Raw genomic sequence first — 55,000 nt, forward strand, 5'->3', positions numbered from 1 at the left:
TTTCTTGAACCTTTAAAGATGCCTCTCATATGAAGAATGAAGTCACATGCATTGCTCAGGTGTGAGTTTTTCACAGACTTTAACAGAACGTAAAAATCTTAATAGTTCTGTGGGTCTCGTCTATCAAGATCTTTATTTTGTATTTTCTATTGGATTCGGTTCATGTGATTGGCTAGGCCATTCTACAGCTTGATTGTCTTTCTCTGAAGTATTTGAGAATTTCCTTGGCTGTGTTTTTGATCATTGTCTTGAAATGTCCACCCTGATTTCATCTTTATTCTTCTATTAATGTAGATGTTGGACTGAAGTTGCTAATATTCATTTACAATGAGGAAGGGCAGAGGGTTGCTGAAGAACTACTGCGAGATTTCAGCTGGTGTCTGGGCTTTTACTGCCTACCTTTCTACACATACCTTTCTTCATGTGTTCAATACATTTTCTTTGTGTCATTTTGTTAAACGTAAATTAATTTGTAAACTGATTAGATTTGTCTTTGCAAACGTGGATTTCTTTGGTTGTTACCAACATCCGGAGAAAATCAACAGCACCTTGAGGAATATGCTTTCTGAGAAAAATGGTGACTTGTTCAATATTTATTTTCCCTGCTGTACGTTCCTACATAAATGAATGCTCCTACAAAAATTCATCTTACACTTGTATATGATAAAATATATGCAAAAACCCATCCTGTGGCTTTATCTTGCAGTCAGATAGCAGATGTCTAGAAACACAATCTTTTGAGTCAGCTAACAAAGTCATTTTTTTTTCAGGCTTTTGAGAAGTAAAACAACGCAGGAGATGATGTGCTTTGAGATCAGTCCACTGGTTAGTCCAGTTATTCTGTCATATGATTTGATGAGGCAGGTTCACATGAGATGTTTTTGTTGCGCATCATTGGCTTCAGTAAATAAACGAGATTGCATCTCAATTCACTTGAATTCAGCCATTTGTTATTTGTAATCCCAAAACGAAAAAAGCTTTGGATAGATACAAGCATTGCTATTGAGCTATTGTGGCTACCATGATGCTAACAGGATTACCATGTAGCTAGCATAACACTAGCATGATTAAGCTGTTGCTATCATGATGTAAACCCAATTACCACAAAGCTACAATGAAGCTAGCATTATTAGCATAATGGTAGCATCATGCATTAATGCTTAAAGCACATAAAAACAAAACTAACCAAGTGAATGTGTTAGCTCACATTGCTAGTTTCGTGGTAAACAATTCATCTGTGCATGTCATTAAGAAAAAGAAAAAATGTTTGCCCTTATGCAATAACATGTACAATAATGCTTATGAACGGAGGTTTGTTTTGGTTTCTCTTCTATAACTGTACAGTCTCGTTTCCATCTGTATCCTCATTTCTAGATTTTGAATGTGCGTTTCGTTTCATCATTCAATGTTAAGCAAGTCATCTCCTCTGTTTCTCCTCCATTCAGCACATACATGACAATACTCTTTAACTCTGCAAGCTCTGAATATGACCTTGATGGAGACCTTTACAACATTTGCTTGAGCGACATCAGCTCTCTAACAAACAACTGGAGAAAGCAGAAGCGTGGCCATGAATCTTTATTAAAATAACTTTTGGTAATATCCAGGAATAAACTGGAATGCCAAACTGAACTCAAGGTCTTTTAGAATCAGAAACAGAACAAGCTTTATTTGTCTGCAAACACAAGGAATTTTTTTTTTTTTTTTTTTTTTTTTGGAGCTTAAGGTACTGTACAGTACATTTCAACAAAAGGGAGGCGGAAATACATTTAAATAGAAAACAATCAATAAAAATTATTCAAAATTATAGATCCACTGTAAAAATATCTCAGTTTAATAAATTTCAGTTTATTTACAGTTGAGAATTGCATTATGGGATGTTGATTTCTGCTTTGTTGACTTCCAATGTTAAAAATTTAACTCTACAGTTTTAAATTTCAGTAGTTTAAAATAGCATCGTATAAGAAATAACATAGAGGAGTCTGTAAAATAGAAAGTGTATTGCAAGATTATTGGAAGGTTTTTGTAGCATAATATACAACACCAACCCAGACAATATATCATTTTAAACTATTAAAACACTAAAGTCATTTTTTTTTTGTATTTTATAAGGTTAAAAGTTGCTGGAATAAAGATTAAGGTCCCATAATGCAATTCAAAAGCATAAATAAATGGAGAAATGAATACATAAATCACAAAATTCATATTTTTTTACAGTGTATATAAACAGATAGTTTATTTGCAATTCACTGCCTGACAAAAATCTTGTCGTCGATATTAGTTGTAAGAGCAACAAATAATAACTTGATTTCTAGTTGATCATTTAAAAAGTGGCAGAAGGTAGATATTTCCCATAAATCATCTGTTAAACTGCATCCCAATCATCACAAACACTGCAGAAGATTGGAACCCACATGGACCCAAGAGTTTGACAGAAATCAGTCAAGTTTAGTGGAGGATAAATCATGGTTTGGGGTCGCATTCAGTATGGGGGCGTGCAAGAGATCTGCAGAGTGGATGGCAACATCAACAGCCTGAGGTATCAAGACATTTGTGCTGCCCATTACATTACAAACCAGAGGAGAGGGCAAATTCTTCAGCAGGATAGCGCTCCTTCTCATACTTCAGCCTCCACATCAAAGTTCCTGAAAGCAAAGAAGGTCAAGGTGCTCCAGGATTGGCCAGCTCAGTCACCAGATTTGAACATTATTGAACACGTCTAGGGCAAAATCAAGGAGGAGGCATTGAAAATGAGTCCAAAGAATCTTAATGAACTATGGGACTCCTGCAAGAACGCTTTCTTTGCCATTCCAGATGACTTTATTAATAAGTGATTTGAGTCATTGCAGAGATGTATGGATGCAGTCTTCCAAGCTCGGGAGTCAATATTCTTTTTCCAATGCACTATTACTTTATATTCTATACTGGACATTAATTTTAAGTGAAAAAACTTTTGTCTAAGAAAAGTTAGACCTTACTGTCCTAATTAAATAATTAAAAATCAAGGCATAATCATATTTTATTTTGGTCAAATAAGCGTAATCTAGAGGCCTTTGCCTTTCATATAAGCCACTTCTGATACCAAATGATCAACTAGAAGTCAGGTTATTATTTGTTGTTCCTAAAACTTGGTTAGGCAAGACTTTTGTCAGGTAGTGTAAATGCATTGTTGCATGATTTTTACAATACAAATAAGAAATAAAAATATTTATATACAGTAAAAAAAGCATTTACAAATGCTTTAAAGCTTAGATAAACAAAACCTCATTTCAAAAAGTTTACTCTTTTGAACAGCATGCACGCCCATTCAAACAAAGAGATTAATTCCATGGCAATAAGACCATCTCGATTTATCTCCATACACATGCAGTTCTCCACATGCTCCCACTGCGACATTCACACGAATCCAGGTGTGTTCTGCGATGCGTCACTTCATTCCTCTTTTTAATGAACACCTCTGATTTTCAACCATTCTGACACAGACTTTCAGAGAGCCCAAGGGCCAAATTACCAACGTACAGTCACAGCGTCATCAAGCATATTCCCTGCCGATCGATGCCGCATAATTACGTGTCATCTCCCATTCTGCAGAATTAGCTCGGTCAGCTGACGTCTGTCCTCTTTTCTTTTTCTAATCGCACGTTGTTCGTCTGCAGCAGAACAATATCAAGGTCTGATCAGGTCCAAATGTGGCGCAGCAGAACTACAGCAAAGCCACTAATAGGCATCCAGCCGAGCCATCATTGCATCCGTCTATAGGAATGGCACAGATAAATGACTCTGCTTATTAAGAAACTCACACCGCAGATAAAAATGGAGCAGCTACAGATGAATATGGTTCAAAAGGCAAATCAAACAGAGCGTGAATTCAATTCTGATGGTCAAATCGTGCAGGCTGTAATCTACTAAAGGTGACTCTGCCTTTGACAAAGGTTTTTGTTTCACATTTCTCGTTTTAAAAGTCCAATTCCAGATTTCATTACTCAGAAGAGCGGCTGTCCAACCAGCCAGGGAATTTCAGAAGGATGCCAGCGAGGAAACCTTCTCCGCTTCAGTGCCAAAGGTGCAAATAAACAAAAGCGCAGCGCGCCGTGAAATCAATCAGAAGAGCCAACAGGTGGCGGCAGCCCAATCCTGCATTTGCATTCAAAAGCACAATGAGGAACACAACCTCAGCCTCGCTACTAAAGACTCCATTAGCATCTGAGAGAAAGCAGTCATGGGACGACAAGTGCAGCATTTCCCTGTGTGTTTTACCTTACGTGGCCCCAATAATTCAAGCTAAAATACTTTCGTGCTGGGAGAATCATGCTAGGATTGGAGGTGGTAACCTACTGTGTGTGAACATGCATCATATTATCTGTGCTTTACTTCTGAACCAATGTGTGAGGTTGATAAACCGGTTGATAAAACGGTTTAAAACTGAGATAATTTGTGCAAATCCACATGGCAAGAGGACATTTGGCTGACTACACTGTAAAAAAATGCTGGGTACCACACAATAGATTGGTGTTGGGACAACAAAGGAATTGAAATATCTTATTAGTTATTAAAAATTTAAGTGGACTGAACAAAAAAACTGTCAATTTGCCCCCCAAAAAACTCTGTATATTGGTTCTAATGAACAGGTGTCAAGGCCAGCTCATGCACTCTCAGAAATAAAGATACGCGAGCTGTCACTGGGGTGGTACCTTTTCAAAATGTACACATTTGTACTTAAAGGGTCCATATTGGTACCTCAAAAGTATATTAGTACCCTAACAATTAAGAGGAACACTTTTGTACTTTTTAGGTACTAATATGTACCTTCAAGTATTAATATGGACCCTTCAGGTACAAATGTGTACCTTTTGAGAAGGTACCACCCCTGTGACAGCACACATACCTTTATTTCTGAGGGTGCCGAGGGTCGCACCTCTGCACAGTTTAGCTTCAACCTTGCTTCAGTTTGTACGAAATTGTACGATTTTAAAAAGGAGGCGTGGCATCTAACCCCACCCCTAAACCCAAACGTCAATGGGGAATGAGTAAATCGTACTTAATGGTGCGAGTTAGATCGTAAGAATTCATACGAATTAGCCACTAAATCAAAAAGTTACGAATTGCCGTGAGATTGTGTTGGTTCTAATGTAAATTATGAAGTTTAAACATTAATTTTGAATTATCTGAATTTCTTGGTAACACTATATAGTTTAATTACCAATTCTCATTATTAACAAGTGGTTTATTACCTGTTTATTAGTAAAATATTTACTGTTTATTATTAGATATTAAAGTATATATTCTGCATTCTTATTCTACATCCCTAATCCTACCTACAGTATAATACATGAATTTAACTAATACCTTGAAAATTGTTAAGTAGGAAATTAAGAATTAGAGCCGAATGATTTGGTCACAGGTGAAATAAAACGTAACCTACTTTACCATTTGTTTTTGCTAATTTGAATGTTACAGTACAGAATATTCTTTGATTTAAACAACATTGTTGTGCTTAGGAGAAATGTATTAAAGACCAGATCACTGTAAATTAACATTTTATAGTAAAAAAATGCTTTTTAATTTGCCAATTAAATTTGTGTTGGGACAACACATTCAAGTGGATTAAACATAAAACAATTAAGTAGTCACAAAAAACTTAAAAACTGCGTTTCAGTTTATTTTAAATAAGTACTCTGAACAATCAGCAAAAATCTTTTACTGTATAAAATACAAATAAAATAAAAATAAAAAGCTGGGTTTTGCACAATTACTTCATGTTGTTCCAACACAAACCGATTAAGTTAACTCAATTGCAGGGCATCCGCTGCGTAAAACATATGCTGGAATAGTTGCAGATTCGTCCCGCTGTGAAGACCCCTGCATACATAAGGTACTAAGCCAAAGGAAAATGAATGAATGAACATAAAACAAGTTGTGTTAAAAAAAACACAAAAAAATAGTTTCAACTCATTTTAAATAGATAGTATTTAAAGTTAATATTAAAGTTTCTACAAGATTGCTCTAATCCTCCACGAGTTTGTTTCTGAAAACAAAAGATGACAATTTGTAGAATGCTGGTAATCAAATAGTACAATAAACTGGCTTGTTAATGATAATAATATAACATAAGCTTGTAGGGGTGTCAAAATTGATTGTTTTTTTGGTGCACCGTGTGATGCTGTGTCTATGTGTGTGTGTTTATACAGACAGTTTGTTATAGCCCATGGAAAGCATCATGAATGCACCGTGATGCAGCGAGATATTTAATTGAACCAAATTGATGGCATGATAATCGTAACTGAACCAAACCGTGAGACCAGTATAGGTTCACACCCCTATAAGCTTGGGTAAAAATATCACTGTTTCACGGTACATAATTGTGACTACTGCTCTAAAATGTGCCTGGGAAAAAAAATAAATAAAATAAATAATAATAATAATAATAATAATAATAATAATAATAAATTCCCCACTGTACAATTTATTTTAAGATTTCTTTTTAATATTTTGTTGCAGTAAACATGTCAGGGTAATTAACTAAAATAAAACATTCCCGTCTGCGGTCTTCATTAGCTTTAACAACACAGATTTCCTTATAATTTAAAAAGGCATCTTTGGAGGTCTTTCTTTTCTCTGGGTATAAAGTAAAGCCACTGCACTGTTTAGCTCTATAGCATGCTGAATGTTTGTCTATAAGATATCCGTTTTTCAGATGTTTGCTAATATGCGAGTTGCACAAGTAGCATTTGGTGTGTATTGTCCTTTTGCTAGATATACTGTTGCCCTAAAAAACAAAATGAACACTATTGACCTTATTCTAAAATGCGGAAGTGCGCCTGTTTTCGAGATTGTCTTGGAACTTCCGATTCAGTCGCCTATGGGAGAAAAAGGAATAATAAACAGCAGAAAATGGTCAAACTACTTGCTCTCCAAACGAATGTTTGCATGACTATACAGACCAAGTAGAATAATATAATAAGAAAATATCAAATTGCAACATCAAGCAGCGTAATGAGCAGTTTTTAACGTCAAAAAATGAATGGAAGTGAATGAGACCGGAAGTTTCGAGCCAAAAAAAGTAAAATGGCAGCGCCCGCTCGTCTGCGGAGAATAAGGTGAATAATACCAAGTCCACTTCTGAATGACCAAACAAAGAAATATGAAGACTTGGGAGAGGCCTATTCAAAGTCCTGAACTCAATCCAATTGAGATCCTGTGGCATGACCTTAAAAATGTGGGTTTATGCTTGAAAACCCCTCCAGTCTGGCTGAATTACAGCAATTCTGCAGAGATGAGAGGGCCAAAATTCCTCCAGAGTGCTGTAACACACTCATTGTAATGGTATAGCAGAAAAGTTTTACAGTTTTTCCAAATCACTGTAAACCTTATTATCGTCTAATGCCTACTTCATAGCATTCTTCAAAATAGCTTTCAAAATAACTTAGCAGTGAGTAAATAAAGACAGAATGCATTGGCTAAAGCACTGTTACACGATTAATCATATTTAAACGCCTGACCCTTAATGAATGTGATGAAATCAAAGAAGACTCTGGAAAAGCGCTGTCGTGACCCGTGCATCACAGGTTTATCTGCGATATACTGAAGATGATTTATTTTCTCCAGAACTCCATATGGCGTCACATATGTGGAGAAATTCTCACATTAAGCCGCTAAAGCAGAAATAAGCAGAACAAAAAGCTCCGTGAGTCATTACTTTTCATGGCAGTTGCAGTTTCAACCAAAAGTATGATGCCGCAGGAGTCTCCTACGCGCCATTTCCAAAAACATGCGAGGGGAAAAAAAATGCTAAAATAATTTTTTATAAAGACAAATATATTTTAGTAATATTATAAAATGCGGTATTGTGGCCAGTAATGTTAAAGATCGTGCATTTTCACTTTAAATTGGTGTCAGCATAAATCTCATAAATATAAATGTAATAATTATATTTTCATATTTTTCATAATCATTTATATATTTGAATAGAACTTGTATTTTTTATATTTTAATAATATTCATATTTATATATATATATATATACACATATACATACACACACCAATTAATATTATTTTTTTATTATATACATACAATTTTAATAATATTGTTTATATGTTAATGTTTTAATACTATAAAAGGCAGATAAGAGAAAGTAGGATAGTGTGTGTTTGTGTACGTACGTGTGTGTGTGTGTGTGTGCGTTCAAATAAATACAATTTACAAATTTTCTGCTAAATAAAATATGAATAGTCTTAAATTAATTTTATTTTAAACATGGAGAATATTTCAATAATTAAGTTGATAACTTATTTAACTAATGAACTATGTATTTAATTAGTTAAATAACATTACATTTTTTTTGTAAATATATTCACCATTTTGTTGAATATTTTAAAGCTATTAATGATATTTTAATACTTACTACTAATTATTATATACTGGTATAAAAAAATGAACAAAAGAATGAATTAATGAATTGAGTTTGTATGTGTGTGTGATTAAATAAATACAAACAAATTACACACATTTTGAAGTTTTTTTTTTTCGTTTTAGATCAAATAAATAATATTCAGTTTCCGGTATGGCGTCGACACGTGTAGCAGCATAGAAAGATCACTCCCATACACAGGTATTAATCCTCCTTTTTACATCATATATGATAACCTTAGACAAAAAAAAGGCTAGGAAAAAACAACAACTGAAACCTTGAAAAAAAAAAAAAAAAAAAAAAAAAAGAGAGAAATCAACAGATGAAAAATTTGAGACGGACAAGATAGCTGATAGCCTGTCAGCTAGCATTGAAGCAATACATGCAGATATCAGGGCTTTCTGGGTGGATTTTTAAACCGATTTAACCGCCTTCCAAGATTATCTCACAAAAGATGTGAAAATGGAACTAAACAACTTTAAACAAGAAGTCAATCAAAAACTGGATGGCCTTATCACGGCAGAAAAAGTCAAGCAAAGAAGCGAGTTGGAGCATTGGAGGAGAACGTTGCTGAGTTGAAAGAAAAGCTTGATCAAATGCTAGCCTGCACATAGCTATACTAGTTGATGCTGCTCTTTCATTGGCTGTAGGCAAATCGCCGATGTTATTAATTAGAACACATTTCACATGACATGATTTAGCATGCCAAATATTTCACGAGTGTCTTCATGAGTCTCTTCATTTGACTCATTGCCGATTCTCTCAGATTGTGTCTTTGATAGTTCACACGGTGTTATTGTTACTCATGAAAAACAAGCACCGATTAGCCGTTGATTAGAGGCATTTGTCTGTAATTTCTCAAGACTTGTCAGTGATCAAAATCAAGGCTAAATTCATGCAGTCTGAAACTAACATCTGAAAAATGTGTATATTTTAAATTCATGGGACCTTTAAGACTAAAAAGAAAACACTGGCATTATTTATTAGTGTCTGTTTGACATATGTTTGTTCACTAAATTGAGATCAAGAGAGAAATCACACTATATTTATAGCATTACACCATATACAAAACCATAAAGTATGGTCACGTTTCTGAACTCCCTTCATCAATGTTTTCTCTCTAATAATGAATGAGGTTTACTGGCTGAACTGCTTCACTGAAGGGGAAAAAACACAACGAGCTGCTTTATTTGTACTTGCTAGGGAGCGATAAGAATTCTTAAAGCTCATATCTCAAGGTCTTCGGGGAAAATACTTTGAGTGGTCTTTATTTTCTAATCACCACCAATTATCAGCAGCCTCTATCTCAATGACTAGCTGTGTAGAGGCTGTCAGCCTTAAAGCAAAGCAAAGGGGGAAAAAAATGTCCAAGATTGCCATGAGAGAACGAAAGAGGAGAAAGTTGTCTGTGTTAGAAGTAAACTGAAACTGAAGCTCAGAACTGCACACTACTGAATCGGTTTATCTCTAATGGACATGTCTGAATCACATTATAAGAGCTCGCACCATTCATAAGTTTAAATGAAAATGCCTTTTAAAATCCAATTCCGGTGCAGTTCATTTTTTAATTAAATCAAAGCTGCAGAAAAGGATGCTGACATCCAATTTTAATCTGAAAACGAAGAGAAATGGAACATGAAGACATCCAGGTAATTGCTGCACGTGTAGTTCAGGTAATTTCCTTTTCATCATGAATCTGCTAACACGATTTTAATCATACAAAGTATAGTGTAAATAGTTTTATATATATATATATATATATATATATATATATATATATATATATATATATATATATATATATATATATTATTATTATTATAAAATATAATATATATTACATAAAATAAATTATATAATATATATATAAAATATAATATATATTATTATTATTTATTTTATTTTTTTTAAGATTTACACTACCTGACAAACAGTCTTGTTCGTCTTAATTGTAAGATCAACAAATAATAACTTAGTTGATCATTTGGAAAAGTGGCTGAAGGTAAACCGCCTCCCAATTATCAGAAATACTGCAGAAGATCTATTATAACCCACATGGACCCAAGATTCTAACACAAATCAGTCAAGTTTAGTAAAGGAAAAATTATGGTTTGGAGATTCATTCAGTATGGGGGCATGCAAGAGAACTGCAGCGTGGGTGGCAACATCAGCAGCCTGAGCTATCAAGTTATTTGTGCTGCCCATTATTTTACAAACCACAGGAGAGGGCAAATTCTTCAGCAGGATAGCGCTACTTCTCATACATCTGCCTCCAAAAAGTTCCTGAAAGCAAAGAAGGTCAGGCTGTTCCAGGATTGGCCATCCCAGTCACCAGATATGAACATTATTGAACATGTCTGGGGTAAGATGGAGGAGGAATTGAAGATGAATCCAAAAAATCTTGATGAACTCTGGGAGTTCATGCGAGTGGCCGGCGGCGTGCAGGACTAAACCATACTTGCATGCCATTTCAGACTAAATATTAAAAGTAGCAATAGCAAACAATATAGGGAGCGCATCAGGTTGTCATTGTTCAAAAATGAACCAGTATCTATGTTCCCATCCACCTACTTTATGCGCATTTTGCATATGCGCATGAAAAAAAACAGTTGATGGAAACGCCATGATGCGCATACATTTTGAAAATGCGCATAAAAAACGTATGCGCCTTACTGGGTAGGATAAACATTTTCTTCGGTAAGAAAAGATGCGCATAAACTGCGATGGAAACACTTTTACTGCACAAACTCCAGCATGTGCATTAAAAAAGGTCATGTGATTTTGTTAAAAGAGATCATGTGATGCTTAAAATGTGTGTGAATGGATAAAACGTCAGGCTGAGCACATTATAAAACATCTGAAATGTTGTTTTGGTCATTCTAAAATGCCTTACCATTTCAGTATTAATGTTATTATATTAATAATGACCTCCAGAATCAAGAGCGCCTGTGCTCCGCGTCTGACACCTTCAAACGCCACTGCGCGCTCACTGCTTGTCAGGATTGTCTTCTGAGGCGCATTCATTTAGAAAAGCTTGATGCAGCTTCTCCTACTGCAGCAAATGCAGTTTTTACTGTTGATATTTGGCGCCAGTTAATCAGGAAGTGACGATTTTGTTCGCTTTGACTCGTTGGATGGAAACAATGCTTCATTCGCACAACTTTTATGCGATAATCCAGTTTTGCGCATAAAGTTTGTTCGCATTTTTGGATGGAAACATAGCTAATGTAAATATAAAACCAACTTCAGCTCAGTAAAGCAGGCTAGGCGGAATAGCGCTATTTACTGATGTTTTGCTGTTAAACTAATTAAAAATCTACATTATTAATACTGTAAAAGGTTCCTTATGAAACTAAAAATACATAAAGCTTTGTGTCGAAAGATTTTAGTGACTGAACACATTTCAGTGTATATAACCCATTCGTAAAACAAGGCTTAGTGTGACTAAAATACTTTTAAAACGGAACATTACCTGTCTAAAAGAAACACTTCAGCCAGTGTCATCCTTCCTCCAGCATGCAAAAGTAACTCCAATATTGATTAGGAATTTTAAAAACTTGATTCAGCATTTTTTACTGCTGTCACTCTCTCGTGTGCATGTGAATGCAGCAAGGGTGCATGTGCAAACAGCGGATCTGTGCAGCCCAATCAGGCAGACTGATGTACAAATCTACATTTGATAGACAGTTTGGGCTACTTATCAGAATTATGGGAATTATCTGCCTGACAAATTATAATTTGACAAACTTTTTTTTTATTTCATGCCAAAATATATAAAAAAGAAACATAAAAATACTTTTAGATCATTTACTTTAACCATCACTATTGGAATGTGAAGAGACTTTCAACCAGCACAACAAATGTTTCTGAAGACAATCACCTAATGCACCTTTAATAAACCACCAACCAGTCATTGCTGAATTACACATGTTGTTGTACTTACAGAATTCCAGTTTTATGACGACGATATTAAATTTGTATTCTGTGAGTATAATCTGCACAGACGCAAAACTCAGGTGGATATAGGATTTTGTTTGTCAAACCAGAGACAAAAACCTGTGAGGGAATCAGGCAACACAATAGCAAAAATCCTACTGGGGGAAAAAATCTTGTGGGGGAAAAAAATCCAATTTAAATTCACACTCATGAATGAAGCTTGATTCTTGAATTCTGAGCTGCTCACATAAACTCACACTCGCCTCGCGTTTCTGTCCTTGTGGCTCCATGTGATGTTGCCGGGGTGATCATATCAGCGTTTCCACGGCTCTGTGTGTCGCTGTAGGAGTTTGAGGAGGCGTAGATGATCAAAAGAGCTCTTGACTGACAGAAGACTTCATCTGACGCCGTGTACACACATCCATAGCCTACAGTGACAGCACAGATTGATTCTGCCTGTATTGTACATGTTTTATAGTGATAATTAGTGTCTGAGCAGTGCAAAGCAAACAATCCGATTCCCCTGTGAAATAACAATGCAGTATTTACATTTTTTACATCTGCCTGAAGTCGCATCTGTTCATTTCCCAAATAAACATCACTCAGCTGGGATAGGTTGGTCTGATATTTGGGCCTAATATAAAATAAATGTGAAAACTACATAAAAAAAAACTATGTAATTATCCAACATGAAATACAAGCCACACCTCTCATTTTAGCTTTGCATTTTGCAGTGCCAAAATTGATTATCAAAAGCAAAATGATGCATAGATTTTGTAAAACTACCTAGAACAGTAAAGCATTTACCACTTTGTAATGGCAAAACACTTGCCATTCCTTTTTTATGTAAAAGATATTCAGGGACTGAAGACACAAAGTGATGGTGATTTAAGTGCAATTTTGTCCCATTCTTCCTACAAACATGTCTTATGGTGTGCAACAGTACAGGGCCTTCATTGCCGTATGTTTTTAAAATGGCCCAGACATTCTCTATTGGAGACAGGTTGGGACTGCAGACAGGCCAGTCAAGTACGTACCAGCTGTAATATAATAATAATAATAATAATAATAATAATAATAATAATAATAATAATAATAATAATAATAATAATAATAATAATAATAAATCATCATCATAGCAACTTTAATTAAACTATTTTGATTAATAGCACAAATTATATCAAGCTATTGTGTTTGTATGTGTATTTAGGGACATTTTGACTGCCACATATTATATCAAGCTATTGTCTGTTTGTATGTGTATTTAGGGACATTTTGACTTTCTCCACCTCCTGAATCATACATTCAGCTTCTATTATCATGAAGTCTAATTTTTGGTGTTTAACAAGTTAAAGAAATACTTGCATGATAAATCTACAGTGGTGTGAAAGTGTTTGCCCATTACTGATTTCGTATTTGGTGGCATGTTTGTTGTCACTTTAATATTTAAATTAGTCTGATCCATCTGAAAAATTAGTCAAAAATAACAAATGTTATATATATATATATATATATATATATATATATATATATATATATATATATATATATATATATATATATATATATATATATATATATATATATATATATATATATATATATTTATATATATATACACACACACACAACAGTTCTGTCTGGTTCTCAAATCTGATTGGCTGATAGCCGTGCCATATTCTGCAATATCAGAACTCCTACAGCCTCTTTACCCTTTGTGTATTACTCCACCCACATACAGACAGCAAAAAGCAGACACTACAGATCTAAAGTTTAAAAGATGCACGCTCAACTGTTTAACTGTCAGCTTATGATTTGAATCCGGAAGAAAGTAGTTCCTCATGCAAAAGGGTTTTTGACTCTCTCCATGTTTGATTTTGTTTTGCCGTCAAACTGTTGTATAAACGCAATATCACACTTGTAGCTATGCGAAATGGCTGTATATCGGCACTGGTACTGCTACTCGTGTGATATTGCTCATATATATATATATATATATATATATATATATATATATATATATATATATATATATATATATATATATATATATATATATATATATAACAACAATATATAATATATAACAATTATTATCTTTGACTAATATTTTAGATCAAACTAATTAAAAAAAACTAAAAACGTGGAGAAATGGGAGACATGTACAAAATGTTAACTCTAGAATAACCCATAACTATTTGTGTACATACACTACACTAAGTCTTACACTAAGACCTACACTACACTAAGTCTTGTCGCCTATCCAAGTTTTAGGAACAACAATTAGAAGGTTTTTATTAAGTAAATGTGTCTACATTAAAAAATTCTTTAGTCATCCAATATCAAATACAAGGCACACCTCTCATTTTAGTTTTGCATTTTGCAGTGTCAAAATTAATTATCAAAAGCTAAATTACATAAAATGTGGTGAAACTACCCTGAATGAGACAGGCTGAATAAACTGCATAGTGACTCACATGGCAAAGGCTTATGAGTAAGAAATCCCACAGTTTTGTAAATCCATAAACAACAAGTGGGAGTTTTACCCTAACACACAAGAACAAACACTAATATTGAATTGGTGTTAGTCATGAAGCCGAACAACAGGTTTATCAGCACCAAAATAATAACACGCGTTCAATTGAACAGAGCTTTTAACGTCAACGCCAACAATAATTAAATAATAACAGTATTGTTATGGCATCCAAACAGATGAGGAGCACTGTGAACATGCTGTTTTAGTCTTGTTAATCTTTTCAAGAAATCGACTTTGTGTTTCTTGGAATTGTACGGGCCAAATAAAATGCGAACACACTCACAACATACTTTATATTTTCCACAAACAGATTTGACTTTCCAACCTGACACCCCAAAACAAGCTGTAATATTGACTTTTTAAACAGCAGGTGTTTTTACATCACATTATTATACAGTTTTCTGCAATACTTGATTCTGATTGGTCAATAACAATATTCCAAAATATGTTATTCCCAGATAACAACCTCTATATCTAATACTAGGTTAATTCAGGTACTTTGAATTGACCATTAATGAATACATTCATATCCATATTAATTTGCCTATTCACACCTCCGTTTGGCTCCATGTAGTGACAATAATATAGTGTAGTCTGCATTAAACTGTTTTTCTTTCTGAAAGCTTTATGTTTATTGAAATAGTAAAATAGTGGAGCTCTAATCAATGTTTTGCATCTAATTGTTTACTTTTGAGGTGAGTAGCAGTGTAAAAGTTAGGGGTGTAACGATATTACAACCGAACCGAAATATCGCGATACACCAACTACAATACGTATCGCGAAACTCTCGTGGCGTACCGAGGTACTCACGCCTCCTGCTGCCCATTGTTGAGGTTGACATCACTTGTATCTAACTAAGTGAACTAATTTAAACATCTTTATTTTATCACAGTTGATTAAAATGTATTAGTAATGATGAGCTTTTGTTCTAAATATTATATTCTAAAGTTAGTATTTTCCATGTCATGTCATTGAGTGACTTCGGTGAGCGATAACTAAGCCCACACGAAATCTGCACGCGCAGAATTCCGCAGATTTTTCGCAGAATTCCGCAGATTTCTGCAGATTTTTAGCCCTTCATTAATTCTGTTTATTTACTTTAGTAAATGTGTAAATCTGAATTTATTCAGTTTTTATTCAGTAATTTAGTACTTTTTATTTAATATATTAAGGTTTTGGTTATGATACTCCGCTGGATACTCCCAAAATAATTCCGCAGAAATCCGCAGATTTTTACCAAAATTCTCAGCAGAAATAGCAAAAATTGAACTTATCCACAGTATCTCCTATAATATTTTTCCTTCTAAAGAAAGTCTTGTTTTATTTATTATACTAGAATAAAAAGAGTTTTTATTTTATTTTTAAATCATTAAAGGTCAATATTATTAGCCAACTTAAGCAATATTTTTTTTAATTGTCTGCAAAACAGACCATCGTTACATAATAACTTGCCAAATCACCCTAACTTGCATAATTAACCTAGTTAAGCCTTTGAATGTCACTTTAAGCTGAATACTAGTATCTTGAAAAATATCTATTAAAATATTATTTACTGTCATCATAGCAAGGATAAAAGAAATCAGTTATTAGAAAGGAGTTATTAAAACTATTATGTTTAGAAATGTGTTAAAATATTTCTGATAAATAGAAATAAGGGGAAAAATATACAGAAAGCTGTAATTCAGGAGGGCTAATAAATCTGACTTCAATATTACTGGTAAATGTTGGTTTATTTTGATATCCTATCACTACTGATACATATATGGCCTGTTATATCATAATATGTAAATTTAGCATTGATTTTAAGCATTTAAGAGAGAAGGCCTGCTTAACTGTGAAAAGAGATGATTAAATCCTCTCACTGTCTACCAAAATGCATGTTTTAACCCACTTAGTTACTGTGAACACATTTCACATTAGATGATCCTGAGGGCACATTTCACTTGCACTAAAAGCTCAACTGCCTCCACAGAGCCCGTGAATCACCGATCAAACATGTCAGATGTAAATAGGCTGGTCAGCTGCAAGTTTCGCTCAGTCTGAAAATCTCAGCCTGCGATTGGTGGAATACGGTGAGGGGGCGGAGCCTGAGAGGAAACACCTGTTTACCTGCTTTAGGTGAGAGTGAGAGTTGAGGAAACCACAAAGAAAGCGCCTGTCTTTTTAAGGATTATACTGAACTCGGTTGCTCGTTTAAAAAAAAAAAAAAGAAAAAGAAAAAGGTAATTAATTATTTTTTCTCTCACAGAAATCTTTCATTTTTTTCGTTTACATAAGCTTTAAATCAACAAAAGAACTGGAGCTTGTTGCGATACCAAGAAATGTACTGCAGTTTGGACTTTGCTCTTTCAAAGAGCTAATAGAAATGAAATCCTTGCCCGTTTTGACCTTCATTAATTAGTTTTTTTCTGGCTTATTTAATTTCTTATGAGACTGAAATGATTATTACAGGCCGTCAGTATAAGCAAGTGCTCAGAGGAGGCTTATTGAATCAAAAGCTGTCTGATTTGATTGTGAAAGTGTGTGTACGTGTGTGTCAGCTGTATTCAGTTGTCACAGGACTCCTCAAAGTTTTAATTACAGTTAGTTTTAGTGGCGCACGATTTGCTCCTTAAATGATTTATAGAAACTCTGATAAGGATCCGTTTCAGTGCTTTAACATTCAAACAAGTAAATCCACCCCTGCTTTATGAGGTTTTCTTTCTCTTTCACAACCGCCCTTCACGTTTCAGACATGATATATAGAGGGTTTAAACCTATGTCCAGATTTAATCAGCTACCCTGTGTGGCCATACTGGCGATACCCAGATTTAAACAACCATATTGATTTCATGGTTAATGTTTTACTGAATATGTTCAGGCTTTTTATGTATGCAGTCTAAATTATGGAGGGGAGAAAAATGTGTGAAAGCTGCGAAATCCTGCAGAGGAATTTCTAAGCAAGAAAGGGTGCGATATTTTGACAAACTGAATTTAATAGGTGGTAATTGATATGAGCAGTATTAAATATGATTTTAGCCTAACATTAATTTGTGCTCAAGAGGAAATCAAAAAAAAAACAAGGAGTCCTTGTCCTGGATATAACAAATCAAGCAAAACCAGAGAGAACACCAACCTGATTTCACCAAGTAGGACATGTTGCTTAACTATCATTCACGTTGATCCTGGAACAACATTCCAATCAGCCAATCAGAATTAAGGGATACATTTACAGTTTATGTTAAGCTTAGGCTTACGGTTGGGTTTATGCACTTCTATATGATTGTTATCCAACTATTCCCCTCAGACTTAGGGAATCATTTAAAGTTATCGTTGGGTTTCGGGTAGGGAATAAGTCTGGATTAGATTTTCAAACAAACAAAATTGATGATGTTCCAGAATCAGCACAGATGGTAATCCAGGACACCATCATACCTGGCAAAAGCGTGACGTGCCAAACAGAATCTGCTGACTTCTTTTTTTTTTTTTTTTTTTTTTTGTGTTTTGTAAAAAATCCGTTTCTGAGAGTAGAGGAGCTGAAAACCTCCAATAAAATACAATGAAGACATTAATTTGAGATTTACAGTCAAAATCCAATTAAAAGCACTTGCTTGGTAAACAAAGCTACAGCAGCTCTCATATACTGTAATACATCCACCAAAAGACAGAAAAATATTACTTTAAACACAGTAGTGTACAGGGGTGTCAAAATTAATTGTTTCTTCGATGTACCCCTGATGCAGATGCAAGCAATTCAGTATCGGTTAAGTAATAATCATAACCGTTTATTATGTACTGACGTCATTTATCTCATACACGGAAAAAAGTGTTGCATGCAAAACTGTTGCAAACAATTTATTTGTGTCGAATTTAAACAAACAAACAAATTAAGTTTAATAATGTTCAACTTAATTTGTTTGTTTAAATTCAGCGCAAATAAATTGTTTACAACAACTTAACGTAAAAAAATTGAGTAAATCCAAGGAATCATCTTTGAATGATTTTTTTCAGTGTATGCGCTATGTCACCGTAGCTTACTAGGCAAGCAAGGCAAGTGTGAGTATTTACAACACTCCAACTAGTTAAAAACGCAGAAACTGTGCACAATTTCACTGCGTGCGTGTTTGCTGGATCAGTTTTTCACTGACACTTATAGCAGAAGCCCCTATTTCACTGCAATTGAGACAGAGTACTCCATTTCTCTCTCTCTCGCTCGCTCTTCTTCCCTGTGGGCCCATATGGCCTGCTGGCGTGACTTTTACTCCCCTCTCGGCTGTTTTACAGCGATACTTTTGGATACAAACAGACATACGTCTGCAGAGTTTTCTCCAGTGTCTATCATGGATCATCTGTGTTTACCGCTGCCACCTATAAGTATCACTCATCTGTGAAGAGCTCAGCGCACAACCAAATCGCAGCCATTTTTGTTGAGGGTGTAAACAATCAAAGGGGTGTAAGAGAACTTGGTGGACAAGGATCAGAAAGTGAGCGGGATATTTATTTGTTTATATTAACTGCTAAAAATGCTCTTGTTGTTTAAAGGTACAGTTTATATATCTGACCGTATTAAATTACAAAATTGCATTACAAATTGTATATAAAAATAAATATATTCATACATTGTAATAAAGAATTCTGCTGTGAAGAAAATATAAAACTCTATAGAAAGCACCGTCAATGCACCGTGATGCACCGAGATATCAAACTGAACCGAATCGATGGCATGATAATCGTAACCGAACAGTGAGAGCAGGTTCACAGCTCTAGTAGTGTACATAAATTATCTAAAATCATATCATTAAAAAAAATACTTAAATGAAACAGTAAAAAATAATAAATTCTGTAAAATTTACAGTATTACTGGCAATATTGGTTGCGCGTAATACTGTACATTTTACAAGTGCACTGTAAATTAATTACAATTGTGCGGTAACACTCAAGTACAACTGTAATTGATAATTTAGAGCAATTTTACTTCAGAAAAAGCACTAAATGCCATAAAATGAGGACTGTAATATGAATGTTCAATGCTAACATAGCAATTTTAATGTAGTTTAGAAAAGCAGCATGAAGTTTCCCCCATGAATATTGCAAAAATAAAATAAAAAAGGTATTTATTTTTTCTTTTACATTTTCTTTTAAATACAGCCTAAGTCAAAATGATTAGCCCTCCTCTAAAAATGTATTTTGACAATGCTGCCATTTTCAACTAATTTTAAACATCATTTTCATAGCTAAATTATGAAAACAATTTAATTTTATCTTTGCTATGAAGACAGTACAGAATATTTTACTATAGTTATTTTTGCAGGATAGTATTATGTAGCTTAAAGTGTTATCCTATAAGGCAATTTTCTATATATCCAGACAACTGTGGTTTCTTTTGTAGCCAATTGAAAATGTGTATTTTTTTAGGGGCTAGTATTAATCTTAAATGAGAAAAAAAAATGTACTGCTTTTATTCCAGTCAAACTAAAGAAAATAATACTTTCTCCACAAGGAAAAATATTACAGGAAATACTAATAAAATGCACTTGGTTCATTAAACACCCCTTAGCATTTAAAATTAAAATAAATAAAATACAAATGTAAAAAAAAATTAATAATAAATTAATTAATTTAAAAAATAAATTAATAAAAATTGTGTGGCCCTAGAGGATAACTTTTGGCATTCTGCAGTACTGTAAATAAGTGTTGTGTTTTTTTTTTTTCTTGTTTTTTTAGGTCTGATCAATTAGTACAGCTCAAAACATGACAAATATTGATTTTTTTTTAGTAGCATTAATCAGCAGAATATGCTATTTTGATTGGTGCAGTAGCATTGTTTATGCTCAGTGCCTCCAACATGACCACTTGAACCCACATTATGAAACCACTTCATATGCCTTATGTCAAAAAATATATTAAAAAATGCCTTATGTAAATAAAATATCACAACAATGTCAACAGACTTGCCATTAGATAGTGAACATTTGATAGGTAACAAATACTTTCATTTAGAGAGAGTTTTGAAATTACTGCCATATAAGCTTCTCTGGCTATTTCATGGCAAAATAAAAATCTAAAATATTTAATGATTATTACTACTATAATAATAAAAAGATATAAAAGTTGAAATCAGAATTATTAAACCCTCTTTGATTTTTTTTTCTTTTTTACATATTTCCCAAACGATGCTTAACAGAGCAAAGAAATTTTCACAGTGTGTCTGATAATATTTTTTATTCAGTAGAAAGTCTTATTTTTTTATTTTGGCTAGAATAAAAACAGTTTTTAGTTTTTTTTTTTTTATAAAACATTGAGGTGAAAATTATTAAAGCAATTTTTTTCGATAGTCTACAGAACAAACCATCATTATACAATAACTTGCCTTAATTACCCTAACCTGCCTAGTTAACCTAATTAACCTAGTTAAGCCTTTAAATGTCACTTTAAGCTGTATACTAATATGTTGAAAAATATCTAGTTAAGATATTATGTACTGTCATCATGGCAAAGATAAAAGAAATCAGTTATTATAAAAGATTTATTAAATCTATTATGTTTAGATTTGTGTTGGGAAAAAAACTAATAATGAGGAAAAAATAAACATGGGGGCTAATAATTCAGGGTGGGCTAATAATTCTGATGTCAACTGTATAATAAAAAAGACATCAATAGCAATAAATTATACATAAATAACAATAAAAAAATATTTTTAAAACAGTTCATAAAATAATTTAATACAAGTTATTATTTTTAATACAATCAGGATAAATTAATATAAGTTAATAAAGATTGATATTAAAAGGATTTACATTTAAAATATTGCATTTAAAGTCTATTTTCATTTAGATATTAATTTTGAATCAAACTTTGACTAGGTGTTTAAACTGTTTTGTTTTTACACCTTTGAATCGAAACCCAAGCCTTACCTACTGTATTTCTTTCTCTAAGCGAAATGACATGTGAATTTGTCATACGAGAGATTCTTATCAGATTCTGATGATTTACACTTGAAAGACCCGAACAACATTAAATAATACATAAATAACAATTATACACAAGATAAAAATCTAAAAGTTTCAAATTATTGTATTACAAGTTATTATTTTAATATAATAAGAATAAATATTAGTTAATAGTTTTTGTCAGGATTCACATTTAGAAATATTGCATTTAAATTGTATTTTCCTTTGAATATAAAATTTGAATTAAACTTTCTGAAAATATCTAAAATGTTTTGTTTTTACACCTTTGAATCGAAACCCAAAACTTTTTCCCTTTTCTTTCTTTGAGTAAAAAGACATTTGAATTTGCCATACGCGAGACCCTTATCACATTCTGATGATTCACACTTGCAAATGAGGTGTCCAGTCAGCAAGGGACAATGACAGTCTGTGCTCTTTTTTCCTCTAGGTTTTCTGTATTTAAAAGAAAGCTGATATCTGGCTATGAGCAAGCTCTGGATCCACTTCCCCTACATCATTGCAGTATGTCTAAACCATGCAGGTGCGTAAAAAAGCACATCTTCTATTTATTTACATTATCCAACAGTCTCTTTTGAGGCTTTTCCAGTGTTAAAGGTCATTTTTCTCTTCACTTTGTGTGGGCTGTATCGAGTTTCTACGACTGTCAAAGTGCGACTGTGATATGCATAAATTAACCCTGCATATTAAGAAGTTGCGCTGGCCTCCCACTCCACTTTATGCAAATAGTATAGCTCTGAATATCACAGCTTCTGAGATTCACTTCAATGCACTTGCATGTGCATTTCAGAAAAGCGCAGCAGCAGATGTAGCGTGCACTAAACAATAGGGTCATTCATTATGAGCGAGTGCGATTTGCATCATATTAAGTGCACTCAAATTATAGAGCATAAAACAAATGCATGCTTTCTGACCATCAGCCCGGAGGTGTTGCTCAACACGTTCATGCCTGGACTGTTTTTTTACTCCAGCTGAGAGAGATGCCATCCGTAAATCACAGACACTCCCTGCGATCTGTGTCAATGTGCAATATAACAGGAATGACACAGTCGTCTGGTATGCCGTGTTGTTTCGGTGGAGCAACAAACAAGACAAACCTGACAATCCATAGCAGAATTCAACAAAACAACACAGAAAAAAAAGACAGCCTACGCCCCAAGCAGAGACTGTTCGTTTAGTTCTTAAAGCTGTGATTTTGAGACGCAAAGATTATGACGGGAGTGTCTGAAGAGATCATTTTATGTTGCAGAGATCGTCTAATTGTTGTGTCTGTTCATTCAGTCGGTCAGTTTGTGATGACAGCAAACAGCTGCTGTGGGGAAATAGGCTTTTTTTTGCGTGACCCTGACAGCTGTGGCCTTTGTCAGAATTTAAATAAAATAACATTTTCGTTAATTTGCCTAATGTGCTGTCAAAGCTAGGAACAAAGGTTTATCCAGTAATGCTAATGGAATGCTTGTTTAAATAAGTCTGGTCTATATTAATATTGTTAAAATGTTCCCACAACGTCAGTTTATTTTCAACTGAAAACATCCTATTTTGTTTTAGAAATGTATTCGTTTATTTTATATATCAAGTGCTGTCGGATAGCATTGTTTTTTTGTCGGATAAAAACAATGCTTTTCTGCCAAATTGTAGTTCAACTACATTTTTCAAGTTATTTTGTTTGGTGTAAGTTGAATTAATCGTAAAATTAATTAGATTCAACTTAATTTAAGACAGCAATATATTTATTTCAGTGTCAACAAAGCTGTATTAGGGGCCGATCACACCGAATGCGCTTTTTGCAGCGAGGCACCATTTTTGAGTGGTTTACTAAGGGGCCGATCTCACCGAAAGCACTTTTTGCATTGAGGCGCCTTTTTAAAAAATTATGAAGGGGTCAATATTACCGAACGCAACATTTGCATCGAGAGGCACCTTTTTAAAATTGTTTATGAAGGGGCTGATCTCACTGAACACGCCGTTTTCATCGAGAGGCGCCTTTTTTTTAATTGTTTATGAAAAGACCGATCTCAGCAAATTGTTTAATTTTTTTTTTACATTGAGAGACACCTTTTTTTAATTGTTTACCAAGGGACCGATCACATCAAACACGCTTTTTGGAGCAAGAGGCGTCCTTTTTAAATTGTTTACGAAGAAGTCGATGACACCGAACACGCTTTTTGCAGAGGCGTCTTTTTGAATCGTTTACGAAGGGGCCAATCTCACCAAATGCACTTTCTGCTTTTAGAGGCGCCTTTTTTAATTGTTTATGAAGGGGCTGATCACAGCGAACAGGTTTTGTTTTTTTTTTGTTTTATTGCATCGAGAGGCACCTTTTGTGAATTGTTTACAAAGAGGCCGACCATAATGCACGTTTTGCATCGAGAGGCACCTTTTTGAATTGTTTACGAAGAGGCCGATCTCACCAAACGCGCTTTTTGCTTCGAGAGACGCTTATTTTTTATTGTTTATGAAGGGGCTGATCACACCGAACACTTTTTTTTTGTTTTTGTTTTTTGTTTTTTTTGCATCAAGAGGCACCTTTTTTGAATTGTTTACAAAGAGGCCGACCATACCGAACGTGATTTTTGCATCTAGAGGCGCCTTTTATGAATGGTTTAAGAAGGGGGCAATTTTAAAATTTTAATATTATCAACAGAAACACTCTTGCACATTATGCATTATTGATGCCTAGTGCTTGTTTTTGGAACGTAAAGGTGCGTTCTGTCTGATCGCTCTTTACACTGTTTGGATACACAAAAAAATGTATTTAATGTGTTTAAACTAATTAATGTATTCAGCTAAATCTCTAATCTTTAACACTATTCTGAATGTGGTATGTATACAATAATGCATTATTATAACTATGCTTCAGAACTAAATCTTAGTGAAATGTTATTGAAACATTTCGTTAGCAGGGGTTCAGCACAAATATGAGGTATTTAAAAACAAATTATAATCGAGTTTTAACAATCACTAAATGCAATAATATCAGCATTGCCATGAGCTTTTCAGCATTAACTTAAATATTGCAATAAAATAAATAAAGTAAAATGCATTTTTCCAAGCTTGTTATTTTAGATAATTGAAGTCAATTATTAGACATCCTGTAAAAAAATGTTTATTTTGCTGTTTATTCAACACATTTTATGCAGAAAAATTTTATAACTCATTTCTAATAACTAACTTATTTTGTTTTTGCCAAGATGACAGTACATAGTACTTTACAAGTTTTTCTGCAAGATGCTAGTATTCAGCTTAAAGTGTGATCTTAGCTAGGGTCTTTACCTAGTTGAAAACATATTCCTTAAGGGGCTAATAATAATCTTCAAATTAGTTTAAAACAAAATAAACTGCTTTTATTCCAGCCAAAGTAAAGAAAATAATACTTTCTCCACAAGGAAAAACTTTAGGAAATACTAAGAAAGTGTCCTTGGGTCCATTAAACACCCCTTGAAAACTCAAAAGAAAAATTCACAATAATGATAATTTTGCCTTCAAATGTAGGTTGAAAAGTGACATTACCCAGCCAAAGAAAAATTATGGCACACGCAAATAGTAAAGTTTTGGAACTTTTTTTTTTTTCAGTGAACTAAATTTTTTTGCTAACAGTTAACATTCATACAAGCCTCAGCAGAAAAGGGTTTTACAATAATGCCGACGAGAGTTATGAGCAGCCATATATTCAGATGCAGCGTTTATTCAAGTGCACTTTCAGCGTTTGAAAGAGTTGATGGATGCTGTCTGGATGGCTGTGGTGAAGTGATACTGTCATAGTTCGGTCTGTACAGCATCATCATCATCATCCTCCACAATCCAGCAGTAGGATTGAAGCATGGAAATTGCAGATTTTCCATTACAGATGGAACAGAATGTGCAAATAAATGCCAGTTAGAAACCATCACTCATTAAAGTAAATCCCAGAGTTCTTCTTAAAAGTGAATGTCGTGGTAAATCAGACTTTTTGTGCACGTCTGAAATGCAAAAACGTATTGACATGAAGCTGCAGAAATGAATTCCTCAGAATTACACGCACACAAAAAAAAAAAAAAACACAATGGCTATATATCAAAAGGCTAATCAGTATTCAGAAATGTGGAGATCTCAATGATACATGTTTCTCGCATCGAGGTTAGCTGATCATAACAGGGCTAATATACATATTAAATGCAAAGTGGCAAAAATAGCCTGTTTAACTGCCATTAAAAACTCAGAATCGACTGTTCTTTTACAGGAATCCTTATGCAGAGTAAGAAAGCCGTAGAATGGTTTTATTTATCAGTGTGCAATGAAAAAAAGGAGGTGAATAAGTATTACTCGGCATGATTGAGATTTATTAATTTAGTATTGAGATGCAGATTTAATTAGCTCACATGTTCAAATCAAATAAAGTAACTTTTTATTGCAACTTTAGTTTACAGAACATACAAGGGCACTAACAACAGTATATTAACATCCAATCAAATAAAATATAAGAAAATAAAAAAAAAAATACATGAAAGAATACAATTATTCAAAAAAAAAAATTTAAGGCTTTAAAATAATTAACAGTTCTTTTTGCTTCCCCCCCCCCCCCCCCCCCCCTTTTATCGTGCATGGGTAATGACCTATTTCTATTTCAAGGTTAGTTAAATTAGATTTTTTCACTGGCCATTTAAATTTATGGATAAAAAATGTTCCATATATAATGATCAAATTAACAATATGCCAAATTTTGAAGTTGACTGCATTCTCATAAAAAAATAAAACATCTTTCTTAACAAAAAAGAAAATAAAATCCCACCAAAACCATTGTGTATAAATACAATCATAACATAAATGAACAATATTCTTCTTTATCGTTACAGAAAGCATATCTTAGATCAATATCTTTACAAAATCTTGCAATTACCTGTTTCACAGAATAAATACGATGAATAATTTTAAATGATACCGCTCTAATCTTATTCGTTATACAAAAACGTCTGGAAATCTTAAGTCTCGTTCCAGTTAACAACTTGAAATTGTTATCTACAATAACCAATAGCTGAAAGAACATTGACAATCCGGCAAATCATTCTACGATAATTATTATTACATTTTTTTATATTTATACCTTCCAATTTAAGTCTGAAATCAAAATATGTATTTTGAACTACATCCTTTTTCTAATAATATAATAAATTAATAAGTAATTTAAATCAGAGCAGTCAGTATGACAGACTGACGCACTGAATCGTCAAAATTATAAATCACATCGCACAATCCTTATCATAAGCTGTTTTTTAAAAAAAAAGTAACAAGTCTGTATCAAGCATTACGATTATTTTTTATTTAAGTTTTAAAGCATGTTTAAATAGCAATGCTATAAACTATACATTTTAATTTATTTTTTACAAGTGTAGATTGAAAGAGTCCACACATTATGCAAACAACCACTTGTTCACCTTGTTAGAACAAATAACAAAATGCATCCAACAATAAACCACAAGTAGTAAAGATAAATTCAATAAAAACACATCTGCTTCAGCAAACTATTCAAGAACCACTAATTTATTAGTATTGTTTGAAGGGGGGTTATTGTCAAAAAATAAATAAAATAAATAAACTTTTATAAGGGGTTTAAACAGTTGTGTTGCAATATTCTGTGAATCTAGCCAGCCTCTAATGATACAAAATGTAATAATTATGTAGTACGATTACACTTGATAAAAACAAAAAAAAAGTTTGCAGAAAAACTTTGATTGACATTCTCACTTTGTAAATGTCAGAGAAACAAAGCCCCACCCATTAGTGACCGTCTCTCTCTCTCATTAGCATAAACAGCCCTGTGTGAGAAGCAGCCGTCAGTCAGAGCTTTCATATCATTACTGCTGAAGATAATAAGATAGATAGAATTCTGAAGACAGAATGAAGATACTGTTTTGAATCTGCTGTCACTATGCTGATGCACACCTGTTTGCAGCTCCACCTTCTTTTGAAAAAGAGCACAATCTCATTTGAATTTAAAGTGACAGTCATCAAAATGGCCCAATTGGGATCAATGCTTTAGATACAAAGGGTCAGTTTCAGAGTTATAAAACATCATCTGTGTAGTATTTTGGCTGAAACTTCACATACACACTAGGGACATCAGAGACTTCTAACATCTTGTAAAAAGGGGGCATTATAGGACCCCTTTAAAAAGGTAAAACTTGAATTCAGTAAGACTGATTTCAATGTTAAACATGTTAATAAATGAGCATGAATTAGGGCTGCACAAAATATCATTTCAGCATCGATATTGCAATATGCGTGTCTGCAATAATTACATAGTTGGATATGCAATGTTAAGTTGGGATTATAGTCAATCAACAATTGAGAATATATGAAATTTGTGGAGTTATTGCAACAATCATAAAAAAGTGAGCCTAATTATTTGGATATGAATGGGTTAATGCCATTTTAACAAAGTATAAAACATTCAGGCACAATTACGTAAAACATTTGTAAATTTAAAGAAGAGAAATTTGATTGATGTATTAATACCATGAAAACTATACAGCATTATTTTGCATTGCATTATTAAATTTCTGTTTTTTGAATACAGATTGACTCCAGAAACCATAAAGAAATGTTCATTTGACTTTTTTCTTTGCTCTTTTTAAATTATTCCTGCAGTTTTGTTGTATTTTTTTAGACGATTCACATCTTTACAAAACCAAGTATTTGAATGATTCTCTAGCATAATGTCTTAAGTGATGACAAAACTGGTGATTTTGCTGACATTTTAAAATTATAAGGCTGAACGACATGAAACGCCATCAGCCTACAGAGATTTCCCAGTATTTCTCTGTTAGAATCAGGATAACAGCAGGATAACATCTTAACCCAACCAATATAATGATTGTTTTTTTTTTTTTCCACAAATAGAGCTATTCAAGCCATCTGGTAAAATTGTATTCCTAACCTAATCTATAACGCAGCAAAACAAAATATTGCAATGTCAGGTTTTTACAATAGCATGCAGCTCTAGAGTGAATGCATTTTTCTGTTCTTGTGTGCAGCTCTTACTTCAGCATTGCAGGTGACCTCAACAGGACCTCAGACCATAAAGAAAGCCCAGGGGGAGGCTCTGACTCTGGGCTGCACATACACCCTTGCTGCCACGGATGTAGGAGACCTAGACATTGAATGGACAATCGTCAGCCAAGACATGACCCAGAAAGATCAGCTGGTGAGATATATTAACAGCACATTTTTATCTTGATGATCAAGATACTATAAAAATGAAAATGAAAAAAATTGGTCTCATTTCGAAAGCATCTGTGCATACCTGAAATACAATTGCTAAGATGTTTCACAATTAAGTGAAACAACATCGAAATGTAAAACTTTTTAAATAAAAAAAAAAATGGTCTTTTACTTGGAGTGCATGCTAAATGGATGGTGGGCCCAGTTTTACAAGCTCGTATTAGGGTTATTTTTTTTTATCAGTTATACAATAAATACATAGTTGATTAAAATATTGGTCAACATTGTGGCTAAAATAAAATTTGTTATTTTTTTTATTTAATCATAATAATTATAATAAATAGGAAAGTATAAAAAAGTGAGATAATTTAATGAAATAAAAACAATGTTTACTTATAATTGATAATATAATTAATATGATTTTTTTATCTTTTAAATGTACCTATGCATTTATATATATATACACTTAAACAACTTTTAATGAGCTAAAATGGTTTTAATAAATAATTAGAGATGAAACATATGATGAAACGACCAATAAAATGACAGATAGAACAAGACAGAACAGAGATCGATAGACAGAACGACAAATAAAACAATAGACAGAACGACAGATAGAACAAGGCAAAATGACAGATAGATCGATAGACCGGACAACGGATAGAACGATAGATAGAACGATAGGCAGAATGACAGATAGAACAAGGGAAAATGACAGATAGAACAAGGCAGAACAACAGATAAAAGGCAGAACAACAGACAGATCACGAAAGATCGACAGATAGAACACCACATAACGACAAATAGAACAAGGCAGAACAACAGATAGATCACGAAAGATCGACAGTTAGAACACCACATAACCATTTATGTGAAGCTGCTTTGACACAATCTACATTGTAAAAGCGCTATACAAATAAAGCTGAATTGAATTGAATAACGAAAGATAGAACAAGGCAGAACGACAGATAGATCACGAAAGATCGACAGATTGAACAACACAGAACGGCAGATAGAACAAGGCAGAACGGCAGATAGAACAAGACAGAACGGCAGATAGAACAAGACAGAACAATAGACAGAACAACAGAATGACAGATAGAATGACAGACAGAACAGATTGATAGTACATAAGACTGAACGACGGAGAGAATGATTGATGGATGGATAGATGATATTTAGAACGACATAGGTAGATAGATCGAGATAGAATGACAGACAACAGAGAACGATAGACAGAACACAGATGGAAAGTATAACACAAAACAATAGATAGCACAACAGAACGAACTACAGCCAAAAGAATGACAGAGAACGATAGACAGAATAACAGATAAAATGAGAGTATAACAGATAGAACGACAGATCGAACAATAGCTAAATAGAATGACAGATCGAAAGAGACAGAACGACAGATGGAATGATAGATAGAATGACAGATAGAACAAATAAAATGACAGATAGATAAATAGAACAATAGATGGACAGAATGAAAAATAGAATGATAGTTAGACAGTATAACAGACAAAATGATAGATACAACGACAGATTGAACTGCAGACATAGAATGACAGATAGAATGATAGATAGAACAACATAGAATGACAGATAAAACAACAGACTGTCAGACATAGGATGACAGAGGGAACAACAGACAGAATGACAGATAAAAAGACAGACAGAATGACAGATAAAACGACAGAGAGATGTTACAGTTTTAGTTGATATTATATGCATGCTGTGTTTAAACTTTAATATATTCATACTTCCATCTCAACTGACCTCCAAACAGATTTCTACTAAAGGAATGTCTGTCACGCAGCATTAGCCTACCATTTAAAATAAAAGGTGATCAAAAGATGCAAAGAATCATGCGGCGCAGCTCATCTTTACCACACATCTGCTGTCTTTGATAAGACAAGAGTGTAAAATAATGTTTTCAGAGACCACAGTCCACACCTGATCAATCGCATCTTCAGTAATTTCCCCTCATTCAAACTCTTTGACCTAAAGCTTTCCAGGGACACGTGTGAGGATTCAGAGAAATCCGCGCACATGGCGGCGGGTGGTTAGACCTGTTCTATTAGATAAGAGTTGTGTTTTTTCCTCACTCTCTCTCTCTCTGCCTGTCTGACAGATCTTATCCTACACTGGAGGGAAACAGTACCAGCTGGGAAGCCCCGACCTGATGAGTCGCTTTAAATTTGTTGCTGATCCGAGTCGCGGCGACGCCACGGTCAACATGACCAACCTCAAGGCGCCAGACACGGCCACGTACCAGTGCAAAGTGAAGAAAACCCCCGGCATCGACACGAGGAAAGTCACGCTAGTTGTGCTGGGTGAGGAACAGGTTTACTTTTGTAAACAAAATTCAGGCACGATCCCAATTTTATTTTTTGTGCCTTTTCCCCCCTTTAAACAGCGTGTGAAAGGGAAGGGCTTCAAATTTGACCCCAAAGAAATGGGACAGCACCATACAGCACCTGTACACGTCATCATACTGTATGTCATTGTGATCTCTTGCTTCATATGAGATCAGACAAATCGCAACTGCTGAAGTGATCCCAGCAGTCGTGTTCAAATGTTGTGTGCAGTGGAAAGGCGGCTTTAGCTCTAAGCCTTCAAGTTAACGAGAATTGGTACACCCCTTCACGGGAACACGCAAAACGAGGGGTAGGGGTAAGGGGAAGGACAACGGGTTAGAACTGGGATTGGGCCTAAAACTCTCCAATAGGGCTATATGCACACAGACTTTTATTTTTCAGTCAGTCAGCCAGACCTAGCACTTCTGGCGAACTGTCACGCCATTACAAAATCATGAAATTCAATATTCATTCATTCTTTCATTTTATTTTTGGCTCAGTACCTCTATTAATCAGGGGTTGCCACAGCGGAATGAACCGCCAATTTATTCAGCAAATGGTTTATGCAGCAAATGCTCTTCCAGCGCAACCCAACAATGGGAAACACCCATACACTCCTGCATTCACACACACACTACAGCCAATTTAGCTTATTCCATTCACCTATAGCGCATGTCTCTGGACTGTGAGGGGAAATTAAAATGTATATAAAATGTATAAAAAGTAAATAGAAATTTGTTCACAAAAACAATGAGAAAATGAAACTGAAAAGAACAGCAAATTAAAAAAACAAAATAGGTATTGAAATAAAAACGAATTTAAAAATCAAATTACTCAATTTAGGTAAGTGACCTATGAATTACGTATGAAGACATATACATTTCTATAACAGTTTATCACATTTTATGTTGAGGATCTATTAAGTAAAATTTATGTAATCATTACATCCATAATTTGTTTTTATTTTAAAAAGAAGATTTAGAATTCTGAGAAAAAAAAAGCTAGCAAAATGAACAAATTAAAAAAAAAATGAGCAAACAAACCAATGAATGAACAACAAGCAAAAGAACCAACTACTAAACGAATGAATGAACAAATTATCAAACAAACAAATAAACAAAACAAATGAATATACAAAACAAGCAATTGAACAAACAAACAAACCAATGAATGAACGAACAAATAAAAAAAACAAAGGAACAAATTCATCATTCAATGATTTTCTTTTCGGCGTAGTCCCTTCTTAATCTGGAGTCACCACAGCAGAAAGAACCACCAACTTAACCAGCATAGGTTTTATGCAGCGGATGTCCTTCCAGCTGCAACCCATCACTGGGAAACATCCAAACACATTTATTCACAAACATAAACTAGTCAATTTAGTTGAACCAATTCACCTGTACCGCATGTCTTTGGACTTGTGGGCGAAACTGGAGCACCCGGAGGAAACCCATGCCAACAGGGGGTCAATATGCAAACTCCACACAGAAATGCCAACTGACCCAGCCAGGGAACAAACAAATTATTGGAAAAAAAATTTACAAACCAGTGAATGAATGAACGAACAAACTAAAGAATGAACAAACGAACAAGCTAATGAACAGATGAAAAAATTAAAGAATAAATGAAAGAACAAAATGAATCAACAATGAATTTAAAATTAGCGAACAAATAAATGAAAAAACGAATGAACAGACAAATGAATGACTGAATGAAAGAACAAATGAACCAACTATGAATGAAAAAAAACAAACCAATGAATGAATGAACAAATGAACAAACAAATGAGCAAGCAATCGAGTGAACGAATAAACCAACAAACAAACTTATAAACAAACCAATGAATGAATGAACAAATGAACAAACGAATGAAATGAAAGAACAAACTATAAATGAATCTACTTCATGGAAAAAAAAAAAAATATATATATATATATATATATATATAAATATAAATATAAATATAAATATAATATATAAATATATTATATATATATATATATATATATATATATATATAAAAAATCGAACAAATAAAAAATAAAAATAGCCTAAAATATTAAAATAAACATGCCAAGCGTGCATTTTAGGACTGCCTTGTGGCTAGAATTACTTACGGCCCCTGAACCACAAAATTTGCCCCTGATAATACCTTTGGCGAAGACATAAACAATCGAATGACTGAATAAATGAATGGACCAATAAATGAATGAAGGAACGAATGAACAAACAAATAAAAAAATGAGCGTAAGAAATGAAGATGAATGAAAAAATAAATAACTAAAATAAAAACTGAAATAGTGCAATTAGGACCATTTTACCTTATGGCTGGAATTACTTATGGCCCCCCTAATCACTAAATGCACCCCTAATAATAACTTTGATAAAAACATAAACATTGTCGGTCTCTGCTGACCGATTGTGACCCTCTTATCGAGCTGAAATGTTCTGTTTTACCGGTTTTATCCACCCTCGCACAGCCCTTTCATCCATTCGTTCACCATGACTGGACTGGAATGGTGTGATCGTCTGAGTGGATGATCTCTGTTCACGCCTGTCTTGTGTTTTCCTCTGTTAACCTGAGCTCAAGCTTGTCACCCCGTCTGTCCACACGATCGATGATTTCCACCCCCTCGCGAAACTTACAGGCCCATCGCTGAGAGACTATAATTACAGTGTAGGATTTGTTTAGATGAGCATTTTCTGTGTTTGTCCTTTCAGTTTCAGGTTGTTTTTTTCAGACTTTATACTGTAGAATGTTTATTAAAAAAATTATAATAAAAAAACGCACAAAAATTAAGATGCTCACCGTTTTCTAATCCCTAAGTGGTTCAAAACCTTTATACATTTCTTTATGCTAATAAACACTAAAGATGTTGTTTTGGCATAAGCAAAAGAAAATCCTGTAACTATTAACTTTAATAGTGGGAAATACTTATAGAAGTCAATGGTTACAGGTTTCCAGCTTTCGTCAAAGTATTTTAGTGTTTATCAGATTTAAAAAAAAATAAATAAAAAAACTAGTAATAGGCGTCAACGATCTCCAGTAAATCACACTCGTATGTTTTGGTCTTGTTCAAGATTGACAGAGTTTTGGTCTAAAATAGATAATACTTCAGATAAAACCTTTACCACAAGCCACTCCAAACCATCTAACAGCACTGTTAGAATCCCTTTAGGCCAAATTTGCCTACAGCAACCCATGATGTTGTTGCTTTTACCACATTATTGTCTAGGAAGCTTATTCTCCTTAAATGGAAACAAACAACTCCACCTTCATATTATGGATAGATAATGTCTTTTTAATGTTTTCATTAAACAGATATTTAAAAATCTTTTTACAAATCATGGAAATGTTTGTTGAATTATATAGATACTATTGATCTTGAAGCATGAAGTGGAATTAAGTCTTTTTTATTAGTAGTTTATTATTATACATTTTTTAATTGTTTATTTTAATAATAATGTTATTTAGGGCAGCCTGGCAGTAGCTGGAAGAACATCCGCAGCGTAAAACATATGCTGAATAAGTTGGTGATTCATTCTGCTGTGGCGAGCCCTGATTAATATAGGGACTAAGCCAAAGAAAAAATGAATGAATAAATGTTTATATATATATATATATATATATATATATATATATATATATATATATATATATATATATATATATATATATATATATATATATATATATATATATCTGCATTGTTTTTATGGTCATTCAAGTATCTCATGGTTGTGAAAAAGTAGACCAGTGTTACTTTTGTATATGATATTGTATCTGCACAAAATGGTAACAAATACATGGCAAAAAAGGATTTTTAAAAAAAAGCATGCATTTCAGATTCACGAACAAATGTAGACAGCGTCCTCTAGTGGATTTGTCATTTGAAACATGCAACAAAACGTACGCATGTGTTTCATAATGTCTGACCCTTTCTTTATTCATTTTTTTTTTTCAGTACGACCTTCGCGTCCTAAATGCTGGGTGGATGGCAGTGAGGAGAAAGGCGGAACCGTTTCACTCCGCTGCACATCCTCCCAGGGTTCATCACCTCTAAAATACACATGGACCAAAGAAACTGGACAACTGCCACCAACCTCAACACAGAGTGAGTCTCCACCAGTATAGCAAATACTTCAAGTGTAATATTTGGTACCGCTTGAATAGCCTGTACCTTCAGGCATGTGTGTGGTAAAGTCACATAATGTACAGCTGCTGTGAATGGAAAAAAAAAAAAAAAAAAACATTTCTAAGCCTCATAGCAACCAAACAAGTTTTTCTGCTGTGCAATCTGCTTTAAACGATGCTGCTGGCGCTTTGGCAATGGCTGCACATTCTGAATGGCTCTTTTGTTTGAAGATTCTCAGACCGGCGAGCTGCTAATCAGAAACCACAGTGAGAGCTACACGGGGAACTACTTCTGTGAGGTCAGCAATGAAGTCGGCAGAGAGCGATGCACATACGCCCTTCGAGCATATAACCGTAAGTATGGGTGGATCTGGAAAGTGTTTGCACACCTAAGCCACACTCAACACCTTAGATAACAACATGTCCAAATCAAGTATCATTTAGCAGACAGATTTAACAGGATGATGAACTGTCAAACAAATAAATGGAAATAAATGTGTAATCATACTGCGCATTTCTATAAATTCGATTTTGGATTAATATAGGATCACATGACACAAATGACTGAGATAATACACTGAAACAATATAAAAAATGAATCATTGCATTTACTAAATATTTTTAAGTGGTTGTAAACTATTTATTTGGGCTGATTTTAAATAAATTTTGTTGAACATTACTGAATTTAATTTGTTTAAATTCAACATTTATAAAATGTTCTCAATTTTGCAGAACTTTTTTTTTTTTTTAGTGTAGTGCAGAAAAGTCACTCATGAATACATGGTAAAATACATATCAAACTGCACTGCTGAAAACATATTACTAAAATTTACTGTAAAAAAACAGCAGCTGTGGTTGCTAGAACTTTACCATAAAAAGGATAGATTGCAAAATAAATTTCTAGGAGTTAGGATAAACTACTGTATTTTATTAATTTATAGTATTATACACTATTATATTATAACCAAATCATAAATAAATCAAGAAACTACACACAAATTACTACCTGTCTATCACTTTTTTCGCGGGACTCTGGCATGAATAAGCAGAGTGATGTGTCGTTATGATGGTGTTAACAAGCTTTTTGCTAAAATGACTAAGTACAAGCTTGAAAGCGAAAGATTAAAGAAAAGTACTAACTCAGTGACATTACCTGATAGATTCAAAAAACCGAAGAGATTTAAAGCAACTGCTGACGTATGCTGCAGCACATCCCTGTGTGTGGTCACGTGTTCAACAGTATAGTCAGGGCTGGAGCAAGCTGAACTGCCGCTCTAGGCAGAGGACGATCAACGCCGCCCTCAACCCCAATGTGAAAACGAAAGTGACCGGTTATGAAAATAAAGTGAGGTGTCGCAGACCTCTATTCAGCCGCCCTATGCGCGGATATAACTAAGGACGCGTGGGTGCTGAGGGAAGGAGGGAGGTGTCACAGACGCTGCCCTCTCTATAATGCTGCCCTATGCGCAAAAATAACTGAGGACACGCGGGTGTCGCGGACCTCTAATCTGCCGCCCTACGCGCAGATTTAACTGAGGACACGCGGGTGCTGATGGAGGTGTCACTGACGCTGCCCTGCCCTCTCTATTCTGTCGCCTATGCGCGAATATATCTGAGGACTCGGGTGGTGAGGGAGGTGTCGCGGACATAACTGAGGACGCGGGTGGTAAGTGGGGTGTTGCGGACGCCGCCCTCTCTATACTGCCGCCCTAGGCAGCCGCCTAGGTCGCCTCTATGGACGCGCCGGCCCTGAGTATAGTGTGGAAGCAGGGCTTTTCAGAAATGCTAGGTGAAACGCCAGTGCAAACGTAGATCGCTTTCATTCTAAAATGCCATTTTAAAACCAAGATGTATTAGTGTAAACAGGGCCTAAAACCTGTTTCACACCGCAAACAGTGAGTGAGCGGCGCATGAGCAGCGCGTGTTTTTTCGGCGTCCATGTTAATTGATTAGAGCTTTCATACTGCACAAGCAGCACGTCTGCGCCAGGCGTGAGCGTCGCTGAATCAACAGTGCCACAATAGTTTTGGAGCTGGGCACCATCTTGATTGCCTCATCAAGATGGTGCCGAGCATGGCCGCCGTGTTGCGAGCTCCAAGCAAATTTTGTTTTGTTTTGTGTTTTTTACTTCTGTTTTTATTGTTTTTCGTGCTGGATGTACACTCATTACCTATAAAAGACACACAATTTAGAAAATTGGCTCCCTTGTTGCACATCAAAGACCGGACTTTGAAAAAAAAAAAATTCTAAGCTTTTCACTCGTCATATCACACATGCTGCTGATGATGTGACAATAATAGTGACTTGATTTGATTTTTGCCGCGCTGCTCATGGTCAATTAAAGTGACACTGCATTAATAATGACTAAAACACATTGAATGACAGTAAAAAGTAGTAATTTTACCCAATAAATGCATTAATAAAGATGCAGTATTCATATATAGTCAATCAAATGAACTTAAAAGATTAAAAACTGCAAGAAATATTTTACTAGGCCTGAACTACATAACCAAACGTAAAACAGTTTTGGTATTAGTTTTGCTTAAGTTGAAACCTAGTGTTGCAGGAGAGGGGAAATAGAAGTGGCCGCTTTAAGACTGCTATTAACAGCAGTTGTAGTCCACAGTGAAGTGTATTGTGGGTAGTGTAGTTCGACAAGCATGCTGAATAATGTAAGCTTGCTGTGTAGTTGAAGCAAAGAAAGAAAGTTTTATTCGGCTTTGTTTTGTACACTCTAGTTACTCCACCTGGAAGCTGTTTGCACTGTGAACCTGACAACACGAAAATAAGCAAAATTGATTACTTTTGTCTGCCTCATTATTGGCACGAGCTGAAACTTTGCTGCTGGACCTTACTGAAGCGGAGAAAGTAACACTAGTTTGATCATGTATAAATATCATTATATCTATATTATATAAATATTATAACTAGGCTTACAACATCCTGACAATCAAAAATAAAATGACATGATATTACAGGCGATTGTCTTCTGAGTGCACCAGACATGAATGACACTCCTCATGGCGCTTGAGAAGCATACAGTACTGTATGATCTATAAACTTCGTAAAATAAAGACTTGCAGGTTAAGGAAACAGCATAGGAGGAAGTTGCCGCAGGCCTTGGTGCAGATGAAAAGTAAAAGAAAAAAAAGTGTATTTGTATTTAGAGATGGGTAACGAGATAGAATAGACAGAGATATATTGTTTTGTGCAGCAGCTGCAGAAGAGCTGCGCACTGCAGACGCAGCTGGTGTAAAAGGCAAACACCTGTGTGCTACTGCTGCTCTCCATACATGCTGCGCACGTGTTGCTCATGCACTGCCTTCGCCTGCGGTGTGAAACAGCCGTAAGGGTGTATTTTTTCGGAAGCGAGTTGCTGCTGCGACAGGGACGTGGGATTGTGATGCTGGCTCAGCATTGTGATGTCTATATCGGTGATAGACGATGGCATCATCTATCGTCCCAACCCTATTATACACCAGTGCTCTTAAGTGTACAAACATCTATCTTTGTTACACAGACAAACACACAACCATAAGCAGGTGATGAGAAAATCATACATTGAACTAAAGCTCATCACAAACAACTCTTTTCACAAGCAGAGCAACACTAATATATAGAAGGTGCTCGGTATCTTTATACAACTGCTAAACAATATCATGTTCACACATAAACTAATAAAGTAAAATAATGCAATAAACAATATTTCCTAACATTAGACGTAACAAAACTAATCTACATCAGTTACAGGAAGAAAAAATAACTAAAAAGAACCATAGTAATGTCAACAAAAATGCATAAAAAGTTACATGCAGTTAATTCTGGTAAAGACACTTAATGGCTATTAACTGTATATATCCTGCTGAGACCCAAAGATTTTTTTTTTTTATAATTTCCTAAATTATTCGGGTAAAAAAAAAAAAAAAATTCTACTATTTAGAGTTAACATTTTGTTTTTACTTTAATTTTACAGCTTGTACACTGTAGTGGACCACAGGACCATTTTAGTTTGAAATGATCGCCAAACTCGTACAGTAAAACTGTACAGGATATGGCTGTAAAGGGATATAAATCCAACATTAAAGTAAAAAAAAACAAAACAAAAGCCAATTTTTCCCTTTGCATTGAAATTCCTGGAACAGTTTATTCTGAAAGAGAGCCGAATAAAAAAAAATATATATATATATATATATATATATAAATTCTTTTTCTTTTCTTTTTTTTAAGTGATTAAAAACTGATTGCCATTCTCTAATTGTCTGATTGTCAGACTCTAAATCAAAGTTTCCCTCAACTATTTTATAAAGAATCCTCTTAGCTTTTTTTTCATCTTTTTTTTTTTAAATCTTTTTTTTTTTTTTTTTTTTTAAGTGAAATAAGTATTCAAATACTTGAATGGTCTTTCGAATAAGTCTACACTCCTTATGCCGTATGCTTTACAAAATAGTACTGAAAATTGGTGTTTATCATCCACAAAAGAAATACAGTCATTCTCCCTTGTTTAGCAGTTTTCATTCACCACACTCAGAAAACTGCAGTTGCATGTCTGTTTAGAAAAAGAAAAAAAAAGTGTTGTTACGCCGCATATGTCCTTGAACAAAATATTCAGACTCACTCAATAGGATGCCGTGGAAACATATTGTTTTCATAAGCCTGCTGATTCTCTGGACGATCTTGTAGGACAATGGGAAAGCAGATTAACTGTTGCTAAGGATAAAAGCAAGCTACTTCTGTCAATAATACATAGTCTTTTATCTCCATTTCTTATCTCTAGCGGTCAATAAAGCTGGGGTGATTGCAGGAGCTGTGATTGGTTCGTTGCTCTTGTTGCTCCTCCTAATTTTGCTGATCTTGCTCCTGATTTGCTGTTGCTGCAAGCGACGAAAAGAAAAAGAGGCTGCCAATGAGATCAGGTGAGATATTGCTAGTTAATATACAGTTGAAGTCACATTTATTAGCCCTGCAATGAATTTTGATTTCTTTTTTTGAAGATTTCTTAAACGATGATTAACAGAGCAAGGAATTTAAAATAAAAGCACTTTTTATTGGTTTAAAGCCATTTGAAGGTCCATTTTTTAAGCCCCCTTAAGTGATATTTTATTCAATTGTCCGCAGATGAAACCATCGTTATACAATAAATTGCCTAATTAACCTAGTTAACCCTTTAAATGTCACTTTAGGCTAAATACTAGTATCTGGAAAAAAAATATCCATTACTGTCATCATGGCAAAAGAGTTAATTAGATATTAAAAAAAATAAATAAATAAAAACTTTTGTTTTTAATAATTGTGGTATTGTTTAACCATGTCAATCTCATCCTTACAATGATCACAACGTGAACCAAACTTTTCTAGGCGTCAGATACAATGTTTGACTAAAGTCAAAATAAACAGTTCAAAAGCAGTCATTGAAAACTATGCAAGCTGGCATTACCCAAAAAAAAAATCAATATTTATATTAGCTGTGGTTTTGTAAAGGAAGGAGGAAGTTCGAAATGGCTTACTTGTTTGATATTTTTATATAGCTTCCAGGAAATTTGGTTGGCCCAACGGATGGACCAATAATTTTGCATTTTAATTGTTTAAACAATTTTACATGCGTGTATAGTATGGGGCTTGACGTCATAACAATTACATTCACAAACCACAACATTATACACTTAAGCAGATCTCAGTAAACATATAGCTACTATATACAAAAAATGTAAATATTAATATGCCAAAAAAAAAATTTAATTAATTAATTATGGCTCACTTGAACGTGGAATTTCCTCTACTGAATCTTATTGGGGTAAAGTTGGTTTTATATTCGCACATTCAGACTTCAGAAAAGTATGATTTGCCAATTGTAAAAAGTGAGGTCATATTAGCACCCAAAGATTATTAAAGTTCAACACTGTTCACAGGCAAATAAATATCGCTAATGTTATACTGCTCTTTTTATTTGCCTAACACTTTGAATTTAGCTCATCATACCTTTATTAAAATTATAAAAACATGTTAATAGTAGATTCACAGACGTTCTGACACATTTTTTTAAATATACGGCTAAGAAATAACTATTAAGGTTTTTTTTTTTTTTGTTTGGTGGGGCCAATGAAAATAGGCAAGTAAAAATCTGAACCCCTGGCCCGATTGGGAAAGTAGAAAAATCATTAGCATTGACCCCTTCCAATAACATTATACTTCAGAAAAGTCTTCTTTACAAATTCTAAATAGTGAAGTTATATTAGCAGGCAAAGACTTAAGTACAACTTTGTTGACAGTCAAAAAAATAGTGATAATATTGTTTAAGTCACAGAATTTACTTTTACTGCATTAAAGAAAAAAAAAATAACAAATGTTCCTTATTTAAAAACATTCTTTGTAAATATTCTCTTTCAATAATTTGAATAGATTCTTATTTTAAAAGTTAACTTAAAGTTATTTTGTGCTATAATGATTTTAATGAAGTTTACTTTCACAGATTTATTGAGATTCATTATTTAGTAATACTTCACCAGGATTTTATTCCCATATTAAATAACTTTTTGTTGACTTTTCAATGATCATTTCCAATAAATAAATTAACTAAAGTAGCACAACTTACATTTCAGATATTTATCATTTCTATTTTTAGTTAAAAAAAAAAACATTAAGATGTTTCCTGATCACCAAATTTCATTCATTCATTTTCTTTTCGGCTTAGTCTCTATTAATCAGGTGTCACCACAGAGGAATAGACCTCCAACTTATACAACATATGTTTTACGCAGCGGATGCCCTTCTAGCAGCAACCCATCACTGGGAAACACCCATACACATTTACTATGGACAATTTAGCTTACCCAATTCAACTATAGCACATGTCTTTCTACTGGGTTTTTTTTACGCAATTGCATTTTAATCTAAATTATTAATTTTAACTTCAAATTTTAAATATCTTCCTTTCACCAATGATAAAACCAACTACCTAAATCTGTATCTTATTGGGGTAAAGATGGTTTTATATTCAGACTCTCAATATTATATCATAAAAGTTTTATTTGCAAATTCTAAATGGTGAACTCATATTAGCTGCCAGAGTACAAAGTACATTGTTCATAGTCAAATAATGTTCCTTAGTACTATTGCTAATGAGTGCTAATGTTGTTTTGAAGTCACTCACATGCTGTTTCTGACCGAATATATTCAAGCTGCATGGCAAACAATATAGGGACTGTGAACGAATGTGTGAATTTAATACTAACTTTACCTCAATCCATATCTTTAGAGAGGACGCCGCTGCTCCAGAAAGTCGTCCAGGAAGCCAATACTCCAGCTTCCGCTCTGTAACGAAGTACAACGTCCATCCAGGGATCAATTACAGCGCTGTGGGCCCAGCAGGGAACATGTCGCGGGTGGGATCGGGACGGAGCAGCACTCACACAGAGCGCAGCAGAGTCCAGAGAGAAGTCAGCATGATGGCCTCTGATCACAGGCCGGCTCTCTCATACGACAGCAAATATGGATACCCCGTATAACCGCCGACGTCCTGCCATGGGACACACACATGGAAACACTGCAATACTGTGCAATACCAGCACAAGATTTACTATACACTGGAGAAAAAAACAAGCACTCATTGTATTGACTTTTTTTTTTGTTTTTATTTAAGGTAAGTGGTAGCAAACAATTTACATTTTAAGTCAGAATTATTAGCCCTCCTTTGATTTTTTTTTCCTTTTTAAAATATTTCCTAAATGATGTTTAACAGTGCAAAACATTTTTTCACAGTATTTCCTATAATATTTTTTTCTTCTGGAGAAAGTCTTATTTGCTTTATGTCGGCTAGAATAAAAGCAGTTTTTAATTTTTGAAAGCCATTTTATGATCAGTATTATTAGCCACCTTAAGCAATATTTTTTTTGATCGTGTACAGCAGTGGTTTCCAAACTGGGTCACAGGACAATGATAGGGAGACATTGGTGATTTCCAAAAGTCAAATATTTATTTATTTAGCTTTAATGCCATATCAGCAGCATTGGCTATTTTCATAGCAAACATATACTACATATACATTAAATAATCATATCAATTTCTTATCAAACATACATTGTAAAAACATACAAATAGCAAAAACACTGAAAAGAGTCATACACAATCTTTCAGTTTGGTTAAAGATAAATATTCTAAAATATCAGGAGACAGCTTTTAAAACATTTCTCTTAAAATATTTGCCCGAATTAAAACGTTCTCTATTATCATTTTAAAAAACATTTTATTAAAATATGTTTTATCGTCAAATTATTCTTACACAAGTTACAAATAGGTTAACTTCATGCAATTTGTTATTTCTACATTCATCCAATCCCATTTCCTATTAAATAAACAGATTTAAAACGGGTTTAACATCATACACAGGAATTTTACATTCTATTATCTCCAACTGTTGGGCTTCCTTAGCTGCTGTGCAAGTACGTTTCCAATGAATCCCATATGACCAGTAATCCAGCAGAAAATACTATGCAGGTCTTTAGTCTTTAAAAGGGCCAATTTTTCTATTATGCTAAAAATCTAAGGATGATCAGTTTTCATAGATTCAAGTCCATGTAAGCAATACATATAATCTGTGCAAATTAAAAACTGCCGTTGCTGTTTTTTGTTTGTTCCAGAAAAAAAAAAGAAGTGCACAAGCTTAAGCTGTACCAGGGCCATGATGTTATTTACTTTCACATTCTTTAAATTTTAAATGTGCGTTCTGGCACAATACCCAATTAGGTGGCTTTGTTCTCTCAACAGTTGGAATAAAATAACTTTTGCACAGATAATGATAGAGACATTTTTCTTTTTTTCTATGATTACTGACATGTGCAGGAACCAACAAAATTAATTATAGCAACCTAGACCACACAGAACCTAAAAGCTACACTTTCACATTTAAGTTTACAAAAAAAAAAAAGGCTTTTTTGAGGAGGGGTTATTAGAACACAGACAACATATACAATTATTTTAATCACTTTTAACAGTGTTTTATGAAAGTTCAAGGAATTCAAGGGAAGCAAACCTTTGCATTTACATCTTTGCATGTGAATTTGGGAGGTTTCTGAACTTGGGTAGGCAAAATCCAGGGATTAAACCCAAAATAGCACTTGGCTTTAAGATTAGAATTAGCATATTTCAACCATAACCCAAAGAAGATAAAGATAGTAGTTTTAATAGTAAAAAACAACATAAAAATGAAAAGCCATCAGCCTTTAAATTCTTTCATAGGATCAGTGTGTTCACATTAGACTAACAACACAGCAGTAGCGTCAGCTGCAACAGATTGATTTTATAGCACCAGGTTAAACTTCCTGACCCCTTTTTGGCAATCAAATACATTAAAAATAAATACAAGTCACACCTGAATATTGAGAATAATCTCTGAGTGGCAGTCTACAAAATAAACCAAAAATAGAGGGGTCATGTGCTGAAATGTTTGGGAACCCTGGCCTACAGAACAAACCATTGTTATACAATGACTTGCTTTATTTTCTTAAATGTCCCTAACCCTAAAATGTCACTTTAAGCTGAATACTGGTAAAGTTTTCTAGACAGATATTTTGTACTGTCATTATGACAACGATGAAAGAAATAAATGTCATAATGTTATTAGTTATTAGAAATGAGTTACTAAACTACTACTGTATGTTTAGAAAAGCGTTGCAAAACTCAAACAGAAATTAGGAAATAAATTAGAGGGGGCTCATGAATCAAGAGGGCTTAAAATTCTGACTTCAAATCTATATATGGGTTGAATTTTTAGCCCATATATATCGTTTGCAACCACTTACCTTAAAATGTAGTAAATACAATAATTTTTTATTTTTTTGATAGTTTTGTAAGAGTGTGTGTTTTATACACATTTGCGGGTGGAATGTGGTGCTTTTAAAAATTAACTTTTTAATTCCTTCCAAAAAAGAATCTGTCTATTTAAGGTTGAAAGTTAAGATTTAAGGGTTATCTGAATAGTTGTTTACTACGTATATAGCGCTGTTTTATATAAGAATTTTGAATATTTTAATGAATTATTAATTAGCCTATACACATTTTTTTTAATTGTAATATTGTTTTTAAAATGTAAATCCACTGTGAATATTAAATATTCTGAAATTGTAATTAGCCTATAAAATACTAGAAATCTGAAATTGTGGAAAATATAGTATAGTATAGTATGATAGTATTTTACATGATAATACCACTTCAGTCTATACAGCATTTTATCATGAAGTTATTTTTTAAACATACTAGAAACTGTTTCTACACCATTTTCTCAGGGTCTTCATGTAGGGTGCATGATCAATTGTGTTTATATATGTATATTTATGTTTCCATGTTTATATTATCAAATTCTTTAGAATTTTCCAACCATTAGTTTAATGAACCTGACTGCACATGATGTGTTTTATTTTTCTATCTTATTCAGATTATAAAAAGAGCTGTCTGAGCAACTGCACAGGGGCTAGAAAGTAGTTTTTGATATGTGAAAATGATATGACACATCCTGTTCCTGTTTTTGCCTCAAGTAAATTTTATTCATAAAGCACTTTTCACAAAGGACACCGTTTCCAAGTGTATTAACATTGCATTAATAATGCCTCCGATTCTGTCCTCAGTCAACAGTTCAATGCTTCTTTATTCAAATCTATTTAAACTCCCAATGAGACAAGACTTTGTGTAAATAATGTCTTTGATTTGTAAAATATTTGATTAATTTGATTAAATCAAATGCAAAAGCATATGTTTATTTTATTACACTCATTTTCAGTTCCAAACATTCTTAAAAATATATTTTAAAACTTGTACCAGAATGCTTCTGTTTAATTAAATTGTTATGGGGCCTCAACTATTATTATAATTGTAACAATTTTTTCTCATTTAAAAACAAATATTTTCCTAAATATTCTCTCTTAAATATTTGGAATGGTAGATTCTCATCTACAAATAAGCCCAATCAAACTAAAAACATGATGCGTGGTTTAAACTACATTATTTGAGCATTCGTTGTGACATTGATATGATCTGTTGTGGTCCAGGTTATGCTTCCTTTTTTATTATTAAGACTTTTTTATCTGTAAAAGGCTCACACTATTGATCCTGTAATCATTGGTAAAACAACCAGGCTTTTAGCAAAGCCTGATATTTTCCTGCTGGTATGACCCAGACTTAACTAAAGTTACTAAGGCCAGTTTTACTTATTAAATCCGTATTGCGCTCATCTATTAATTTAATCCACTACTTTGACCACAAAAAGCCAGACTTTACAAATTCACAGCACTGAAAGTACTCCTCTTGGGAAAATAAACTCGGTCGGAAAGATGAGAACAGAAACTCATTGTAAGAATAACTTTACAGAGCGGCGCACATCGCGTCTGCGCAGCCGGTGCATGAATGAAGCATGCACCAGTAGCATGATGCATCAGTAGCATGCAGCGCTGCAGTATCTGCAGACACTTTCAAAACTTGCAGCACAAAGGGAAATCAGTGCGTTGAGGATCTGTCCAATGTACCATTGAGCCTTTTCTAATTTTGTGTGTGCAGAGGTAATAACCCTCTGTACTCCAGTGTTGTGAATGCGATCTGCTGATCTAACATACACAGAGGAACATAGTTTAGAAAGAGCAATGAACCTCTTGTTGCAGGTCAAAAAGAACTAATGCAAAACTAAATCCATTTCTCCACTGATTTTTTAAACTAATAGGAACAAATAGCCTTGGAGAAAGTTTGTGTTGTCATACCCGAATGCGACATGCACTTTGAATCGCGAATGAATGGAGAATGATTGACAGGCAAAAGAAAGCGTTGAACTGAACATGAATTTAAGCACTTAAACTATAGAATGGCTTCAGTAAATTTTGAATAGGCATACCTGACAACTTTCTATTGCCTTATTATAGGCTACATCCATGGCTTTTGATGGCTTAGAAATTACACAGAATTTAGCACATGGATTAGGATCAGTACCAGCGAGCCAATACCCGATCCAGCAAAAATATGCAGCATGGAACCAATATCCGATCCTACTATTGGGATCATTGCTAGAGGTGTGAACCTATACTGGTCTCACGGTTCGGTTACGATTATCATGCCATCGATTCGGTTCAATTCGATATCTCGGTGCATCACAGTGCATTGACGATGCTTTCAGTGTTATATTTTAGGGGGGAGGCTATAAAATGCTGTCTGTATAAACACACAGACACACAGCAACACACTGTCTCTCATTCAAACACATTCACAAACAGACAGCATCAAACAAACAAACACACACACGCACGCACACACACAAACAAACACACTTAGGCCCTTGCAACAGGGAGAGCTCGCGCTGAGCGGAGCAGAAAATTGAAAAAGCGAAAAAAAATAAGCACTTTTTCGACGGTCCCTTACAGAGAGCTTCTCTCAGCGCGAGCTCTGCCGGCTAAAGCAAATGCAGACTGCGAGGGCTTAAACAGAGCAGTGCTCGTAATGTCGAGCGAAAAAAAGAAAGACAGCTGTGAAACATAACCAGCTTTGTCTTTCTGTAGGAAACACACTTTAGATCTTTTTAGGGTAAGCGTTTTTTTAGTTATTGCCGTCTATAACTGAAAGTGTGTCAGGAAAATCGAAAACAAAACCAAAAGCGCGCTCATTTCTGGCGCCCCACTGGTTATACAGCGCCCGTAGCATTTGCCTATGGTGCATATGCCACGGGCCGGCCCTGAATTGGCTGAGTGTTGTAAATAACGGCGCTCACCTCCCTCGCGACAGAGCGCATAGGAGATAAATGACGTCACAACATAATAACCGGTTATGGTTATTTCTGAATCGATACCGAATTGTCCGCGTCTGCATCACGGTGCACCGAAGAAACAATTATTTTGACACCCCTAATCATTGCATCCCTAGTGTAAATGTAACATTCTGCAGTGCATAAAATGATTGTTTAAGACTTGGAGATTTCAAGATTTGGTGATTTCAGTCATTATACAGTAAGCATGCTTCATCTCATCAGACGCATGCAGTATAAACAGACTGGGTCATTGTGTGTATTAATTTTGGACAGCTTCTTGGACACTTAATTCTTACGAATGGGTCGCTGCACTTATAATGATTTTTCTACTTTAGCTAACGTTAATGGCCAAGAATAAAAAAGTAGTGACTGCAGGTTGTGGGAAAATAATGGTGTAAAAGTACCGAGGCTGCACCAAAAATGTACTCAAGGGAAAGTTACAGTACACGTTTTTAAAACTACTTAAGTTACAATTCCTGAGAAAAACTACTCAATTACAACAATTTGAGTATTAGTAATTTGTTACTTTATACCACTGATTAAGACATGTTTTATCACATAAAATGTAATAATTACAGAAGAATACTTTGCTTTTGATTAAGTTGACACTAAAAATAATAATGATGCAAAAAGAAATTTAGCTTTCCATCAAAAATAAAAATGCAAAAATATACTATTGTAGAAGACTTGTTTTAATTCATTTTAAATGTTTATGCTGTATCTTAATTGAATAAATGAGGCCTAAGGGGAGCATAACAGAGTTAAAGAAAAGAAAATAATTATATGTAATTACATTTAAATCTAAATGATTCACAACTTTTAACCACTGATAAATATGCAATTATTGTAATGAAATGAGGGTGTTTTTTTATGTAATCGATTGACAGCATTAATGTTTCAGCCTACATCACTGGCACAGCACTGAGTGATTGAAATTATATCAGGGTAAAACAGGCCATTTTTCATACTCCAGTTTCCATGCTGGTGTCTGCATTCGCACAAGCCTTCATTTAATACCTTGTGGTTTGTTTTTTATTTTTTATTTTTTTCAGGCTCCAACTAACTGTTTTCCCCTGAGATGCACCTGCTCTGACAAGCGTTCAGCTCAAATCAGTTCTGTGATTCAGAGATGATGGGAAGGAAATTGTTTGCTGTGTTTGATTTGCATTTGCAGGTCAATCAATGCATGGCAGTAACAGAGCTGTGCAACAGCGCCCCCTCCTGCTGCAATGTCACTCCCGCCCTCATCACCTCCCAAAGGCCCTTTTTTTATTACTTTTTTCTATTTATTTATTTAGTTGGTTAGTCGGTGGCTATTCGGTTGCTATGTTTCTAGTTAGTGCCATTTAGTTAAACTGCTCAAAACTCTATTTCTGTGTTAAATTCCACTATAAGGGACATTCTCCTAGAAATGTACATAATTTGTCTCTGAAATAAAAACATAATACTGTGAATCAAACGTATTTAAATCACAATTTAAGGCAACAGACTACAAGAAATATTATTAATTAAATTCAACAAATATGGATTGATCAACAAATAATTTAATTGGCTTGTTTAATGAGTAACTGCAAATAATACTTCTAAAACTAGCTAATTTTAACCAAAATTATTGATTTAATTATTGGTCTTTGCAACAAAAACTGATGGTAAATTTTAAAATGCTCATTTTTATCATGTTGAATTAAATCAATATTTCCTTTATTTTCCTTTTTTGAAATTATTCAAAAATAACAGCTAAATTCTTATAATAAAATTGACTAGTAAATTTTATTACAGACATATTTAAGTCATTTCAAAACAAAAAAGCCCTAAAAACAGAAAATTAATGTTATTAAATAGTGTACATATTATATTTTTAAAAATCTACAAGGCCACAGAATGATTTTTATAGTGTATCATTGAATTGTACCCTGTAAAAACCAATAAGTTAAGGCAACTCAAACCATTTAAGGAAACCGATTGCAACAAACCATTTAAGTTCAAAAACTAATCCTAATGAGTACTGTGAACTTAATCCATTTGAGAAACTAAGCAAGTTGAGCACAGTAAAACGCAATAAAGAGAACCCAAACCAACTGAGTACTGTAAAACCCAATATGTTAAGGCAACTCAAACCATTGGAGGAAACCGATTGCTACAAACCATTTGAGTAAAAAAAAAAAAACTAATTTATATGAATACTGTGAACTTACTCCATTTAATTGAAGTAATAAGATATTTAATGAACTCATTACCTTTAACTACACTCATTTAATTTAATAAAGTTGTCTGTTGGGTTTTACAGTGTATGATTATATGCTTGTTTGTATGATTTTTGAGGAAGACAAGCTTACAGGTGAGGCCCTGTTACAGTTTTTATAAGTGAAAACTTTCCATTCCTCAAAAGCTTCTTTGAAAATGCTCTTTAAATGTGCATCACAAAAAGGAAAAAAAGTGGTTATTTGATGACATGTTGGATCAAAAACAGCTCTACAGTCACTGGACAAAAGCAATAGATATATGAAAAACATACTCTGGTCTCTAGAATTGGCTTATCACTCTTCAGTGCTCATCTAGCGGTTTTATTTATTTATTTTTATTTTTTACATGTTTAAATCACCTGGCATGTTTACTGTAAATCACCCATTAACATCATAAATGAATGCATGTACTTATTTATTTAGCATATTTTACTTTAGGCTATTGTTACTAGGCTATTTGATTAATAGTCTTATATTATTTTACTTTAGCCTATTTTTACTATATTTCGAAACTGTGACTTTGCATATCCAAGCTGATTTTATTCTAATACAGTCATTTAAGTGTGTTTAGAAAACCATGGCTTTATCCAATGACTAATGGAAAAAGTAATGGTTTTCTAGCAGAAATGATGATTCTACACTATGAGCTCATTCCACTCTGAAAGATCAGGTTTTTTTCTACTCATCCGTTTGTTTTGTAACTCAGTCCGGTTATTATAACATCAAAATACCACAATTTATAATAAAACATGCTTGAGTGATAGGGCTGCAAAAAAATTTTTAAATGATGAATTTTGCAACATGCATACCACAGTTGTGTAATAAATTAAATGTTATGTATTGGTTGTTTATCTAAATTTGTCCAATCAGACAGCGCTTTAATATCTTTATACCTGCTTCCCGAAGTAGTTGCTGTTTTGCTATTGGCTAGAGCTAATCGTGGGAGTCGAAGAGGAAAATGTCAGGGACAATTAGAATTTTTAAAAATGTTTGCACCAAACACAGTTTTAGTCTGAATTAGGATTATTAGATCAGAAAAATCGTTTATCTGTTTATTTTAATATCATTACATGGATAAATAAAAAACAGAATAAAATTGGCAATTTATTCAAAATTGCATATCGTAAGAAATATTACTCTACACCAATATAGCATATTTTCTCAGTACTGTATAGCTCTTTTGTGTGGTAATTTAGGAAAGTGCTATAGCTTGATTACTTTGATGGCAGCAAGAAAAAGAACATAAAAAAGAGCCAATTGGGGAGCGTGGGGCACAAAGTAACATGGTGTAGAATATAGAATTTTTTCAGAGATAGCCATGGCATTGTTCCAAGGTTTTCACCACAATAATTGGCAGGAAGTCGTCTGCCGACACTGAAAAAGTTCTGCGAAATTTGGATAAGAAACACGGGCGTAACTATTTTTCAAAACACGAAATAGCAGGCTTAGTTGTAACAGGGTGGAACAAATAACCCATACACTGTTGGACACCAATTAGACTAACAATATATATATATATATATATATATATATATATATATATATATATATATATATATATATATATATATATATATATATATATTTTTTTTTTTTTTTTTGAGTGTAATGTTGAGAACTTAAAAAAAAGAAAAGAGAAAAAAAGAAAATAAAAAATATAATTTTATTGCTAATAATGCAAATAAACGCATTGTATAATAATGCGTAATAATGTAAATATATCCAAATATGTTTATCCAACAGATAATAAATAAACAGACTTTACTATGTGGAATAAAAATAAAAACGGAGTTAAATACTAACGAAATATACTATTTTAAAGTAAACTGAATTTAAATTAATTGTGTGAAATCAGCCTGTATGAGCACGAATTACAAGTAACCGTCGGTCTGTTACAGCTTGACCATCAAGTGGGGTAACATTTACTCCTGGCACTTAGTAATACACAGAAACCATGGGTCCAGTGTTCTGACGATCTGCGCTACCTCATCAGAATGTACTACCGATAGCTCAATCTGTTATATTTCATCTAAAAAACAGGGTGACCACATCTTGTCAGCTTTAAATGTCAGAATGAACTAGCTACTTAAAATCTTCAGAATGAACTAGCTAATAAAAAAGGCGTGTAAAAACAGGGGTAGCGCACTTTGTCAGCTTCAAATGTTAATCAGAATGAACAACTTCACTCTAATAAACAAATTCAATAGATCAAACTTTCAGTGCTCATTTATAGGAGAGGCTTGTGTGTTGTTGGTAAAAAAGTATGGTTTGTCTAACCCCATTACTTTGTTCATTATTTGGCCAAAACCAAAAAGTGTTAGCGTGCCCCGCTCTGCCCTATTAGTGAGGTGTCACGTTGAAACATTTTGATAATCATAATGATGTCTGTCATTTTATCTAGTTTAGAAGTGACACAAATCAACTAATACTACAAAAAAAACAGACTGATTAAACTTACTCATCATGTTGGTGCTGTTGTCTCTCAAACATAAATTTGGTCTCAAACTCGATCCATGGAGGGCCGCCGCTCTTTAACCCTAATTAAAGACACCTGATCCAGCTAATCAAAGTGTTCAAGACTACTAGAAACTATTAAGCAGGTGTGTTTTGGAGCTAATGGCTGTTTCTCAATTTCAAAAAACGCTGAGGACGTACTTGCTTTCTCACCTCGGAAGACCGAACTCTGGGAGATCCAGCTGCAGACCGCAGACCCACACACACGTTTCAGGCACATACAATCTAGCACACACGACCTAAGCAACCCATATTTGATAACTAACTAACCAACTAACTAACCCCTTAGGAGCATTATCGCCACCTACTGAATTTCACAAATATGGCGATCGAGACCGCCCGTGCAACGATTGCCATTAGACTGTGAACACATTATTTACCATTTCAGCCTTTATATATTTATCGTAACGATCATTTTAACATCTCTGCAGTTTCTGAAAATCAAATTATGTAAATAAAAATGTTAAACAGTTATGACTTTATTCACGTGTCCACATAAAATAAAAAAAACATGACTGTCTAATAATTGTAGGATTATATGTAATAATAAACTCAGGATCTTAATATACTTGGTTAAAATCGTTTTTTTGTTGTAAAATATAAAAAGCAAAGAATAATGTGCCACATTAAAATGAATTACTATAGTTAATCATTTAAACAATATAAAATACAGTTGGAAACTGATTATCTTAACTGATTATCAACTACTAACTCTTACTAGGCAACTGTTAGTAATGTGTGTGTGTGTGTGTGTGTGTGTATATATATATATATATATATATATATATATATATATATATATATATATATATATGTGTGTGTGTGTGTGTATATATGAGTATATTATTATTTTTATTTTTAGTTAATTGCTGGCGCAGTAGGTAGTTGTCGCCTCATAGCAAGAAGGTCGCTGGTTTGAGCCTCAGCTGGGTTCAGTTGGCGTTTCTGTGTGGAGTTTGCATGTTCTCCCCGCGTTCGTGTGGGTTTCTTCTTCTTAGACATCAGGCCATCTTATTAGGCATGGATAGATATTATGGTTGTGATTTTTGAAAGTAATACATCACTTTGTAAATTTTTGTTACTATTTAATGAGTCTTCCCATACAGTTTGATACAGCACTTAAAAAAATAAACTTATATTTAGAAAAGAAGAAATGTACAATGTAAATCAGGAACTCATCTGTAAGAGACTGGAGTACAATCACATACAAGTACAAAGTGATAAAAACAAGTAACATAAGAAATAGAAAGAGAGAAAAAAAAGAAGAACAAAATAAAGAAAGGGGAAGTTCAAAATTAAATAAACACAGAAAGCATCTAGCAACTACTTTACTGGAAGCATGATATTTTCATAAGTTTTTACTACCTTGCAGAATTTTCGGTTGTTAGATAAATGTAGAGCTTTAAGCAAGGAATCAATTTTAATTTAACATGAGCAAATGTGGGAGAGGCTTTAAAGAGCACTTTTGGTGAAAAATCTACTTTCAAGCTATTTGGACAGACGTATAGTGTATAGATATTATATTATCATATTAGGGTGATATAAACACACCCAGTCCTTTTTTTTTCAATTTAACAACATAAAAAAGGTAGACCAATTGAATCGTTTTTTAGAGCGACCGCAACTTGACGTAGGAGTGCGGTTTGCCTCACATGCACGTACGTCTATTGGAAATAAAATAACGAACTTGCCTGCAGGCTGCACACCAGAAGTGCCGCTCGGCAACGCACAGTGCCATGCATTTTAGAATTGTAAACTGGTATTTATTAGTGTACACACAATGCCGCCCAGCCACAATTCAGGACATTGTTTATTTTTCTGCCGCGCCAAAGAGCGCCATCTGAATATTTTAATTTTAAGTAACATGCGAATGTGCATTTCTAGTGTGCTGTGTCATGGCTCAGAGCGACGCATCTGATGCCTCAGTCAAAGTTAATTCAGTTTGCA

At 33.9% G+C, this 55,000-nt stretch overlaps 1 protein-coding gene across 1 annotated transcript; it reads left to right on the plus strand.

Annotated features, from left to right (window-relative positions):
• Positions 1-22,257: 22,257 nt before the first annotated feature.
• Positions 22,258-43,093, plus strand: vsig8b (V-set and immunoglobulin domain containing 8b; the record flags this gene model as incomplete). The annotated part of the gene is given in 7 exon segments (NM_001130781.2): positions 22,258-22,352; positions 28,840-29,009; positions 31,164-31,365; positions 35,355-35,504; positions 35,756-35,878; positions 40,299-40,437; positions 42,777-43,093. Coding segments are annotated over 7 exon segments (1,092 nt in total). The 5' UTR covers positions 22,258-22,294.
• Between the last annotated feature and the right edge of the window lie 11,907 nt (positions 43,094-55,000).

Source organism: Danio rerio, chromosome 8, assembly GCF_052040795.2.
Source record: "Danio rerio strain M-AB ecotype USA chromosome 8, GRCz13ab, whole genome shotgun sequence".
Classification (NCBI taxonomy): domain Eukaryota; kingdom Metazoa; phylum Chordata; class Actinopteri; order Cypriniformes; family Danionidae; genus Danio; species Danio rerio.